This window comes from Lygodium microphyllum, chromosome 14 (genome assembly GCF_053477565.2).
Source record: "Lygodium microphyllum isolate KBCC chromosome 14, Lygodium_microphyllum_v1.1.10, whole genome shotgun sequence".
NCBI lineage: Eukaryota > Viridiplantae > Streptophyta > Polypodiopsida > Schizaeales > Lygodiaceae > Lygodium > Lygodium microphyllum.
The window spans coordinates 140,666,042-140,738,130 of record NC_141148.1 but is presented as its reverse complement, the minus strand read 5'-3'; the positions used below and the strand labels follow the sequence as shown (position 1 = coordinate 140,738,130).

Below are 72,089 nucleotides of genomic sequence, written 5' to 3'. Positions count from 1 at the left end.
TGCTTTAATGCGATAATGCATAGGAACAGTTTGTAATTTCAATTCTTTCACTAACTTTGCAAAAATAAAATCATGTGTACTACCATCATCATGCAAAATAATCTTTTCTTTTCCATGCACTAAACATTTCATTGTCAACAAAGAATGTGGAGTTGGCATACCTGGTAAAGTATTCGAAGGAGTAGTAATGTCATCCTCATCTTCCGTAAAGTCAGACATTTCCTCTTCATCTTCCATTGCTCCAAAGTAGTTGATATGGACAGGTGGCTCCTTTGATTGGCAATTGGCTGCTAGATGTCTAGGTTGATGGCATTTGTAACACACTATACGTTTGGCTTTAGATACATTGTTTGCAATGGCAGGAAGTTTAGAAATATTAGGATTTGACTGTGAAGATGGCTTAGGTTTTTGATTGGTATTTGATGGCAAAGGAGGTGGTTTTGTCCAAGACTTACGGAAAGATGATGAAGGAAATCGTAAATCTTCTAAAATTTGAATTGAATTGCTTAGAACCATAGTTACATTTGCTTGAAATTGTTCTGGACGCTTGTCTCTTCCTCGAATCTTGTCTTCAGTGTCATGAGCTAAAGAAATTGCATCTTCAAGAGTTGCAGGCTTGAACATATTGACTTCAGCGTAGTAATGCCCAAGTAATCCAGACATAAACTTGCGCTTGTGAGTCGCTTCAGGTACGTCTTCAAGCATGCGTAGTTGGAGTAAAGCATTCCAAAAACGTTCGGTGTACTGGGAAATAGGCTCACGATCTCTTTGCTGAAGAAGGTCCCATTGCTTTGTGGCTTTTTCATGAAATTGTGGAGGAAGGAAATTCTACATAAACTTCTTTTTGAAACTCTCCCAGGTAGTGGGACAATCTCTGCTCTTACGAACCACAGTCCACCAAAGAGATGCTCTATCCACTAAATGATTAGTGACACACTTGATTTTATCTTTTTCAGCGTATGTCTCTTCATGAAAGTAATAATCAAATTGACTGATGAATGCAAGAATAGTCTTTTCATCTCGAGTTCCATTGAAAGTATGGAATTTGAAATTTCTTTTACTTATCTTTGTTTCTTTGTAGATGGATTGAGCTTTGAGAATCGCATCGATGGTTTGTCGAATAAGATATTTGGGCTGTGGTCCATCTTTGCCGGTAGTCGATCATTGTAAATTGGCCAATTAAACTTGCAAGGCTTGTCGGGCTCTTCGTTCTTCATCCAACTGCATCATAATTAAATCCAAATTTTGTTCCATCATAGGTTCAGGAAGATTGCCTTCAGCCATTAAATCATCCATATTTTGTTCCATCATCTTGTAAAAATTCAAAAGACCTCACACTCTCAAAATCCAATTAGCGGGATGAGCGTAGCTCAAAGTCGGGTGTACAAGGCTTATAGATTTTTGTTTGGCTTTCACGGTCTTCAACTTTTGCAGTTGTAGGATTTGAAATCTTTATAAAATCTGTGTATGACCTTCTGCGTGTGCTGAAACTGGTTCAACAAGTCTGCATATGCGAATAGAGTCTTCCAGGGAACAACTTTGCAGTTCAGTGCTTCTGCGCAAGAACAGTCCTTATGGGAGTTATTGAGGTAAGTCAGATTTGATCTCTGCTGACTTGGTGAACTTGCAGAGTAATGAAACTTGCAAGAGTTGATAGATTAGGAAGACTAGTGACTTGTAGCTTAGGTAACTAAACTTCTAAGTGACAGTCGACGAATTGTTTGAGGGGGGTCCGTTTTTTCAGCGCCGAAAATTACGCTGACATGCCGCAGCCATAGTTCGTCCAATTTTCGTTGATGTAAGCTTTATAAAGCTTACTAATAAAGCATGCTAAGCTTTAACTTAAGCTTTTAAGCTTGTTAAGATATGGAGCTTACTGTAACTATGAAAAAAAAAATGACTTGATAGATGAGATGTAGGAATGGTCCTCCGCTTCCTCAGGCTGGTCCTTTGTGATCAGAGGCTGTAGATAGAGGTTCTTGACCACCAGGAATCCACCCGTATTGACCGTTCATGATGAGACTGACTGTAGAGCTCGATTGTTCTAGGAGCTCCGCCTTCACACAAGATGGGTAGCGATTGGAAGCTCTCGATCTCAGCTTTGCTCTGATACCACTAGTGCACAGATTGGATGTTGTATGCTTGCGTAGTGAGCACCAGAAGGTCCCCAAGAACAAAAGAACTCTAATTTTTGCACAAAACTCAAGGTAGAAAGCATGCACGACATGAACAAGAGACCAATTGGGTGCAATCTCCCCCCATGCCTTGTGTGAGCGCTCCACAAAGCATGTATTTTATGTATTAATCATCTTCAAGCTCAAATAATAGCCCAAATTATAAAATAGCATGCTTTTGGCTTTTGAGTTTGCTTTAGCACAAAATAGAAATAAAGCTAATGGGCGGGCACCCAAAGAGTTAGGCATACGCAATACAATATCCAAATACAAATATCATAATCATGCGCACATGCACATACAAAAATAATAAATAAATATCCAATGCCTTAATGAATAGGTGCAACAAAATATAGGCGCCATGCCTAAGGTATGCGCCCATCAAAATATAAGTGATAACTCGAATACACGCTATCCTCCAATGCTTTCCTCCGCCACTGCTACTATCTCTACACATCAACTGAAGCATTCACAATCGTTAGTAAAATAATACAATTAAACTGACAAAAGTGAATACCTAGGAGTTTTCAGCTACATAAATAAATCAATTGGTTAGAAATCAATCCTAACCTTAATTTATCACAAGTGCACACTCTAAACTCATAAACATTTCTTAATTTAATATGTATTTTATGGAGTCACCTGCTATGGAATCACCCATGTATACACTAAATTAATGAAACTCCCGAAAAGGATAGGCGCCCCCATCAACTTCTCGCACAAAGAATCCACTTTGTGTATGAGCCCCGGTCAACAAATTTTATGGAATCCACCGTAAAACCTCATGGAATCCACCATGGCACGGAATCCACCGTGAAATATGCCTCCTGGCATCAATGGCTATGGCAGCTTGAAGGTATAGAGTGAACTCATGAAGACATAGAGCTGAAGGTAGAATGCCACATAAGTGAATTAGGTTCCAAGATTCAAACTTGGAATCATAAACACAATCTTGTGTAGCTGGACATCGACTCAGTCACTCAATTGAAAGGACAAAGGTACCATCATATATTGCATGAAAATGAAAGGCAAGTACAACGCTTTATAGGAAAGTATCTATAGCGCATCCTCCTATTGTGCTTGTGGGATTCTTGTCCTAAGCCCTCGTTGCTCCATCTAAAGAGACTGAAGTAGGTGTGATTGAAAATATCTCAACACCCCTCCTCAATTAGTGAGCAACCACCTGAAAAGTGTGGGCACACCAGAAACTTGGTAAACACCAGAGGCTGCCACAGAAAAGGCTAAGTGTGGGTACCAAAGACATGGTGGACATCCAGAGGCTGTAACAGTGGCCTCACAAAGTGTATAGAGGCTCTAGTACAAGGTTTACATGAGAAGTTTACAAGCTTATGTCAAAAGCATTAGGGCTAGGCAATACAAGGCTAAAAAATTCTATCAACATAGAAGGATTGATGAGGTTTGTCTTTCTCTTGGTGGTCTTCTTCTTCTTCTTCTTCTTCTTCTTCTTCTTTTGCTCCATGGTCTTCTTGTTCTTTAGCAGCCACAAGATAGGCCTCCTGGGACCTTTTTTGGCATGGCATAACTTCTCTGTTTGTCCGGTCCTTTTGCAAAAATCACAGAAAAGTTGGTTCTTCTTGCCTTTGTACCTGCTGCCAACATATAATGCTTGCTCATCTCTAGAGGTGCTTGGTTCTTCCTTAGTTTTAGCTTCCTTTCCTCCTCTAACAGTGATGCCTGGATATCAACAAGCTTAGGGTTTGGAATATTGATTAAGGTTGTTAATACATTATTATATTCAAGAGGAAAACTTTTAAGCAGAACACTAATACAAACATTTTCTTCCATTTTAATGTTGATTCCTATAAGCTGGGTTAGAAGTCCTTCCATGTAATTTAGATGTATGGCAAGTGATGTGTTGGGGACTTCATATCAAGCCTAAAAAATTCAATCAAGAGACCATACTTTGATGGCTTAGACTGTGCACCAAACAAAGTGTCAAGTGTCTTCCATGTATCATGTGAAGTATCACAATTATCCACATGGTGGATATAGCTGTCATCTAGCTCTAGTTTGATAATGGCCTGAGCCTTATCATCATTATTTTGCCAAGTGGTTGCCAAGTCCACATCACGAGACTTGTTTTCTTTGCTACTTGTGATGGCCTAACGACCCTTCTTCATTAGGATAAGCTTGATACATGTCTGCCATATGTGAAACCCAACCACTTTGAGCCTAATAGTTGGAGAGTTTTTTCCCATGTTGGAGTTGCAAAGGTAGCAACAAATCAACTCTAAGAATTCTTAGTTTTTTTAAAGCTCAAAGGTTGATCTTGAGTGTGCATGTGTCAAGAGACACTAGATGAGTAGTATCAAGAGATACTAGTTATGACAAACCGAGTGTTGCTTGCTTTGGTGGACTTCAAGCCTTCAAGAACGTTCACAAATCTGCTCCAAATCTTCCAAATCCCCTCCTTGATTTGATGATGGTCTGGTTTTGTAGTAGACTCAAGTAACAAGGTGAAAAAAAACAAAGCTTGAGAAGGGCTATGCTTCAAAAGATTTGTAAGAAAAATCTCCAAAATATTTCCTCCTCAATGGTTTGAGGATAAATCTTCATGGATTCTTCAGTGGCCCAGCAAACGAGAGTGACAATGTCTTAATCCAAGTGGTAGGAGAGACAAATTAAAGAAGAGAAAAAAGCTTGCGTACTCTTGGCTATGGAGGATTGTGTTAGGGTTTCAAACCCATCTGATAAAAATGACGATAGCATCGTGTAGGGACAGTTTTTTGACAAACCCTATGGTGAAGAAGAAGCTTACATGTGGTACTTGAGAAGTCCTATGGTCGCAAGTTAAAGCACTACGTGTAGATGGAGCCTGACTCGTAGGACTAGGTGACAACATGATCAAGTCAGTGAATGCAAATTTCTAGAGTGGGAGTCAAAGATCATCAATGTCTATGATTGAGGTATCAAGAGGGAGTGCCCTAAGGTTAAGAAGGTATGCCCAGAAGAAAGCTTTAGCTGATATGGCCTAGTTGAAGAGATCCACAAGCTTCAAGGTGGGTAGCTGCAATCTAGCTATGGCAGACAAGAGGCTTGAGTGAAGTTGGAGGTAAAAATGGAGTTGATCATGAATTCATGAGCTCACATTGAGCTGGATAGAAATGGTTTAGAGTTAGAGGATCAGTGCCACGCTCACCATGGCTCTGATACCATGTTGGAATGCATGGATGTAAGCATGGCTATGGTGACTTGAAGGTATAGATATAGAGTGAACTCATGAAGACATAGAGTTGAAGGTAGAATGTCACACAAGTGAATTAGGTTCCAAGATTGAGACTTGGACTCATAAACATAATCTTTTGTAGTTGGACATTGACTCACTCACTTAATTGAAAGGACAAAAGTACCATCATATATTGCATGAAAATGAAAGGCCAGTACAATGCTTTATAGGAAAGTCTAAGCAGCACATCCTCCTACTATGCTTATGGGATTCTTGTCATGAGCCCTCATTGTTCCATCTAAAGAGGTTGAAGTAGGTGTGATTGCAAATATCTCAACAAATCTCCTAGAGTGTTGTTGGCCACATGCATGCACCAACCATGATCCACATCAACTGGCCATCTACTGGTATCATACAATCCAGACACTATGACATTAATCTTAGAGCTATGATCCAAAAGAGCAACACAAGGGTCTCCCCGTCACCAAGCTTGACTACCATCTCCATAGTCGCACAAGCCTAATGATTGCAAGAAAAATGACTACGAGCCATCAATCTAGGTGCTTCATCACTCTCTACATAGTTTACAGGTTGAAGTAAAGGCTGAAGAGTCTTCTTGGACTACATACATAAATATCCATCTGTATACTCCTCCATAATCTCCTCATTAGAATCAATCTCCTCAATCTACAAGCCATAGATAATAGCCTCAACAACTGCTAAAGCCTCTCGATGGATCATATCTTGTGTCAGCTCTTCAATAATCTATTGTTTTCTTTTAATGATGTCGATGATAACATCATGAAATTCTCTTTTGGAAATTTCTAAGACTTCTCCAAGAGTGAATTCAATTTTGCAGTTAAGAATCCAATCCTCAAGCACCTTCTTCAAGTCTGTAGTCATCTCAATGTCAAAAAGAAGCTTGAATCTAGGCTGCTTTTTTGGCTTTGTATCCTTTATCTTTAGGGCTTTCTGATTTTATTGTACTTTCATCTTCTGAACATCAACCATAAACTACTATGGTCCTAAAGAAGAAGGCTGAGAAACTAGATCACTCCTCCTAGTCACCCTCTTCAAACCTTCAAACTGATCATCATCTCTTTTCTACTTCTCCTCAACAAGTGCTTCGAATCCTTGAAATTTCCCCATATAGGCATAAATAGAAAAGACATCAACTCGATCATCCCATCCAGTCCCTTTCTTAATCTCATCACCTATGGTTGAAAGTTTGAATGTTGAAGCTTTCCCAAATTTTTTTACATGCAGTGCATAGGACCATAAAGGAGATTTGTCCTTTAGCAAATACTCTAATTGAAGGCCATAGGCAACAGCTTCTCTTGCCACCTCTCGCATCACATAAGAAGAGCACAAAAGAGACTCCTCTAACAATTTCTCCATACCACCCTTACCGAAATTTGTTTGATAAGTTTCTTTGTATCTCCAAGACATATCATCTTGTCTTTCCAGACTACCACTTCAGCCTTCTTGCCTCTTCAAAATCTTGATAGTCCTTCCACTCATGATCACACCACATGCAATGCCTGACATGATCACTCCTGGAAGAATTTGCAAGAGTAGAAGAAGTTTGGGCTGAAATAAAAGCTAGACTAAGCGATTGCTACTCCATTCTAGTCATCTTGATTTGTAGGTATTTTAAGTTCTTTGATATCTCCTCCACCATATCCTCGACAGTTGGTTTTTGCAGTTGTTCTGACAACCATAGCAATAGGGATAGACATAGGCATAGACATAGGCTGAGAAATAGGAGAAGTAGTGGATGGTGCAATAGGAGAAGTAGGGGAAGACATCGCTAGTGGTGACTGCATCATGTTCTGCAAAAGCGAGCCTTCCATCTTCACCTCCTTGTCAATGTAGAAACTACATCGACAGTATCCTGCTAATCCGTCTTCAATCTCATAGGCTACGTATGGTCCTCTAGCAGCTCTCCCAACTCATCCTGAAGTGCAGGATTAGCCACCTATAAGAATAACTCCACTTTCTATAAGTTCAGAGCTCTTTGCTTTAGTGCATCCAATTGGTTGTATTTCTCTTCAAACTCCCGCAACAATTTAGAAGCAAGAAGTCCTTTTTGGAGCTAATAAATCCACTCTCTAAATGTCTTTCACGTAGCAATACCATAATCCTCTATAAAATATTAATCTTTGAGCGCTTTCTTGAAAGCATCCCAATTAGAGTCCTATACAAATAGATCTGTCACTCTAACCTGCAAAAAGTAGGTGTGACAAGCTGTAAGAAACAATTTCTCCAGTTAGTCGGAACTCCAAAAAAACACATCTAGCTTTCAAAGGCCTTAATGTAGAATACCATATTGGGGAATATGGGAATTTTCCATAAGTTTGGGACACGTGGTCAAATCTTTGGATTTGTCATCACTTGAATACTATAACTCCAAATCAAGCGTTCTATATCTCAATAGATTCCATTTTTCAAGCACTTTCCAATGATAGGTCGCATCATATAGTTTTGAGAAACTTATGGGCATGTTATCCAGGTGCCACCTTTTTAGTATTCAAAAAATGGGAATTGGGAGATTCCCAAACTCAATAATATTGTGTTGTAGGCTGAAACATTCCAACCACCAAATAATTTTCACTCACTAACCATAGCCTCCATTGCCTTGGTTGCACCAAGTGTATGCTCTTGTTCTTGATGCAACAATCGTTGTTGATCCAATGCAACTATTGTTGCTACTACATAGATACTTGCATCTGCTCATTTCACATCATAATGACTGAAGAAAGAGTTTGTAACAAAGTCTTCATCTCATCAATCAAACAGGAAGAAATAGTCGATGAATAGAAGCGACACTTTCACATCGGGTTCACCAGATGTCACACATAATACATGCAAAATTTCATGAAAGTCACTTGTCGCAGGGACACTATGTGAGATGTGAGAAAATGATTATGAAGAGTACTCAACTCAAGGCAATTACACACAAAAAGAACTTTAGATATAAGGAGAATTCTCAAATTAAGTTCATGAACTAAGGGTAACTCTTGTTTGGATAAGAAGATGGAGCCAACATAGATTCAAGTTATCCTCAAAGCTCAAGTTGCCAATTTGATACACTTCTCCAATTTAAGGTTGAAACATGAATGCAAGTCAAGTTGTAGTGATTGATCTCTCCATGAATATTTAGCTTCAGAGTATATTCATACTTACAATCTTCAGTTGTGAGCATAGCTTGACTCAATGATGCTCTAAATGATGGTGTGTCAAGAGGTTAGTTACAAGGCGAATCATGGGTAGCAACCCATAGAGGACAAAGCACATGGTAACAACATGGCGAGTGAGAAGACAAAGAGTTGGCGCAAGGAATATCCATGGAGGTGACGATGACTTCTGTACTTCTTTGTTGTGTCAACACAACTAGGTGCAAGGTAGCATCAATGCTCAAGACCTTGGTGTGACTAAGGTTGAGGCCCTTCTCCTATGCACATTGTCAAAGAGTAGCATATAAAAAGAGACTCAAAGTGCGGAAAAGAGAGAAAACTAGTCAATTGAGCAAAAGATGGACGAGATGCCCAAGGGAAAGGGAAAAACTCTAATCCTAGAAGATATGTACAAAAGTAATGAGTTTGAATGAAAATGGTTATTCTTGTGTGTGAAAAATTTTCTCATCTTCTTTCTTACTCCAAAATCTTGCATGAGAGAGAGTGTGTATGAGAGGGTGAGATTGTGGGAGATAGAGAGAAAGTGAGTGGTAAGAGATAAGGAGAGTAAAACCTTGAGACTTGTCTTTAGTACTCTCTCATGCTCACCATGCTTTCTCTTGCATGACAAGATCTATAGAGGGTTAAGAAAAAAATTAAGTGCTCACTTGGATCGTCAAGCTACGTCTTGTGACCTTCTTGATAGTTGGCACATGATCCTACACTCAATACAATGGTTTGTTTTGATTTGCATGCAAGTGACTAGGTAAGAGCTAGTCTACGATATCTGTGCTCAAGCTCTTGAAAGAATGAGAATATGCTCATTGGCCACAACATGTTGAGCATATAACACAACATTGTGCTTTTGTTCGTGGGACAAAGGGGTTCATGGACCATGAATCGCTCATCCAAGTGTTGCCACAGAATAGGAGGTTGCTATTTGTATCAACTCAAAAATATATACAACACTTAGTTAGGTTCACTTGCAGTTTTTTTTCTTTTTATTTTGTGCTCATTTTCCTTGACATGTTGCGCATTGTGGAAGGGGTTCTAGTTGAAAGATTGTATCCATCGGGGATTTGACAGAGAAGAAAGTAGAGAATGTGAGATAGAAGATTTTAAAAAAAGACAAGAAGTACACACGATAAAGTCAAAGCTCAATGATTCAAAGCACCATGTATTGATAGAACCTAAGAAGATAAACCAAATCCTTGTATTGGATTAATCAAAAAGCAATCTCCAAGCATTAGATCTCTTAGAACTCCTTGATATACCAAAAGCGCACACCAAACACTAGCTTCTTCTCTGCTACCCAAACGGTAAATCTGATAGTTTTGTTGGCTCTGAAAAGGGGATAAAAATCCAAGACACTTGATTAGAATTCTCCCACATCGCTCTTTCTTCTTCTTTCTGTCCGGAGTGGTGTTTGTTACCTGAAAACCATGATTTAGCACTGTGCGAATTCGGAAGCCCCTCTTTTTGAATGAGATCTCCCAAACTGGTTGAAAAGCAACTTTCTTTTTGCATATTACCCTATTGTAGAGGTCACCTTTTTACAATATTTACAATAAATAATATCCAAAATATTAAAAAACGCTAAAGTTGTTCAAAAATTTTATATTCTGGAACTATCCATACTATGGACAATAACACTAATGATTAATATGACATTGATTCTCTAGATTGATAGGAAAGCTGGATGATGATGTACTCGAGGATTTTTTACATTGTGTCTATGTAGCAACATGACATCCATGTCAAGATTGTGGGAGAGAAGGAAGGAGTCTCACTTGTAGCTTTCTTGCTTGCACAATGGGGGAATACACACAAGGGTGGAGGCTGAAAACAGTTTTCCTCTTCTTAGTTGTGTAAGCCAAAAGAACTCTCATACAAAGAAATAGAAGAACCCTATATATGGGTCTCAAACCAAACTCAACTAACTAAGGTGGCATACTAACTGAGCCACGAACTAGAGTAGATAAGGATAGCTATCATGTAGCTATTATTCATGGGCGGTGTACCAACCGCGTCTGCAACTGACAAGTCGGTGACATAAATACACAACGGTCACCCTGGAGTATCACAAGTGGAGCTCGATATCTCAACACTCCCCCTCGAGCTCAATCCCAATTCCTGCACACCAAGCAGGTCTCTGAACTTGCGCAGCTTCTCTGCACCCAATGCTTTCGTAAATATATCAGCTACCTGATCCTCTGTGCTGACATAAACTAGATCAATAAGACCTAGTAAAACCCTCTCCCGCACATAGTGATAATGCACCTCAATGTGCTTTGTTCTAGCATGATAGACTGGGTTATTTTCCAAGTGTATACTACTCATGTTGTCACAATAAATGACCACTGGCACATTTGTAGACTGATGCATATCATAAAGTAGCTTATGCAACCAAGCTACCTCACATGCAGCCATTGCTGCACCCCTGTACTCAGCCTCTGTGCTCGACAAGGCAACTGTAGGCTGTTTCTTGCTGCTCCAAGTGATTGCAGCACTCCCAAAAGAGAACACATATCCATTGGTAGATCGTCTATTAGAAATACTACCAGCCCAATCAACATCAGTGTATCCATGCAGCTGTATCTGAACCCCAGTCTCATAAAATAGTCCATACTGCAATGTGGACTTCACATACCTGAGTATGCGTCTAGCCGCATCCAAATGCGGTTTCCTTGGAGCCTGCATAAACTGACTTACCAATCCAACAGCATAGCTCAAATTTGGCCTGGTAATAGTCATATAAATCAAACTTCCTACTATGCGTCTATACATAGTAGGGTCTTCCAAAAGCTCACTTGCATCTGTGCTCAGCTTCACATTCTGCTCCAAAGGAACTAAAATAGGCTTACAGCCTGTCATCCCATATTTGGATAGCATGTCCAATCCATACTGCCTCTGCAAGAGCTGTATCCCACTTGGTGATCTAATCACCTCAATGCCCAAGAAATAACGCAGCTCTCCCAAATCCTTCATCTCAAACTTCTGCTTCAATAGCATTTTCACATGAAGGATATCTTCATCACTGTCACCTGCCATAATCAAATCATCAACATAAATGACAAGTAGCATAATACATTTCTCTGTTTTTCTCACATAAAGTGAGAAATCTGCCTTGGAAATCTGAAAGCCAATAGTGACAAGATACTGTCCTATCTTGTCAGACCATGCTCTAGGTGCTTGCTTCAAGCCATACAAGGCTTTCTTCAACCTGCAAACAAACTCAGGATGAACATCATGCACATAACCTGGTGGCTGCTCCATATAGACCTCTTCTTGCAAATCACCATGCAAGAAGGCATTCTTTACATCCATCTGATGTAAAGACCATCCCTTTGATGCAGCTATAGCAATGACTACTCTTACGGTTGCCATCCTTGCAACCGGACTGAATGTTTCTTCATAGTCAATGCCATATGTTTGTGCATACCCCTTGACCACTAATCTTGCCTTGTATCTGTTCAGAGAACCATCTGCATTGTGTTTCACCTTATAAACCCACTTACAGCCAATTGCATTCTTACCTTAAGGCAAAGGTACCAATTCCCATGTAGCATTTGCTTCCAAGGCATCCATTTCTTCATCCATGGCTTTCTCCCATTTTTCTTTTCCCATGGCTTGCTCAAAAGAAGTGGGTTCTGGCTCCTGTATCACCTTGACCATATATGCATAGTGAATGGCTGTAAATCCATCATATTTCAGCCTATCCACAGGATACCTAACTCTGGTAGACCTGTATAAAGTGGGTTCACTCCCAGGTGCTCTCAAAACATCCTTGGTCTTCCTTACTCCAGGTGTAACAATAGAGGGGATACCCAACTCATCATCAATGCTCTGTTCTGAGCCACTGGATTCACCATCCACATAAGAGTGACCTGCATTCACATCAAACATGGGCTGATCAACCTTCTCTTTTCCTTTTCGTGATACCTGTATACCACTATCTGCATTGCTTTGAGAAGATTCCCCTAATCTCAATCTGCCTGTCCATGGTGAAGAATGTGAACCACTGCTAGAGGACGCTCCAGGTCCACTAATATTTTGTGACTGCTGCTGGGAATTCAGTGCAGCATTACCATTTTGTGCATCTACATCATCAATCACATTTACTGGTTTATACCAGCTACTCATCTCATCAAAAACAACATCTCTGCTCACTGTAAACTTACGAGTAGAAGGGTTATAGCATCTATACTCTTTTTGCTGCAGAGAGTAACCAATAAAGATGCACTTCTCAGCTTTCGGATCCAACTTGGATCTCAACTCATCTGGCACATGTACATAGGCAATGCAACCAAAAATTTTCAAATGAGAAATATCTGGTTTCCTACCAGTATACCTCTCCTCTGGAGTCATTCCATGTATTGTTGCAGTGGGAGTCCTGTTCATTATGTAGACTGCTATAGCAACTGCTTCAGCCCAATAAAAATCTGGCAGGTCTTTTTCATTGAGCATGGCACGAGATACCTCTCCAATATGCCTGTTTTTCCTTTCTGCAATTCCATTTTGTTGTGGGGTATGACTGCATGAATATTGCTGCTTTATGCCATGCTCCTGCAGGAACCTTGCAAACTCATTTGAGAGGTACTCTCCCCCTCCATCTGACCTTAGGCATTTTATCTGCAGGCCTGTTTCTTTTTCAACCATAGCTTTAAGAGTTTTGAAATGCCCAAAAACTTCACTTTTCTTTTTCATAAAATACACCCAAACTTTTCTGCTATAGTCATCAATAAAAGTGACAAAATAATGACAGCCTCCAAGAGATGCAGCTTTAGTAGTCCACACATCAGAGTGGATTAATTCCAATGGCTTCTCACTCTCTTGAACATGTCTAGGAAATGGTTTCCTTGCCTGTTTTCCAAACTGACAGGCTTCACATACCTTATGCATTTCTGCAACCTTGAATTTGGGCAATCCTGCAACAATATTTTGAGCCTGCATTGATTTAAGTCGCTGTACATTAACATGACCAATGCGTTTATGCCAGATATCAATATCTGCAACTACACCGGTCCCATGTGCAAACATTGCTGCACTCAATTCAGACATGTCTGCATCCAACGTAAACATTCTGCCCTTCTTCTTTCCTTTTGCTATCAAGCGACCTTTATTTTTCATATCCTCAACAAAGCATCCATGAGGATTAAATCTGACCTGCAAGCCCTGTTCAACCATTTGACCAACAAAAACCAGATTCTTGGTGATATTCGGGACATGAAATACATCGGAGAGGTATTTCTTTTTCCCATCCTACATAGACAAAGGAATTTTTCCAATCTGCACAATAGGATGTGCAGTATCATCACCAGTCTCCACAAATCCTGGTTTTTCCATTTTCCTTGCATCCTCCATCCATTCTGCATGACCTGTCATGTGGTTTGATGCACCTGAGTCAACATACCATACATCATTGCTTTCTTCTGCACTTGTCACAGAATTGTTCATGTGCTGCACCATGAACAAATGCTCATTTCTGTCATCACCCTGTCTACTAGAAGATGCATAATTCCCTTGTTGCAGTTTTCCATTCATAATGTCATTCTGCTTTTTATAGCAGTCTTTAGCCATATGACCCATTTTACCACAGTAGTAGCATTCAACATTACTGTTTGCATTTTAACCTCTTTGCCATCCACCACGACCTCTTTGGCTCCCCCTGCCTCTAGAGTTACCACGTCCTCCTCCATAGGACTGGTTTTCTTGAGTTTGCTGCATATTCTGATTTCTACCACGGCCTCCAAATCGACCTCCTCTACCTCTGCCTCTACCTCTTCCAGCATTTGAGTAGAAGACAAATTCTTTTGAAGTTCCTCCTGATGAAGATGCACCACCATTTCTCTGCTCCTCAGAAATTAGAAGAGCAATCAACTCCTCAAAATCAGGAAATCTTTCACGAACTGAAATGGATGTCCGAAACTGTGCATAATCCTTTCCTAGACCATTCAAGGTCACAGAAACTAAATCATCATCTTCCACTGGCGTCCCAATGGAAGCAAGTGCATCTACAATCTTCTTCACCTTCATGTGGTAGTCATTGATGCTCATATTTTTTCTTTGCACATTGTGCAACTCTTGCTTGAGCTGCATTTTCCTGGCTTGCGTATTTGTGCTATACATCTTTGACAGAGTATCCCATGCCTCCTTTGGCGTACTTGCATCCTGAATATGCACAATCATAGAGTCTGAAATGCTGATAGACAGCCAGTACATAACTTTCCTGGCTCTCTCATGCCATGCTTTGAATGCCTGCATTTGCTGTTGATTGGGAACATCAGGAAGAACTGGTTCTTCTTCATTTCCTGCAACAAATTCCCAATATCCTTTTCCCATAAGGAAATTCGTCATTCTAAACTTCCATGCCTGGAAGTTGTTCTTGTCAAGCTTTTCAGTTACAATCTGTGAAAGAGAATCAGAGGCCATTACAGAACACTGCGAAAAATTCTGTCACTGCAAAAACTCAGCTTCACCCTCACAAGGGCAAATCTGCAAAACTGGCGAAAGTGGTATTTGACCACACAGTCACTTCCTAGTGACGATTTTGCATAAACAGGAACCAAGGATGATTCTGAAACTCCCAATGTCTCTGCGCACAAGGATACGATGCAATTTCTACAATAACTTTTCACCGACCTGTAGAACAGTGGTCGCACAGCATAAAACAGGGCCTTTTCCTGAGTGAGTGCTTCACCGCGAAGGGCGTCTCAACCTGAGACAATGCACTCCTGCAATTTCCGGCTGTGCTACCTGCAGAGATCTGCTCCCAAAACAGAAAATAAAAGCAACACTGCTCCTCTTACCAGACCACCGCGAGCTTGGCTTGCTTTCTTGAGCTCCTTACCACGAACAAGGCTCTGATACCATGTCAAGATTGTGGGAGAGAAGGAAGGAGTCTCACTTGTAGCTTTCTTGCTTGCACAATGGGGGAATACACACAAGGGTGGAGGCTGAAAACAATTTTCCTCTTCTTAGTTGTGTAAGCCAAAAGAACTCTCATACAAAGAAATAGAAGAACCCTATATATGGGTCTCAAACCAAACTCAACTAACTAAGGTGGCATACTAACTGAGCCACGAACTAGAGTAGATAAGGATAGCTATCATGTAGCTATTATTCATGGGCGGTGTACCAACCGCGTCTGCAACTGACAAGTCGGTGACATAAATACACAACGGTCACCCTGGAGTATCACAAGTGGAGCTCGATATCTCAACAATCCACCCCCTCTAAAGCTTCTTCATCTTCCATATCTTCCTAGATAGCCTTTGTATCATGGCCACTATTTTCATCCAGTTTTAGCAACTCATAGGTAGTAGATTTTTACCTCTTGAATGTTGAGATTCAAGCTCATAGGCCTACCCTAGTTGAATAAATTTAAGTCATACTAACTTAACTATAGTTAGTACTAGGTCACTTTGTTATGTGTGTGTGTGGTACACAGTTGACCTTTGGGATTGTGTGTTGATGGAGTAGAATGAACTGAAGGGAGCATGTCTGCTACCCTGGTGCCTGTGCCTTTGTCTCCTTCTCTTTCTCTCTGAACTTCAATTTTGAATAATTTGATTCTTTTCCCTACTACCAAAATTTGTATGGCTATCCCATCTAGCTCATTTAATGCATAAGTAGCATTATCAAATATATGTCTTGCCACATAGGGTTCGAACCATCATTTGGAGAATATATGCATGGCACTATGCCGGTTTTCCAAATTGCTGTCATAAAATGGCACCCAATACCCATCTTGTATGGTCTTGGCCTCGATCTATGTCTTTTATCAAAACATTTCTTATTTTGTATTTTTTACACACAGCCATACTTATAAAATATCTCTTCTAAGAGAAAAGTACACACTCCATTTGTTATCTTGGTATGTAGAGCTCTCCTTTCCACTTGATTAGTCAAGTCTTCACATACAAGTACAAGATATCTCATTTGCCAAATACTTGTAGGCATCATGACTAGATCCACCACCCACTTAAAATGAAGAGACAAGGAATATGTGGGCTACAATCCATACCGATGTCTCATAGATGAATACATTTGACATGTCGTACATGTTTCCACAAAGTGAGTAATACCATTATACATGCCGTGCCATCAAGATCTTTCTTTGAAATTTGCAAGACTACCCCAAATACCTCTATGGCCAGCCCATAAGCTTTCATAAAATCCTACATAACATTTACTTGTGAAGTTCTATCACCGAGAACTCCAATGGAATACCCTATTTCTGCTTAGCATGTTTTCACAAGTATCCATCTTTTAAGAAAACCCCATAGCCTTTCCTCTTGATCTTCTTAAACTCCTCGTTTGACTACTTGTCTCTAATTTATTAATGTGCTGAGATATTGATAGATTCTCAGCTACTCTCCTCCATATTTGTCTTCTAGAAACACTTCTATATGAGATACATAGCAGATACATAGCATTTAAAGTGTTTTTGCTTTGTTGTCCAAGCTTCTATTAGTACTGTAGCAACTCATTGCATTGTTAAATTCACTCTTATAGTATTTTTACCTGATAAACTAGTTGTTATATTTGCTGCATTTAATGTTTTCCTTGCATTCATGAGAGTTGTACGTGTAGTTACAACAAGTACCAATTCAATTTCACCAATCAAAGCATCATTTTCAACTACAAGAAAATCATCTTCTTTCTCCTCATCCCATCTTTATTCTCATAGCATGTCCAAGTTAACATGTCTGTCCCATTGGGGTATCTCTTCCTACAATATGTTCAATTTTAGGATTCAAAGATTAGATGTATGTAATCCACTAGAGCATAGCAATGTCGATTGGGCTTGTATCAACAATAATAATAATAGGCTTCCCATGTGAATAATCAGTCTTTCTCAATGTAGGATCAAATTTCGAGAGTCGCTTTAATTTCTTCATTGCTTTTTTATGCTTCCTTTCCCAATGAAACCTTTGAAATTTCCTCAAAAGCTGATTTCGAGCATCAACTACATGTGCAAAGTGAGGGATTCATATCGCACCCAAGAATCTATACACCTCAAATAAATTTGGGCATACATCTTACATTAGATCAATCTTATCTATTTTTAGTAGTGATGGTCTTTGCCCAAGATACATTTGGGCATACATCTTGCATTAGATCAATCCTATCTATTTTTAGTGGTGATGGTCTTTGCCCATAGGGCCCACACATATGCCCAACAATCAAAACCTATTCAACTCCAAAGACTAACTTTTGTTTAGAAAGAGTAAAATGCACCTCTTCTAGACGCATCAAAATTCTTTCACAATCAACAATATGGTTTGCAACAAACTGTCTACACCCATGAGCATCCATCTCTTCATTCCTTTCATCCACTGCACACCCTTTGATTGGAACATCATCCAAGAAGGGCATTGTCAATTGTGGTATAAAATCTGTGAGTACCCTATTCACAGCATTTTTCAAGTGTGCCACTGAGTTCCTTGCACCCTTTGTGGGAGATTACACATTCGTACTAACCCTAAGGGAGCTTTCATGGTTGTGATATCCCTGCTCTCAATGGCAAGCTGAAATTGATCATACCCCGAGTAAAGATTACCCAAAGAACAGATCGCTCTACCTCTAAAAGCCTCTGCAAATTCATTAACCATAGGACTTGCACCCACATTTTTAATGCTTACTTTATTGACCAGCTGTATGTCTTGAATAAATCTCAAAGCCCCATTCTTTTTTGGCACAGTAAACTAACGATTTGAGTATGGGGCTAAAGAGAGCTCCAAGATTTTCATGTGTATCTTTTCATTTAGCAAATCCATTAGCTTTGGAAAGTAAGTTTTAGGCACTAGAATAGGCCTCAAGTTCCAGATACATGTGACACAGTAAATATTACCATAGGAGAGACAACATTCGGATCCACATAACCTGTTTCAGTTGGTTTGAAATGCAAATGCTTTCCCATATCTAGCCAAAATCTACATAAAACAATCTCTTTTAGCATGCAAAAGAAACCCTTATGCACCAACTTTCAGTTCTTGTAATCTTTCAGTGAAATTGATTACCTATATCTTTAGGATCCCGTAAACTTGGCTGCTTTGACACTTTCTCATATAGACCCTCACTATCTGATGGAAGCAGCAAAGCAATTGGTTTCACCTTTTTGTCAATCATCTTATATTTTTTCTCCAACTCTGCTTTAGCCCATTGTAATCCTTCCTGCTAAGCAAACAATGCTATAAAATCATACATGTCCAAATAACATATTGACAACACTCTATTTTCAACCTCATTTTCTGTATGTATGGTTGCTGAAATTTCAATCATAGTATCAGTAATATTCAGTCCATAAAAGAGGCTTGAAATGGTTGTTGAAATTTCAGTCATAGTATCAGTAATATTCAGCCCATAAAAGAGGCCTGAAATGCCTTCATTTTTAGCTAACAATCCCAATGCTCTCAGTTTCTTAGTAGTATGTTTCATATATATGTGTTCAGCCTTGCAGATAGCTTCTATAGAATTAAATCAATATGAACTCTTTGCTGTAAATTAAGAATAGCTAGCAAAGTAAATACATACTTCTTTCCATGCAAGTACATCCTCTGAATAGCACTACTGTAGCCTCGCATTATAGCAGTGATTAGTGAAAATCTGGTCCTTTGAATTCCCTTACATTTGGAGAAAAAGGAGACTCTCGAAGTGTATCCCAATCCTTAGGATGATTAACACAAAAAATGGTAAGAAATTGGATTGCTTTCCTTGCATCCTTACTTTTGACTCTTGCATAAGTAGAATCATCATCAAGCACCTTTGTTTTCATACGAACCTCTTGTAATATACAGTTGCCCCAACATCACTGCATATGAAGAACTATCTTGCACAAAGAACTATTACTCTTCCTCTCGCTCTTCATGTACATCACTAATTGTCACTTTTACATTAGGACATGTAGAATAAAGTTCCCCCTAAGAATTATTTGCAACCCTCATATGACAACCATGATCCGTGTCCACAGGCATTCTTATACAATCCATGGTTAATGACATTAATCTTGGACCTATGGTCAAGCAAAGCAACACACGGAGTCTCACGCCCCCCTATTTTCACTACCGTTTCGCTGGCATCCCATGCCAAGTGATTTCTTGTGTAATGACTCCAAGGAATAAATCCTGGAGTCTCTGCCCCATTGTTGCACCTGGCTTACTCCACCATGCATATTGCTACAAGACAATATATTTTCAACCACTCTTTTCTCTTTTCCACATGCTACCCACTAATCAGTAGCATCCTCTATTGATAAACTAGCACTTATATCATGTTCATATTCAGCCCAAATGCCCAATAAACTAGTTCTCTCTTCAAATTGCAACAATATACTATTGTTATCTCTAAGAAACCAACACTTTAGATTAATTATGCAAAATAATTTTGTCATAAAATTCCCACTTAGTGATGCCAAGCATCTCTCATAAGTTGAATTTCACCCGACTATTTAAAATCCATTCTTCAAGAATCTTCCTTAGATCTGTGGCTATCTCAATATCGCATTGTAGCGTATACCCTGTTTCTTGTCCTTCTTTTTTCCCTCTTGTTTGCTTTCATGTTTTGTCTCATGCCCAACCTCTTCCATAACATGCTGTCTACCTCTCTCCACTGATTGATGAGCTAAAGGAGTTGTGGGAGGGAATTGTAGTGGAGGACATGAGCAAACATATTGGTAGGCGATCGGCAACTATAAGGGCAATTCTTATGTGGACCATGCATGACTTTCCAGGTTATGGAGTATGCTCTAGTAAAGCGTGTTTTCTTATTTTGCTAGTTTTCTTTGAGTGATGTTGGTGTTATGACATGCCTCATTGTACATGTGTGTTCTGCAAGGCTAGTCATGTCAGGTTACCATGCATGTCCTCTGTGTGGACCGAGGTTGGATTCTCGTATGTCAAAATCCTAGGGCCGACAAGAAGTACACGAAACCCTCTCCTCCAAGTTGGATTTTCGCATCCTTTTTCGCAGTAACACTTATCAATTCAAGTTGTGTTTGACACATTTGTATTAATGTCATGAAAGTACCCATTTGCAAAATCTTGCAGGTTACTCGTATCTCATAGATAAGGCCACTAGCCATTTATACATGAATGATGAGGAAAAAGCTGTCATCTCTAGGATGCATGAGTTGTGCCAACAAGTATTTCGGCACAACATTACAGACAAGGATGATGACACGTGTGCGTGACTATCAGTCGCATAGGCGGTCTGATGCACACAAAGCAATCAAGCAGGGCAAATCAAAGCCGGAGTGGCTGGATACAAAGAATTGGAGTAATCTCTAGGATGAGGCGACATCCACTCGAGACAAGGTCAAACAATAGAAGGATGCAGCAAAGGCACGCTTTGACGCAAGATTGGTACATCACCTTGGTAGCGGTGCCTACACAACATTCCTCTCGCAGATTTCGTAAGTATTAATAGGATAGAGTACTCTAATTTAATGACATCCATGTTGATGTATGTATTTCAAACATGAATCTCAAGTACGTTGTTTTTCAATGTTTGTGTGCCACAGCAAGGTTTTACGAATCGTGACCCGATTGCACTAGAGGTGACATACGGGGAGAAGCATGGCTTGAGTGCCCTGATCGAGAAGCTCTATGCTCACGGAGGACCGGTAAGTAGTAATAAATATCATTCCTAATTTGAGAAATCTGTCATTATATATCAGTTTGTATTTGGTACTCACAATTATATATGTATTTGCTGTTGCAGGCTCCCTAACACCTTGGGAAATATGGGAAATTTCCATAGGTTTGGGACACGTGGTCAAATCTTCGGATTTGTCATAACTTGAACACTATAACTCCAAATCAAGCGCTTTATAGCTCAATAGATTCCATTTTTCAAGCGCTTTCCAATGATAGGTCACATCATATGGTTTTGAGAATTTTATGGGCATGTTATCCGGGTGCCACCTTTTTAGTATTCAAAAAATGGGAATTGGGAGATTCCCAAACTCACTAATATTGTGTTCCCTTCAATATTCCACTACAGCGAGAGGAGTTTGTCTGATGCGGATGAGTGGTAGAGAGCAGATTAGGCTACATAAGATTACTCCCCATCTTGTATTATGTAAGGCCTTATGGCCTCTATCCTCCATATGTAATAGCTAAGTGTATATGATTCGGACTTTTATGTTGTAGCATGACTCCATATACACATCTACATGTTATTCACCACATATTGATGTACAAGTGTATACATATTTGCTTTGTCGTAGTAGCACTTCTCAATTTAAGTTCTGTTATTTTCTTTATCAATGCAGTGCACATTTGTGTTAATTAATGTCATGAAAGTACTTGTTTGCAAAGTCTTGTCAATATTTGGGATCGATTGTCTAACTTCTTTGACAACAGGAATTGTCTTTTAGCCCTGTGTGGCTCTAACTGTGGCAGGGCTGCAGATGCAGCCCTGCCACAAAAAAAAAATCTGCAACCATCGGTATTAGCGTCGCAAAATAATTCTGCAATCATCGGTATTACCACCGAAAATTCCTCTGTAACCGTTGCTATTTTCATCGCTAATTTCATCGGTATTAGCGTCGTTAAATAGCGACGCTAATACCGACGAAATTAGCGAGGCAAATAGCGATGCTAATAGCGATGACGGGGATATTTTTCATATATAAAGAAAACGTCGTTATAAACATCGTTATAGCATGTATATGTTGTAGTGATAGCACATCAACACTACTAAGTAAGCAAGCTATTTTGAGGGGAAGGAAAAAAGATTGGGTAGGTGCTGTATCTTCTAGATGCAATTCTTTCACCCAAGTTGTACTCTATAAGGTGTGTGATATGGTAATGCTCATGTGATGTGTGAGTAAGTCCCTTTGAAGAAGAAAAATGCTAGATGCCCTCGAATCCTAGGATCTTTGTGCCTTGAAAATGAAAGCATCAAATATCTAATTGTAACCATCAACTCTTACAAAATGTAAGCCCCACAAGTCTATATACACTCTAACTGTATCTATTCTTATCCACTCATGTAGAAATTTGTTTTTCTAGAATTATAAAATACATCAAGTTTTATAGCCAATCTTAAACTCAACATTAATATCCTGGTTCTTCCAAACTCTTAGGGGTGGATCTCCCCAACCTACACACAACAATACAATAATGAAAAATGGTAATTATAGCAACCCCTTATCTTTTTGTTATACACAGGTCACCCTTGACAAGCAAGAACCATTCATAGGAGCTCATTGGCCTCTTTTTTATCTAATTAGCCTACTCATGGCAACATCACCTCCAATTACCCTTCTAAATGGAAGTCTCACAAGTAGCAACCTAACATGCTACCTTGTCTTTTAGTGCATGGCCTTCTCCTGCCAAAAACGGGCATCCAAGATAATGCTCTTTGAGCCTCACCTAGAGAAACAAAGTGTTGGATATAAGATATCGTTACTTGATATTCACACAAAAGCTGCAACATAGCTAGGGTAAACTTGTAATATGACCAATTTGTTTAAATCAAAATAGAATATATGCAAGCCAAATAATACGGGTCCTATGGAGTCTTTAATTAAATTCTTGCTTCTTTAAGAAGGTAACATGAATGAATATGGATGTCTTACTAGTGTACACTTCATAGTGGCTACACCTAATTTCTTATTCCACACATGAATGTTAGCTTATAACTGTTACAAGTGTTTTGACATTATATCAAAGATGGTAACAAAAAATATAAAAAATACTTGCAGTATCTTTGGGAGCATCCATACTTCACTCTTTCTAGCCCTATTGTATTCTACTAAAACTTCAAATTTAATCAATGATAGTAGTAACATTCTACCCATACATAATAAAGAGGTCTCCAATTAACTTCATGTTTCCTTGAACTTCAATCCCTTATTAGTTTATAGATCCTGGAGTAATAGTTATATGCTCTCACTACAAGGGAATCAGCTAGTAGCAGTGGTCGCTTTTGACAAAAAAATCAGCATCGTTATTTGTGTAACTAACAATACTAATTTACATTTTGATGCAAATAGTCATGTCCCTTTGAGAAAAAAAAAACATTGAAAACCCAAGTGTGGCATTTGTCGAAATCATTTGCAAAAGATAATGAAAAAGAGAGATAGAGAGCTTAGAGCTTTGAGAGGGAGAGAGAGAGAGAGAGGGAGAGGGAGAGCTTATCATGGCCACCACTATATGCAAATAAGAAGGAGAAAGGTGCATAGGAGAGGGGAGGGAAGCTATGAAAGGGAAGCACAAAGGGTTTCATCTTAGAGCCTTTGAGGTACATTGCCTCTTCTTACTTTGTTTTCTTTGTTTTTGTTTGTGAAGAGATGCATTGAGAGAGAGGGCAAGAGAAGAAGGGAAGGGGAAGAAGGAACAGAGAGGACGAGAAAAAGAGAAAGAGAAAGAGGAGAATGGAAACAAAGAAAGAGGGGAAGAGAGAAATAGAGAGATGAAGGGAGGAAAAGAGGAGGTTGAGTGAGAGAAACAATAAGGGAGAGAGGGGGGAGGGAGAAACAAAGAGATAGGAAACAAAGAAAGGAAAAGAGAGAGAAAGTGGGGTGGGGAGAGAAATAGAGAGGGAGGAGAGATCTCGAGTAAGTTACCCATAAATATATGTGTGCATCACGTGAGTTCAAAATAAGGTATTTTTACAATACCATTTTTATACATTTTTTACATATAGAAAGGTGTTATATAAAGGGGTTATTTACAGATTGAATAGAAAAGGATTATATTTTATTTAGAAAAAAATTACAAATAAAGATATTTATAAATAGGCCTTGAATGCACGTGATGTAGAGGTTATACATATAGTAACTTCCTCAAGGGGGAGATAAAAATAGAGAGGGCGAGAGAGAAGGAAGAGAGAGGGAGGAGATAGAAAAGAAAGGTGAGATAAAGACATGGAGGAGAGTGAAAAGGAGAGAGAGAGAGAGAGAAAGAGAGAGAGAGAGAGAAATTGAAGTGGGAGCTCACACTCGACCACCAAGGCCCACCAATCACTTATTGTTTCAAGCATTTCAAGCAAGCGACTAATGGCTATCTCTCACCTAGCAATAAGCGCTCTCGATCCTATGAGTGTAGTGAGCTCACCTTGATACCTGATTGAGTAGCCTCCTCCCTCAAGCACCCTAGTAACTCCATAATCCAAGATGCAAGCTCAAGAAAACTTAATTCTCTACCTTCAAGCTCCATCCTCCATAGCTACGCTTGCAAGACAAGAGAAGAGAATAGAAGAGAAGAAGAGAGGAGAAGATACAGATCTTCTCAATCACGATTTCTCACCCTTACATACACTTTTCCTTACACTTTCACACTCCCTCTCTCAAACACAAGCACAAGCACAAGAAGAAGAGGAGAGCTACTTTAGCCACATATCAAGAATGAGCTCTTCCATTCACTTTTTGGTTTTTATACATGCCCTTATCTCGTTGGGAACCCATCCCCTTTTTACATGACCGGGAATATCGCGAAGGTCCTTGTTTCCTATGCCCTTCTATTTACATTATCCCTTCACCTATATTCGTCTACTCTTTACAATTTGCACACGAGGAAGCTTGGTGCTCTTCCATTTTTCTTCTTTGAGGTTTCCTTTGCGCTTTTCACCTTTTCTTGTCTTTGTTTCCTTTGTTGAGTTTGCATTTCTAAATTTTCTTGGATTTACTTTTGTTTTCTTTTTCCTGGTCTTTCATTGGGGTTAACATTACCCCCCTCCTAATCGAGTGCTAGTCCCATGGCACTTGTAGGTCTCTATGTTGGTGAGGGCTTGGTGATTGAAGGGTTGTCATTTTGTTGATGATGGGGATCTTGTGGGGATTTGACATGGAAGAGAAGCATGTCAGAGTGGTCAAGGCTTTGGAGATCGAGGGTATATTGAGTGGTTGATGGGGGCCTCTGAGGTTGGTGGTTGGTCGCATTTGCATTTACCTACAAAGGGGATGTGTCTACCTTACCATGTGGTGTATTGTATCCATGCTAGTGGAGCTAGGGAGCTGGGTCACCGGAGGCAAGCTTGGGGTGTTTTCTTACACTTGAGGACTCATTTTGTGCATAAAGGAGGTTTGGTGAGTGTAGCTTAGGGATACAGGTCTAACCATAGGTGATTGTGACCTCCTTATGTTGTGTGCCCTAACCTTGATGTGCCCTAAGCATGAAAGTGGGGAACAAAAGGGGCTAAGGGATTAGACATGGAGCCAGCCGACCAAGGCCACTGGATGTGCCTAGGTTGAGGACCCCTAGTAGGTGCAGTGATTATGACACTCATCAAGTGAGATCTTCTTTTCTCGTCTTGCTCTTGTCTTTCTTTTTCCTCTTTTCATTCTCTTTTTCTTTTTCATGTTTCCTCGTTCTTTCCTTTTTTTAAAAAAAATTCTTCTCTTTCTCTATTTTTCTTCTTGCATATGTGCAAGGAGCTAATCCTTGGATTCTAGGTCGTGAGAGAGGAGGTTGGGGGTTTAAGCTATTTACAAAGGAAGTTCCTACTTTGTAAATAGTCTTTTAGGTTCATGCGTACATCTAGAGGAGTTATTGACAAAAATGGATGACTACACCTAGTGAATTGACTATCATTCATGTCCTCTAGTAAGGCCATGCACAAGGATGAAAGGAGGATGGCTTGCATCATCTTGGGTAAGTTACTCATGAATATATGTGTGCATCACATGGGCTCAAAATAAGGTATTTTTAAAATACCATTTTTATACATTTTTTACATATAGAAGGGTGCAATATAAAGGGTTTATTTATTGATTGAATAGAAAAGGATTATATTTTATTCAAGAAAAAATCACAAGATAAGGATATTTATCAATAGGCCTTGAACACATGTAATATAGAGGATATACATATAGTAACTTCCCTGAGTGCATCATTTACCTAGCCATGGTGCAGCTATCTATGCCGGCATTTAGATTAAAAAATAGGGGTGGTAAACAGTGTTTGTGAGAGGTAGGTGGTTGCTTAAGAAAAATCCTAAGTAACCTAAGGTAGTTACAAGTTGTGATAAAGGCATGATCAAGGCAGGAGGAGAATTCACTAAGGAAGGGGGAGATTGATGGTCCTAAGTTGTTTTTAGAGAATACAAGAGCTACCTTTAGTAGCATTTACATTGTAGATTCTAGGGAAGTCATAGCAACCATGGATGTCTGGGTTAAAGTCCACCCCTACCCTTCTTGGATATGGCATGTACATTGGGTAATTTCTTTCATAGGGTAGGGTGTTGCAAAATGACATCCATGTGTCTATGTTCTCACCATCCTAGATTCTCCGCCTCCATTTTGACTGTGATTCATATCCTTTAATAGTCCTGGTGGGCACCTCCATGACCTTGTCTTCCTAGTAGTCATGTGCCTTGGTCCCCCACAATGTTGGATGTGTTTCTCTTTCTATGCTCCACCACTCCCAAAGCCTTTTTCCCATGCTGATGGTGCGCAGATCGGACGCAGAATGCTCACGTGGTGAATCGCGGAAGGTCCCCAAGAACAATGAACTCTACCTTTTTGCACAAAAAACCATGTAAAAGCATGCACGACAAGAGGCAAGAGACAAATTGGGTTCAATCTCCCCCATGCCTTGTGTGAGCGCTTCACAAAGCATGTATTTTATGTATATTTCCATCTTCATGCTCAATAATAGCCCAATTTACAAAAATATGACAAGCTTTTAGCTTTTGAGTTTGCTCTCTACAAAAATAGGAAAATAAAGCTAATGGACGGTGCCCATAGAGTCTGGCACGCCCAATCTCAATGTCCAAATAGAAATAACATATCCGGGCGCATAGGCGCATACAAAATAATAATCAATAATCAATGTCTCCATAGACATAACAAAATATAGGCGTGGCGCCTATCAAAATATAATCCAAAGGTCGAATACCCGCTAGACTCCAATGCTTTCCTCCGCCACTGCTGCTATCTCTACACATCAACTGAAGCATTCACAATCGTTAGTAAAATCATACAATTAAACCGACAAAAGTGAATACCTAGCAGTCTTCAGCTATATAAATAAATCAACTGGTTAGAAATAAATCCTAACCTTAATTTATTACGAGTGCGCACTCTAAACTCATAAATATTTATTAATTTAATATGCATTTTGCGGAATCACCCGCTATGGAATCACCCATGTACACACTAAATTAATGAAACGCCCGAAAAGGACAGGCGTCCCCATCAACTTCTCGCACAAAGAATCCTCTTTGTGTATGAGCCCTGGTCATCTAAGTTTACGGAATCCACCGTAAAACCTCACGGAATCCACCATGGAATATGCCTCCTGGCATCAGCTGATCACTTCCTCCACCACTTTAGGGGATAACACCTTGCTTAGTGTGGGTGGGTATCGAAAGGTGAACTCAAAGGGCTTACTCTTGTTCTCCCATTGCTCTCATACTGCGAGTCCTAGGTTCTAGTTGGTTGAAAAGTATTCTTCTCTCTATGGAATGGGGGCTTCTATGGTTGCCAAGGGTCGTACTCTTAGTCTTCGTCATACTTGCTCCAACATTATTTTCCTTCTTTTCTTAGCATCCTCTTTTCTTTTAGCCATTGCATCCTCAAGTTGCACTTCCTATTGGGTTTCCAATCCTAGAGAGGGTGGTTGGGAAACTTGTTGCTCATCTTGTTGCCTTAGTTCAAAATATTGCCCCTCTTCTAGTGGCAGTACCTGCTACTCTTCCTCTCTCATTGATTCTTGTAGTCCTTGTTCCTCCTTAAAGCCTAACATCTCCACCTTTGAACTGTCAGCCCTCTCCTTAACAGCTAAGGCTAGTTCCCGCTCCTTGTGGCTTGAGACACAATCCATGCTTCATGGCTCTCGGGTGATCTCCAGCTTCCTATTTAGAGTTTCAACGGCCCTCTCCTCTTTTGATTGTGTGATGTCCAAGATGGTACTGAGGAAGGTGTGTTGTTGGGTTTCCAATCTCGTGTTTGTAGCCTTTGCCATGCTTTCTGCTAACACTCTGTCATCTTCTGCACGGGCTAGATGGCTTACTAGGTCTTCTACTCTTGCTTCACTCTAGGTCAACCATGATTTGGCCTTCTTTTTCATCTCCTCTAGGCTCTCACTTTTCCTTTGGGCTAGGGGCCTTATCATTGGCTCTTCGTCTCTCCACTTTTAGGTCACCTTTTCCTTCTCCTCCTCCAAGTACTTGATCTCTCTTTCTAGCCTTCCTTGCTCCTCTATCTCCTTTAGAAGCTATACCTCATTTCCTTGTCTTAAAGCCTTCTCATCTACAGACGATCAGATGCATGCAAGGCACTCAAGAGTGGCATATCAAAGCCGAAGTGGCTAAACGCAGATCATTGGCAGAGACTCAAGGAGGAGGCTATAGATTCTCCAAGATGTTGGTGCGCGACAATAGCAGTGGGAGGTAGGGGTCATGCACCATCTGGGGAGTGGTAGCCACAGGACTTATCTGGAGGACTTTGTAATTTTTTCTTTTATTCTTCTCTCTTTCTTATTTGCAATATCACTTGTACTAACAATCATGTTTCTAACAATTGTATTATGTTTTCTTTGCAACACTCAATCACAAACCGCAATCCCGCTAGTTTGGAGACTTGATATGCAGAGAGGCATGGTCTCACTACACTTATCGATAGACTGTATGCACGCGACAGCCTACTAAGTCAATCATCTTTCCTGTCCATAGTCACTATTTATTTAAAATGCATTATGTATGGTGGACTGATGTGTAGTTGTTTACTTTTCAGAGTCTGTTCAATGCTCCTTTGTATCAAGATGAGCTTTCTAATGGTGAGGATCTGTAGCTTACACTTGGATTTGTGGAGTGCACACCCTATTCTTTTTTAGTCCCATGATCTATGCAGTCATTTTCCATGTACTATTCCCTAGACCTACTTATCATCCTTTGAATAAAATCATATCTTCCTATAATTACAATTAGGATTTCATGTTTGTTTTGGCTCTCCTCTCTCTCCATGGTTCCATGTAATGTCATGAGTTTTCATCACTAGTCTTGTACTTTTTCAATGAATTATCGGTCTTGTGGGTTCAAGTATTTTTTGCGCTCGTCTTGACAATAATTGCATACCCAATATGTAATTCCTTTGTAGAATATTGTCCTGCCACAATTTCTTTTTTCTCTGTAACTGTCGTTATTAGTGTCACTAATTTCTCTACACACATCACTATTGGTGCCACTATGCATGTCGCAGAGCGACGCTGTGAAGGGTTTTCGAAAGTAAAGTTGTGACCACAGAGGACCTTAACTAATTTCAAGATAGAAGATCAATCAAGCGAGATCACAATTCTATTTGAAATAAGGTCACCTCAATTTCGGATAATGGCCCTAAAGTCAACTTGTTCAAGCCTTTTGGTCTCTTGAATGTGGCAAATAGACCTAAATGTATACAATACTAGCTGCACTTCATCTGTTTGAATGCAATCTCATGGAGTCAGAATCGGACATGAACTACAGCAGCTCTCTCATGAGGCCCTTGTAGATGTTTATGAAACATCAGAGCATAAGAGATCCCAAGATGGCTCCAGCCTCTCTTATACAAGAGTTAGAAAGCAGGAATAGAACTGCCATTAGAAGTTGATCAAACATTGCGGAAAAAGATTATACATGGTCAGATGCTTTTATCAAACAGTGATGGCAGATAGTCACAACCACTCAGAATACACATATCCATTAGCATCTGCTTGGTAAGCTTGTAAAGTTCAAATCTCTATTTTTCACAAGGTTGTTGTACTGAAATTCAACACCTTGGCCATATTTGTCCATCTTGAACATAAACTTCAGACATCCAAATGGTATCATGTCAAAGTCCTCTATTATCACAATGTCCACAAGACCATTTATTGACAAGAAGGTCATCTATGCATCAGTCTCATATGGAGTTACAATATAATCAATCTTCTCATACTGTAAATTCAGACTGTATCAGTGACTTGGTGTAAGAATTTCTTAGGCCAAGGTTTTAGTACAGTGCGACATCAGCAAATCATCCAGCAAATCATCCAGTTCCTCCGTAAAGGAATGGTTTTCATCCCTTACTTGTAGCTCTGTTCACGTACTTTAGCTATGGCCTATTCTATGTCTTTGGCCTCGTCCGTGATTTCCGTCAGAAGGTTCATAATTGTGTGAATTTCAATTCATTGAGCTTTCTTGGTTTTGTTGCTGGTGATGACTACTGTTCACCTCGAGTCGTCCAGTCATCACAGCAAAAATATTGCTCAAAGTATCATAGTTGTCATTGAAAGCACTTGATGATGCGCATATTGTTGTCGTATAATCCTTTGTCGTTGCTTCTCTCCTCCTCAAGCTCTCCTCAGCATGCGCAGGCACGGGATAGATTTCAATGCCGAAGAAAATGTTCATGGCCCCTTGTCATGCTTGTCTTCATGTCCGTTTGGCTTCGTTGTTGTTGTTGTGGCATGCTTCACAGTCTTGTTAGAGGCCCGAATTCCCATTCCTTTCTTCTCATATCAGAAGCTTTGATGCTCCTCCTTTGTCATATTTGGTGCTTCCCCCTCTCAAATCAGCGCCACCCCTTCATCCTCGTTCTTTGTCACCTTTTTAAATTCCTCAACAGCAGGCGCACTAAGGAACAGCCTCACTAGCAATGCACAACGGCACAAGTAAGGTAAAATAAACCTCCTTATGACAAACAGAGCTGGCCCTGCTCTCACTGTTAATCTAATCAACAGCCTTCTTCGCAAATAATAGGATCATGTGACTTTTCTTTCTCCCCTAAATTCGATTACACCCAAACATCTGCCGCTTGATCGCTCCCTTCCACATTAATCCTCAAAAATAGGTTGAAAGCCTCCCCTTTCTTGTTCGATGGCAGACTCCCTAATCATAGAAAGCTGTTGCTTTTTTCTCTCTCTGTTGCTTTTTTCTTTCCCTCTTTGCTATACCTACTTTGGCATCATCCTTCTCCTTGAGAATCTGGTGTGGTTCCTTGAGCTTACTTTTCAGATCCTGAGAACAGAGATCCCTTTTTTCTTTCCCTCTTTGCACTACCTACTTTGGCATCATCCTTATCAATGAGAATCTGGCAAGGTTCCTTGAGCTTACTTTTCAGATCCTGAGAATAGAGATCCCAAAATATCCAGTAGCACAAGATATTCTACTTTTCGTAAAATTTTTGCTTTTTGATTAGACTCTCTCTTCCACAAAAACCTAACAAAATGGACAGTCAGATACTTTCGCAAGTCACTGATCTCTAATTCTTTTTACATAAACAACACTTCTTCCTAAAGCTGATGATACTTTTTCAAGCTCTGACCTCATTGCTATTTTCAGCCCATCATGTAAATGGTTGACATCCTGTGAAATGTGGCATTTCAAAGAGTACACACTCTCTTTTTATGTTTCTTGCTCTCCACTCTCAGCACAAGCAATCTTGCTGGTTAGATCAATGCTAAAGAGCTCCTTGACAACTGATGAAGATAACCTGCCATCACCCGTAGGCTACAAATGCTGAGACAAAGTGTAAAGCAATTGTGTCTAGCATTCTTCAGCATCTTGTTGCATGTATGCACCAGTGTTTTTCTGCTATGCAAATTGTGGATACTTTCCTCTCAGAACCGTCCAAAACCGAATAGGAGCTATAGCCCTGTGAATTGTATCAAGTTCATTAAATAATTCACGGGTAGCAAGTGTTAAAAGATGAGATGAAGGATCTAGTTCATTGGCACCTCCCCCAGAATATTTCTACAAGGCATCCTTGAGTTCAAGAATAGCATGCAAACTTTGTATAGTAGAGTTTATATATCAAGTGTTCCTCAAGTTAAGCAGCCTTGCTGTATGACCCTTAACTTCTTGCACAACAGTATCACCACCTTTGCTATGATCTGCCCATGCAGAACAAAATGCAAACACAACGACTAAGTATGTACAAAGTAACAAATGTCACACACACAACTTTTTGGTGGATTTCACACCTCGAATGCGTAGCAGTATGACATTCACCCCCTCTGATCTTGCACATCCTCCGGATGGGCCAACTACCCATGATCATTGTCATCAAGTTCCACGAACAGATCAATCTCTTCATTGACTATTTTCGGTATATCAACAAGGGTATCTGTCATATCATCTGTCTCTTCTACTTCTCTTGCAAATTCTTCCAATGCATAATCCTCATCATCTCTTTTCTTGAAAATCTTGATTCTTTTTCCTGCAATGGCCACTTTAAGCACTGTCCCATCCAATTCTGTCAGCTCATATATTGCATTGTCAAAGACATGTCTAACTATGTATGGCCCAAACCATCTTTTCACCATCTTTCGAAGTGCAGTCTGCTGATTTTCAAGGCTGCTATCAAAGACTAATACCCAGTCTCCCTCTTCTATTGCTCTAGGCCGCAAGCGATGCCTACTATCAAACCTGTCCTTATTTCTAAGTCTAGCAACCTTCAACCTGTCAATAGCTAGCTGAATATCCTCTGGTCTTCTCTCCAACTACAGAATCCAAAGAGCTAAGGGCTCCTCTCTTATCAAATCCTCCTGCCAAGGTAAAACTGACCAAGTCAAAGCACAAGTATCAGTCTCGGCATAACTGATTTCTGACCATACATCAACTCTGCGGGCATATATCCTGTGGTAACACTGTGAGTGGTACGATCAGCCCACAAAGCAAATGGTAGAAGTCTCGGCCATTCTCCAATCCGTCCTCTGCATGCTTTGGCTAATGCTTTCACTATCGGTGGATGCCCTCTTTCACTCTTCCCATTTCCCTCTGGATTGTATGCTGTGATTAGAGCCAACTTGATTCCTAGTTGAGAGAAAAAATCCCTAGCTTCATCCGCAACTAATTCACCACGATCTGTAGTGATCTTACCCACACAACCATACCTGCAAAAAATTTCTTCCAATAAGAACTTACACACTGCACTAGTGGTCTTCGTTCTCAAAGGTCTGCCCTCAACATGATTGGTAAGATCTTCTCTAGCCAAAACAATATACCTCATCTGCCATAGACCCATAGGCATAGTAACCAAGTCAACTACCCACTTATAATGAATGCATAGAGGATAGGTTGGATGAAGCTCATCTCGATGACGCACTACGGAATACATCTGACAGTCTCTACAAAGTGAGAAACATCTTTGTACATGTCTTTCCACCAATATTTTTCCTTCATTTTCTCATAAGTAGCCCACACTCCTCTATGACCAGCCCAAGGACTCTCATGAAACTCCCTCATCACCTGTAACTGGGTCTCTTTATCGCAGACAACCCGCAAGGGTAATCCACCTCTTTTCTTCGGGTGCTTTCAAAGAAATCCATCCTTGAGGAAATAACCATAGGCTTTTCTTCTGATCTTCTTGAACTCTTCATCTGTCCATTCATCTCTTTTGCTTAGTGCACTAAGGTACTTGCCAATCTGCAACAACCAATCTCCAACATAGAGTTCTTCTATGAAAGCCAAAATATCATAGACATGGCAAACATGATCAACCATAGTGGCTGAAATTTCTGCATCATCCTCTTTTGCAAGTAGTGTCTCCTCATCATCATATCTGGCTCTAGACAGCATATCCGCCATACTGGATTATCCTTCCCTGCTATGTGTTTAAATTCTGGATTTAATGACTTGATGCATGCAATCCATCTCAGCATAGCTATATCCAGAGTAGAGCAACTCGTAATCATACCTATCAATGGCAAGCAATCTGTCTCTACCACAACTGAGGCTCCAATAAAGTACTCCTTGTCACATTTGAGAGCCGTAAAAATTCCCAGTAATTCCCTCTTGATTTGCGGATACATCCTCTGTCTCTCGTTTAGGACTTTCACCCCAAACCGAATAGCATACATGTTTCCATCTGCAACATCTTGACCCACAGGCCAACCTATGCCGATTGGACTAGTGTCAACTGTCAATACAATAGGCCTTCCATAATTATAATCTACTTTCCTGAGAGTAGGAGCAATCTGCAATAACTTCTTCAATTTCCGCATGGCTCTAGTGTGGCTCTCATCCCAATAAAATTTCTGCCCCTTTCGAAGCAACTGATATAAACAATCTGCTATGTGTGCAAAATGGGGTATCCAAATCATATAAAACACACAGGCTCCAATGAATCTCCGTACCTCTAAAGTGGTAGAACAATATTTCGTAATCTTGCCTATAGCATCCACCTTCTCAGGTGAAGGTTTCCTGCCATAATACCCACACATATGTCCAACAATGACAAGCTCATTTACTCCAAAAATAGATTTTTGCCCTGATAGTGTCAAGTTCACTTCTTCTAACCTAGCCAAAATCTTTTCATAAGCTGAAATATGATGAACCACAAAGTATCTGCATCCCTGCTCATTTAGACTCTCATTATTCTCTTCTTCTACACACCCCTTAATGGGCACATCATCCAAGAAAGGCATGGTAAGCTGAGGTATGTACTCACGAAGAACCTTATGCATGGCATTCATCATATGCGCAACAGAATTAGTGGCACCTTGAGGTAAGGTACACATCCTGACAAGCCCAGTAGGAGTCCCCATAGTGGTTATGTCCCTGCTTTCCAAAGCCAGCTAAAACTGATCATATCCCAAATACAAATCACCTAAAGAATAGATGGCACGTCTAGCAAATGCTTCTGCAAACTCATCCACAACTGGACCTATACCAACATTCCTGATAGTAACTCTGTTTACTGGCTGCATGTCCTATATAAATCGGAGAGTACCATTCTTCTTTGGAACCATAAACCACCTATTTGAGTATGGTGCAGATGATGGCTCTAGGATTCCCATCCTGATTTTCTCATTCAACAAGTCAACTAGCTTTGGCAAGTGTGCCTTAGGCACTCGAATAGGTCGGAGGTTCCATGGAATATGAGGAATAGTAAAGATCACCATAGGGGCAACAATATCTAGATTCACACATCCAATCTCATGCGAGAAGAAAGCAAACCCCCTTCCATGTCGCTCAAGCATATCCTGAAAGCATTGCTTCTCTGAGGGTAGCAAGAAATCACCATTTCCAATTTTTAATTCAGCAAGAGTCTCTCCTGAAAATTTATGGCCTAGATGCTCTGGATTCCTCAAAATTTGCTACTTGTGGTGGTAGCCCTCTCTATTTGCTGATCACTATCAGGTGGAAGCGGTCCAACTATCGACTTCACCTTCTTATCCACTTTCTTGTATTTCGTGTCAACCCTGGCTTCATTATGATCCTCTGCATTACTCAAATCTTATTTGTAAATCAGCAATTCTGCACTCTGGTGGCTGAATATCCTCAGTCCTCTGCTCTATGGACTACATAGGAACAACCCTAAACTCTAGATGCTGAAATACTTCAGCAGTAAACTCTATTGGCTGAAACTTTTCAGCCCTCTGTGTCTCTGTAGGCTGATCATAATCAGCCGAAAAATCTATTTGCTGAATTTCTTCAGCACTCAACACTTTTTGCTAAGTCACCTCAGCCTCTGACTCTATCTATGACACAAAATCTGAAATTTGATGAAGCATGTCTAGGGACTGCACTGATACATTACTATGAGAACTCTGCATATAAGTTTTCAGCATATTTTCCATCTCTGTCATCGTATCTGCACAAACCATACTATCATACATCCCATCTATATGCTCATCATCCTCTAAAATACCTACATTTTTCAAATCTTTCTCCTTTCTTCATATGTATTGCCTGGCAGCTCTAGGCAACTTTGAAATCTTTTGATAACTCATCGAACTGTTTGCTGAAATTCCAACAAAATTGGAGGAGAAAACACTACTGCCAGGAGGCGAGAACTCCAATCTCCTCTGCTCTGTACCACCGTCATCTCGTGCGGGACAACGATACTTAATGAAAACCCGAATCCCTCAAAGTGGGCAATGGTGCATCTCGAAGAGTATCCCTGTTTCTAGCATGGTTTACACACACAGTCATAAACTGAACTACTCTCATACCATCTTTACTGCGAATCCGTGCATAAGTAGATCCATCATCCATTACTTTCGTCTCCATGCGCATCTGTGTGATGAATGGTTGTCCAAGAATGATGGGATAAGAGCATGAATCTTGCACAAAGAAATGGAAATCCTCCTTTACATCTCCAATAGAAATCCTGACATTGGGACAGGCAGCATACAAATCACCTGTTGTTGTTGGCGGCTCTCATATGCCACCCATGCTCTGCATCCATAGGCCATCTATTACTTTCATAAACTCCACGAACTATGAGATTAATCTCTGAACCATGATCCACCAAAGCAAAATAAGGCACCTATTTCTCTCCAATTTTTACCATTGTTTCTGTAGTTGCCCTAGCCCAATGACTCTATGAAAAATGACTATGCGGTATCAAGATAGGCTCATTAGTTTTCAGCATAATGTATAGGCTGAACCCTCTTCTCTATCTGCAGAAAAACAGAAGCATTCTCAACCATAACCTCATCCTCATCCTCATCCAACTCCCCAATCAAAACTCCCTGTGTATCAGAAGTAGGCAATGCATGTCTTTTCCTCTTCAAGACTTCTTGAAACTGATCTTGAAACTCTCTTTTCGAGATGCCCAAAACCTGAAAAATAGTAAAAGTCACCTCACTGCCAAGTATCTTATCATTAAATATTTTCTTCATGTCCGTAGATGTCTCAATATCGGACATCAATCTAAACCCTGGCTGCTTTCTCTCTCTAGGCTCTTGCCTCTTTTCTTTCTTTTGAGCATCTTCCATCTGTCGTTCTGGCCTTGGTCTCAAAGATGGCCCTGCAGTAGGTGGAGTAACAAACTCACCCCCTCTAGTCTTTTTAGCTGCATTTGGATTCTCTTCATCTTTCTTGCGCTTCTCCTCAACAAGTACATCTGCTCCCTGAGACTTAGCCAAGTAGGCATAAATAGTGTACCTATCAACAGGCGAATCCCAACCTGTCTTAGATCTAATGCTAGAACCTGCACTAGTCAAAACAGTCTACTGAATCTTTCCCTTGTTTGCCATCTCCAAAGCATATGTCCATAATGCTGACTGAATTTCTGAACCTTTCTCAATCTGGACTCCATATGCAGAGGCATCTCCTCTAGCTGCCACATAAGAAGTATGCGTAGCCATATCATCTACTAATTTCTTCATTCCGCCTTTCCCAAAATTGGTAGCAAGCGAAGCTCCTGTTTTAGTCAACCAGATCTTGCCATCTTGTTTCCAAAATACCAAATTATTCCTCCTTACATCTTGAAAAGTTTCACAATCCCTGCAATGTTGATGGTCTGTACTATCACACCAAATACATCTTCGATCTCTCCTAGGTGCACTAGGAGCACTCCTAGGTGCAGTAGGAGCACTAAAAGAAATAGTAGGTGCAGTCAAAGCAAACTTCTCTTTCAATTTCCCCACCAATTCTGCTTTAACTGACTCCAGTGTCAAATTTGTTATGCCTTTGATTATGTCATCAAGAGAGGGAGCCAGCATCAGCCTTGGAACAGAAGGAACAGGAGGAGTAGAAACAGTAGGCACTGGCATAGGCCAAGAAAATGGCTGAGGAAGAGAGGAAATGACAGGGGTAGAAGCAGGCATAGGAGCAGAAGATGGCGTCGATGTCATGGATCCATTCTATAGGTGGGTCTTCCATATCTGCCTCTTGGTCAAAGTCAAGACTGCATCCTAGGCGTCTTGCCAATCCGTTTTAAGACCCATAGGCTTCATGCAATCCTCAAGAAGCTCTCCTAATTCTTCCTGAAGAGCAGGATCTGCATCTTGCAAGAAAAGCTCAACTTTCTCAAGATCCAATGCTTTTTGTTCAATGGCATCAAGCTAACTATACCTCTCTTCAAATTCTCGTATCAATTCTGAAACAGCTAGACCTTTGTTTGGCATGTAGACCCACTCTCAAAATGATCGCCGTGTAGGTATTCCAAAATCCTCAAGAAAATACTCCTCTTTCAGGGCCTTCTTAAAATCTTACCAATACGAATTTTGAAGGAAAAGATCAATCACTTTTACCCTCAAGGCAGGTGTGAAAAGGCGAAGGAAATATTTACTCATAAGTCTTGTTGGTACTCCAAAAAATCCCATCTTGATCTCATATGTCTTCAAATAAGCCGATACATTATGGCCATCAAATAGCTTCTTTTCATTTTCAACTGCTTCAATTGCCTTAGTCGTGCTGATTGCATTCTCCTACTCTGAATATGGTTGCCTTTGCTGAGACAACTGTTGTTGATGCATTTGCTGCTGCTGCTGCATATACAATTGTGTCTGCTGATTTTGAAGCTACATATACATAGACATATTCTACAAAATCTGCTTTAAATCATCCGTTGAAGTACTTGAAGCAACAATCAATGATGGAGTCCAAGTAGAGGACAAAGCACGAATCGTAGAAGAGGCTGAAATTGATGGTGAAGTATCTCCCATCCTGAAATTTAAATGTGACACTTTCACGTCGGGTTCACCAAAGATGTCAAAGGGCTTTCGAAAGCAAATTCGCGACCACAAAAGACCTTGACTAATTTCAGGATAGAAGATCAATCAAGTGAGATCACGATTTAATTTGAAAGAAGGTCACCTCAATTTCGAATAATGGCCCTATAATCAACTTGTTCAAGCCTTTTGGTCTCTTGAATGTGGCAAATAGACCTAAATGTACACAATACTAGCTGCACTTCACTTGTTTGAATGCAATCTCATGGAGTCAGTATCGGACATGAACTACAGCAGCTCTCTCCTGAGGCCCTTGTAGATGCTTATGAAACATCAGAGCATAAGAGATCCCAAGATGGCTCCAGCCTCTCTTGTACAAGAGTTAGAAAGCAGGAATCGAATTGCCGTTAGAAGTTGATCAAACATTGCAGAAAAAGATTATACATGGTCAGATGCTTTTATCAGACAGTGATGGCAGATAGTCACAACCACTCAAAATACACATCTCCATTAGCATCTGCTTGGTAAGCTTGTAAAGTTCAAATCTCTATTTTTCACAAGGTTGTTGTACTAAAATTCAACACCTTAGCCATATTTGTCCATCTTGAACATAACCTTCAGACATCCAAATGGTATCATGTCAAAGTCCTCTGTTATCACAATGTCCACAAGACCATTTATTGACAAGAAGGTCATCTATGCATCAGCCTCATATGGAGCTACAATACAATCAATCTTTTCATGCTATAAATTCGGACTGTATCAGTGACTTGATGTAAGAATTTCTTAGGCCAGGGTTTTAGTACAGTGCGACATTAGCAAATCATCCAGTTCCTCCGTAAAGGAATGGTTTTCATCCCTTACTTGCAGCTTTGTTCACGTACTTTAGCTATGGCCTGCTCTATGTCTTTGGCCTCCTCCGCGATTTCCGTCAGAAGGTTCATAATTGTGTGAATTTCGATTCATTGAGCTTTCTTGGTTTTGTTGCCGGTGATGACTACTGTTCACCTCGAGTGGTCCAGTCACAGCAAAAAGCTTGCTCAAAGTATCATAGTTGTCATTGAAAGCACCTTGATGATGCACATATTGCTGTCGTCTTATCCTTCGTCGTTGCTTCTCTCGTCCTCAAGCTCTCCTCAACATGCGTAGGCACGGGATAGATTTCAACGCCGAAGAAAATGTTCATGGCCCCTTGTCATCCTTGTCTTCATGTCCATTTGGCTTCTTTGTTGTTGTTGTGGCATGCTTCACAGTCTTGTTAGAGACCCGAATTCCCATTCCTTTCTTCTCATATCAGAAGCTTTGACGCCCCTCCTTTGTCGTATTTGGTGCTTCCCCCTCTCAAATCAACGCCACCACTTCATCCTCATTCTTTGTCACCCTTTTAAATTCCTCAACAGCAAGAGTACTAAGGAACAACCTCACCAGCAATGCACAATGGCACAAGTAAGGTAAAGTAAACCTCCTTATGACAAACAGAGCTGGCCTTGCTCTAATTGTTAATCCAATCAACAACCTTCTTCGCAAATAATAGGATCATATGACTTTTCTTTCTCCCCTAAATTCGATTACACCCAAACATATGCCGCTTGATCGCTCCCTTCCACAGTAATCCCCAAGAACAGGTTGAAAGCCTCCCCTTTCTTCTTCGATGACAGACTCCCCGATCATAGAAAGCTGTTGCTTTTTTCTCTCTCCGTTGCTTTTTTTCTTTCCCTCATGTTATACCTACTTTGGCATGGTTCCTTGAGCTTTCTTTTCAAATCCTGAGAACAAAGTTCCCAAAATATCCAGTAGCACAAGATATTCTACTTTCCGTAAAATTTTTACTTTTTGAGATTAGAATCTCTCTTCTAGAAAAACCTAACAAAATGGACAGTCAGATACTTCCGCAAGTCACTGATCTCCGATTCTTTTTACATAAACATCACTTCTTCCTAAAGCTGATGATACTTTTTCCAGCTCTGACTTCATTGCTATTTTCAGCCCATCATGTAAATGGTTGACATCCTGTGAAATGTGGCATTTCAAAGAGTATACTCTCTCTTTTTTTGTTTCCTGCTCTCCACTCTCAGCACAAGCAATCTTGCTGGTTAGATCAATGCTGAAGCGCTCCTTGACAACAATTGATGAAGATAAACTGCCATCACCCGTAGGCTGTAAACGCTGAGACAAAGTGTAAAGCAATTGTGTCCAGCATTCTTCAGCATCCTACTGCATGTATGCACCAGTGTTTGTCTGCTGTGCAAATTGTGGGTACTTTCCTCTCAGAACGGTCCAAAACCGAATAGGAGCTACAGCCCTGCGACTTGTATCAAGTTCATTAAATAATTCACGGGTAGTAAGTGTTAAAAGATGAGATGAAGGATCCAGTTCATTGGCACCTCCCCTAGAATATTTCTGCAAGGCATTCTTCAGTTCAGGAACAGCATGCAAACTTTGTACAATAGAGTTCATATATCAAGTGTTCCTTAAGTTAAGCAGCCCTGCTGTATGACCCTTAACTTCTTGCACAACAGTATCACCACTTTTAATCTCGTAATTCAAGACTGCTTGGTCGATTATCTCAACTCAAAACTCTCCATACTATTGCACATGCTCTATGGACAAATGACGTTTCCGACGAATGGCCAATTTGCATTGCATGCATGGACAAGGAACACGTTGATTGAGCCAAGCCTCACATTCCCCACCATGTTGGTCGTGAGTGCTAGACATCTTGACTGCGATGTAATGGAATGATAATTTAGTAACGATTCTATATTGTATATTAGGACCACTCCACTATATATATTTTAGGTCTTTTTTTTTAAATTTTCGTACCTATCTCTTTGAGTTGGGCTCTAAACTTATCTATCTTTGAGGTCGGATCTAAATTATGCTCACACAGATACATTTTTATAATAGTTAATAGATCTTCCACTATGCCTTGAAAGACACAACTCCTTTTGAAGCCTTTATAGGTCAAACGCTAGTAGTGAGTTGTTTGAAAGTTTTTGGAAGCATTACTTATGCTCATAGAAAGAAATTAGACTCTAAATCTCTCAAACGTATTCTCATGAGTAATAGTAACATCACCAAAGCATTTTACTTTTATGATCCTAGAAAAAGAAGTATTTCTACATCTAGAAATATCATTGTGGATGAATTGTCAGGATTGTGGGAGAGAAGGAAGGAGTCTCACTTGTAGCTTTCTTGCTTGCACAATGGGGGAATACACACAAAGGTGGAGGCTGAAAACAGTTTTCCTCTTCTTAGTTGTGTAAGCCAAAAGAACTCTAGTACAAAGAAATAGGAGAACCCTATATATGGGTCTCAAAACCAAACTCAACTAACTAAGGTGGCATACTAACTGAGCCACGAACTAGAGTAGATAAGGATAGCTGTCATCTAGCTATTATTCATGAGTGGTCTACCAACCGCATCTGCAAACTGACACGTCGGTGACAAAACTGCACAACGGTCACCCTGGAGTATCACAAGTGGAGCTCGATATCTCAACACTCCCCCTCGAGCTCAATCCCAATTCCTGCACACCAAGCAGGTCTCTGAACTTGCGCAGCTTCTCTGCGCCCAATGCCTTCGTGAATATGTCAGCTACCTGATCCTCTGTGCTGACATAAACTAGATCAATAAGACCTAGTAAAACCCTCTCCCGCACATAGTGATAATGCACCTCAATGTGCTTTGTTCTAGCATGATAGACTGGGTTATTTGCCAAGTGTATACTACTCATGTTGTCACAATAAATGACAATTGGCCCATCTGTAGGCTGATGCATATCATAAAGTAGCTTATGCAACCAAGCTACCTCACATGCAGCCATTGATGCACCCCTGTACTCGGCCTCTGTGCTCGACAAGGCAACTGTAGGCTGTTTCTTGCTGCTCCAAGTGACTGCAGTACTCCCAAAAGAGAACACATATCCACTGGTAGATCTTCTATCAGAAATACTACCAGCCCAATCAGCATCAGTATATCCATGCAGCTGTATTTGAGCCCCAGTCTCATAAAATAGTCCATACTGCAATGTGGACTTCACATACCTGAGTATGCGTCTAGCCGCATCCAAATGCGGTTTCCTTGGAGCCTGCATAAATTGACTTACCAATCCAACAGCATAGCTCAAATCTGGCCTGGTAATAGTCATATAAATCAAGCTTCCTACTATGCGTCTGTACATAGTAGGGTCTTCCAGAAGCTCACATGCATCTGCGCTCAGCTTCACATTCTGCTCCAAAGGAACTGAAATAGGCTTATAGCCTATTATCCCATATTTGGATAGCATGTCCAATCCATACTGCCTCTGCAAGAGCTGTATCCCACTTGGTGATCTAATCACCTCAATGCCCAAGAAATAACGCAACTCTCCCAAATCCTTCATCTCAAACTTTTGCTTCAATAGCATTTTCACATGAAGGATATCTTCATCACTGTCACCTGCCATAATCAAATCATCAACATAAATGACAAGTAGCATAATACCTTTCTCTGTTTTTCTCACATAAAGTGAGAAATCTGCCTTGGAAATCTGAAAGCCAATAGTGACAAGATACTGTCCTATCTTGTCAGACCATGCTCTAGGTGCTTACTTCAAGCCATACAAAGCTTTCTTCAACCTGCAAACAAACTCAGGATGAACAGCATGCACATAACCTGGTGGCTGCTCCATATAGACCTCTTCTTGCAAATCACCATGCAAGAAGGCATTCTTTACATCCATCTGATGTAAAGACCATCCCTTTGATGCAGCCATAGCAATGACTACTCTTACGGTTGCCATCCTTGCAACCGGACTGAATGTTTCTTCATAGTCAATGCCATATGTTTATGCATATCCCTTGACTACTAATCTTGCCTTGTATCTGTTCACAGAACCATCTGCATTGTGCTTCACCTTATAAACCCACTTACAGCCAATAGCATTCTTACCTTTAGGCAAAGGTACCAATTCCCATGTAGCATTTGATTCCAAGGCATCCATTTCTTCATCCATGGCTTTCTCCCATTTTTCTTTTCCCATGGCTTGCTCAAAAGAAGTGGGTTCTGGTTCCTGTATCACTTTGACCATATATGCATAGTGGATGGCTGCTCCAATACCTTGCCATCCTCTTGGATGGGCCATGTGGTACCTGCCATTGTACTAGCATCACTCAGTGTTATGAGGAGCCATGTTGTAAATATTGCACTATCATTCGTTCGAGAACATGTTTGAGATTATTGCACAATGTGCATTAGATATTTTGGACTTTAGTTTTCTTGGTGTTTTTCAATGTTTTCTTGCCCTTGTCCTGCTTCTTACTCTTAATGGGCTTTTTCCTCCTTTTTAGAGTCACATTTCTCATTGTTAGATTATGTCTCTATGTTGGAATCAGAATTGGAATCTCTACTATCATTGTTGTGATGCTTTTGGATAGACTTATTGGATTTCCTTTCTTTTTCTAACTTTTCTTTTGATAGATATTGTTTTAATCTTGGAGCTTTCTTGATATTTGCCAGGGTATTTGCAACAAAAGCTAAAATTTGCATGTTGTAGCAAAGAAATCAGTGTATAGAGACAATATAAGTATGTTGACTAGAAGATCAGATTACCTTTGGATAGTGTTAATGATTTGCCAATGGATATGAATAAGATTGGAGTCACGGGATGGTCTAACCAACCAAAGAAGATCTGGATGTTATACAGAAGATTTTTGCAGGATAGAAGACTATGCCATTAGAAGTTTTGATGATCTATGAAAACTTACCTACTTTGATTCTTCCATATGATCCAGGAGGATGCTGTGATATCCTACGTTAACATGATTACCCAGATGATTACCCATATGATCCTAGTGGGAATAATGTTGCAAGTGGTAAACAAGTTGGCACATGCCGGAGGATGTGCAGGTTTGGAGGGGGTGGATGTCGTGACGGTGCGCGTTTACCACTGCAAACCTGAGGGCGGAGTTTTTGGCCAGGATTTTCAACTCTTTAGTCAGCCTCATTATGAGTTTATTTTCCATTGTGTGTATCTTTTGTGTTTGCATTTGCATGACACACGAGCACCTGCAGTTAGGCTAGGCACATTTTCTTCAATGCATTCATAATTCTTGTATGAAGCATCGCTCGATTGATTGCAAAGCATGGATTCTAATTTGCAAACTGCATGGTGTTTGGGCATGAAGTTCTTTTTCAAAGTATGTTCTTGATAGGGCACAAAGCATGGAAAATCGGTTCACATGAAGGTTTCTATTTTGAAGACTCATGGACTTGAGGAAAATATTGTAATTTAGATGTTGCCAGTGCAGATGATATGGCTCTTCATAAGAAAAATTAGATAATTATTTTAGCAATTTATGAAAGCTAAAAGTTATCTACTCATTTTATGGATATTTAAGGATAAAACAAGCCCTACAAAAAGAATGGGGTTGTGAGTTCAATATGAGCATCGATAACATGTATCTTGCACAATAAAACAACTTGCCACGTTGGTACATTTGGCATTGACAAAGCTCATCGAGATTTCACATACCTTCTATAATGGCCTCTCTTCGTATTTATTGAGATATAATTCACCATTGCAATCTTTGTACTTCGTGAAATGGAAGAATGTTTAATACCCATGGATAACAAACATCAACATGCTGCACATACTTTGTATCTAGAACGTCTTGTCTACAAAAGTGCATTGCAAGGAACTAAACCCCAAACTAAATCTAATCACCCTTAGTGCAACGAACTTGGTTAATAGCTTTTCTAAAACATTAAGCTATTGTATGATATGTACATGATTATGGAAGTTTTTTTAAAGGGTGATAAGGCTGAACGTTTGCAAAGAAACGACTGATGGGCAGTCTTAAAAAGAAGAAGCTAGGGAAAATATTGGTGGAGGCAGCATAATTCACATAGTAAATGATGTCAGCAGCCAACAACAACTGGAAAAACTAAAAGCATGCCAAGAATCGAATGGATTTTGGAAAAAGCTTCAATAGAAAAACTATGGATTTTTTTAATGGCGCTGATTATAAATAAAAGGTGACGGAGGAAGGAAGGACAAGGTCGACACGATGCTTTAATCAATGACGCTTTTGCAAGATGGTGACTCGCTATAAAAGCGATGATAGAGGGGGGAGCTCGGAGGAGACGAGGAGAGATCATCGGCGAAGGCTACTGTGACAGAAGGATCGCAGGACAACTGCAACGAGGAGGCCGTTGGAAGAAGGAGCAGAGAGGACTGCTATGAGGTAACGAGGATTGGAAGGCCAGCGGAAGATGAAGCTGCAGGAACGAGACGAAAGCGAGGAATGAAGACAATGACTGTCGGCTGGCACTTGATTGACAATGATGGCATTAATGACGAAGCTGAAGCTGACGATGAAGGAGGAATCGAAGGACAATGCTGTTGCGACAGAAGTGACGTAGGAAGAATCATGAGGAGGCCATAGGGGAAGGAATCAGAAGACTGCAACGAGGAGTCCGCTGAAAGAAGGATCGGCGAAGCTCTACAAGGCAGTGTAGAAGGAGACGGAAAATAAGACAAGATGACACATTAAAGGATTGAAGAAGAGAGCCAAAGTTGTCGACGGTGCTGAAGTCGATGTTAGCGACAGCAACAGAAGAGATGACTACGAACAATGGCCGCATGCCGAACTGGGTTGACGCTTTAAATAAGGAGGCCCGAGTCTGAACACACCTTTGTCAACAACAAGCTGCATAAACTTATTCTGCCATTCTGAATTATCGTTTCCATATGATCACTACGAATTATTTTTACTGACTATCCTAGCTTTCTTTCGTTCGTATTCAATGGAGATGCTAAAGAGTGGTGATGGAACAATTGATTCCACCCTACAAAGTGAACTAACGGGCAGGCTTTAGATCTTTATTACTTGGAAGTTCCTTCTTCATCAATACCAAATATACTTCAAATATTCCTTTCTTTTCATACATGATGTATTAAGCTCTCTTGTGATTAAACTTGGGAGTTCTTTTGTGAATTGATTCTTCTATTCTATCCCTTGTGAGTAGCAATCAAGAAATATATGTATGAGAACATACCGAGAAAATTGAAATCTATGTATCATGCTGACACATGAAATCGTTCGAATGAAAATCCTATTCATTCCTTTACTCCATGAATTTATTTTGACTTAAGTTCTCTTCTTAATCTTTTTGCTCCCATCTTGCTAAGTGTCCCTACGCCGAGAGAATTCACAAACTTCCGCGCGTATTATTCTGTGCGACAACGGATAAAGGCATCCAGATCTTGATTGGAAGATCTAGAGAACTTCAAAAATGAGATACTAGGTGGGTGGGTTGTTGGAATTTGAAGTGAGGGTGGAGTTCGGGCTATAGAGGGGACAATAGCCGGGTTAATAGAAGAAGCTAAGAATTGACTTGTTAGGTTTGGTAGAATAGTGGGAGCAATTAGGGAAAGGGAAGATTCACTACCAACGGGGGGGAGTGGAATGCGAATGGTGCCTTTGGAGCTATGGAGAAGATTATTGCACTTGTGATACATAATTGTTGAGGATCAAATAAGCCTTAGGAGATTGTATCATTTGGCAATTTTTAGACTTACAGTGCGGTGCTTGGCTTAGAGCTAGAAAGTTGCATTCACAAGGAGCTTTTGAATAGTTCCTATATAGGAAAACATGTGGAATGTAGGAAATTCTCTCATATTTCCTAGGTTTGGAAAAATGCATTCCCTACATACAACTAGGAAATTACATTCCCCACAGCTTATAGTAGGAAATTTTAGGTATGTCTTTATGAATCCCCTATATACAAGTAGGGATTTTCATTCCCCACACCTTACATTAGGAAATTATAGGTCATATAGCCACGAAATCCCAATCCCCACAAATCATAGTAGGGAATTACATGCTACACAATTAGGAAATTTCATTCCTTATATTTTATACTAGTAGATTATAGATGGCCATATCAAGTTATACTTTGTTCATTTGTTTTTCTTGCACTATGTATGCGAAATTGTTAGCATACAAATTAGGCTTTAAACCAAGTAACACTATATTAGAAAATTTGGAAACTCTCATATAGTTTGGAATTCTCCATATAGTTAATATTTGGCCATATGATAAAATAATGTCCCCTTACTTGAAAGTGGAGTCTACCCTAATTACTATATAGGTTGTCTTTCCAAGTCCCACTTTGAAGCATGGGTTAGGATTTAGCCACATGGCCAAATTTTTACCCCTTATTTGAAAGTGGGACTTGGGAGTTTTCCAAATTCTCTAATATGGTGTTAAGTAGTCAATCCCATGTAGTTATATGAGTCCCTTTTATTTGTTTCCTGCCTTCTTGATGTAACACTGCTTCTCATCCTTTTTTATGATCTTTCGTAAAAATTTTCTCATTCCTTGTCTAAGAATTATTTTAATGGTTCTCTAAGCCCTATGAAAGTAAACTATAATTAATCTATGATTTGATATTTATCACCATTTGACCTAGCTTGATACATAAAAACTAGGAACCAATTGTAGTAATTATATGTGCATCTTCTTCCCTTTCACGTAGAGGAGTTGTTGGTCTCCTCTTGGAATGCTTGTTTCTCCTTTGTTCTTGATCTTCTTTTCCTCTTCCACGAGAGAGGCTTTGATGTCCACAAGTTTCAGCTTTGGCATGTTGATTAATGTGATAGACACATTATCAAATTCAGGTGGAAGACTTTTGAGAAGCACTCCAATGAAAATGTCTTCATCCATCTTTAAGTTGATTCCTGCAAGTTGTGTCAACAAGCTTTCCCTTTAATTCAAATGAGTTGCAAGTGAGGTATTACTTTGCATGTCGAGCCTAAAAAATTCAATTGGTAAACCATATTTTGAGGATTTGGAATGAGCTCCAAATAAGGTTTCTAATCAATCTCATGTTGCATAAGAGGTTTCACAATCATCAACATGATGAATGTAGCTGTCATCAAAGTCGAGCTTGATAATAGCTTGAGCCTTATCATCATTTTTATCCCATATAACTGAAAGTGCAGCTTCCCTTGGTTTCTTCTCTTGACCACTTGTGATTGACCACAAGACTTTCTTCATTAGGATCAATTTGATCCTAGTTTTCCATGTATGGAATCCAACAACATTGAATCGGGATGTCAGTGAATCCTTGCCCATTTTGAGATTGCAAGATTAGCAGCAAATCAGCTCCAAACAATTCTAGTTTCAGTTGAGCACAAGTAAGAATCACTAGGTGATTAGTATCAAGAGATACTAGGCAATTTAGTGACTATGATGCCCTTGAAGTTGGAATCTTCAAGATCTGATGCAAGTTTGAGTCTTCCCCTCCTTGATTTGATGCTAGAGTTGTAAAAAAAATCAGTTTTGATTAGAGATAAACTTGATTGTGTTAATTGACATTAGTGCTAAAAGCACTAGATGAGTGTCAATGGACACGGTTTCTTGAAATGCTTGAGAATCTTGTTAAGATCTTCTCTCCTTGCTAGTAAATGACTTGAATGCTTGCTAAAGATTGAGTGTTGGAGTATATTAGAGATTCAGTGACTTGATTTGAGCCATAGGAGTGAGAGAAGGAAGTAAAACAAGAGCTTGAAGCTTGATAGCTATGGAGTTTGCATTACGGTTTTAGGGGGTAGCCTGGTTTTTCACCTCCTGTGAGCTAAATACTTGATCATTTCTAAAACTTTGTTGATAGAAATGAAGCTTAGGAAGTAGGCTATCAAAGCCCTATGATGCTCATCAGCATCACGACGTGTATAGGCAGAATTCGACGTACGAACAATAGAAGATGCAATCTGGACAACGTGCTTTTGCAGGCACAATGCTGGAGCAGAGAGGCAGCAATGTTGGGCTTTGAAGCGATAGGGAGGAGCTCCTAGAGAAAAGGAAGAGTTATCTAGAAGAAAGTACAAGTTGAAATGGCATGGTTTGAGAGATTCAAGCCCTCCATTGAAGGTGGGTAGTATTGAGAAATGTGCAATCACATCCACCATAGCCTCTTTTTATGGGACAAACAAGGCAAAGAAACAGATTGTAAATAAAGCTTTAGACTAGGTCATGTATGCACGGTTTATTAAAACCACGATTGTTGAATACCATGGTCCATTTCCACCTATCTCCACCTACCAATGCCACCTACTGTAAGCCTATAAAAGGCACTCATCCCCACACTCATTGAATCAGTCATTATCAATCAGTTGTACTTGCATTATGCTTGGATAATATTAATTGTTCTTCCTTGTCAATGCTTCTGTCTCATTATGATTGTCTATTTGCTCATCAGTGATCCTCCATAGCATGCGTTCTCAATATTTTAACATGGTATCAGAGCGGGTTTTAAGTCAGTGAGTCATCAAGCCACTAATTGAGTCATTTCAGTTTGAATTTCTGTCTCCCTCCACTTTTCCTTGGATCTCTCACCTGCCTCTATAGCTACTTACCTTCAGTGGAGGACTTGAAGCTCCCAATCTAGGCCATTTCAGCTCATGCTTCCTTCTGGGCAAACCTTCCCTGACTCTAGGGGCTCCTCCCTATCACTTCAAAGCCCAACATTGCTGCTTCTCTACTCCAGCATTGCGCCTGCAATAGATTGCTATCCAGTTTGTGCCATTTGCAATTTGTACTATCGATTCAACCTACACGTGCATCGATGCTACCCATGACCATAGGGCAATTGAAGCCACACAAACACTCTATCTCCAACTCAGAGGGTTTGTAAAATGATTGACTCTACATGCTGCAATAAGAAAAAAATGAGTTGCATGTCAAAACCCTAAAGAGGGCAGCCATAGCTATCAAGCTTCAAGCTCTTGTTTTACTTTCTTCTCTCAGTCTTGTGGCTCAAATCAAGTCACTGAATCTCTAATCTACTCTAGCACTTAGCCTTCAGCAAGCATTCAAGTTATTTACTAGCAATGAGAGAAGATCTTAACAAGATTCTCAAGCATTTCAAGGAACAACGTCCATTGATACTCATCTAGTGCTTTTAGCACTAATGTCATTTAACACAATCAGCTTTGCCTCTAATCAAAACTGATTTTTTTGCAACTCCAGCATCAAATCAAGGAGGGGAAGACTCGGACTTGCATGAGATCTTGAAGATTCCAACTTCAAGGACATCATAGTCACTAAATTGCCTAGTATCTCTTGATACTAATCACCTAGTGGTTCTTAGCACTTGTGCTCAACTGAAACTGGGAATTATTTGGAGATGATTTTTTGTTGATCTTGCAAATCTCAAAATGGGCAAGGATTCACCGACATCCTGATTCAATGGTGTTGGATTCCATACATGGCAAACTAGGATCAAATTGATCCTAATGAAGAAAGGCTTGTGGCCAATCACAAGTGGTCAAGAGAAGAAACCAAGGGAAGATGCACTTTCAGTTGTATGGGATAAAAATGATGATAAGGCTCAAGCTATTATCAAGCTCCAACTTGATGACAACTACATTCATCATGTTGATGATTGTGAAACCTCTTACGCGACATGGGATCGATTAGAAACCTTATTTGGAACTCATTCCAAATCCTCAAAATATGGTTTACTAATTGAATTTTTTAGGCTCGACATGCAAAGTAATACCTCACTTGCAACTCATTTGAATTATATGGAAAGATTGTTGACACAACTTGCAGGAATCAACTTGAAGATGGATGTGTTGAGATATCGAGCTCCACTCTGATACGCCAGGGTGACCGTTGTGTATTTATGTCACCGACTTGTCAGTTGCAGACGCGGTTGGTACACCGCCCATGAATAATAGCTACATGATAGGTATCCTTATCTACTCTAGTTCGTGGCTCAGTTAGTATGCCACCTTAGTTAGTTGAGTTTGGTTTGAGACCCATATATAGGGTTCTTCTATTTCTTTGTACGAGAGTTCTTTTGGCTTACACAACTAGGAAGAGGAAAACTTTTTTCAGCCTCCACCCTTGTGTGTATTCCCCCATTGTGCACGCAAGAAAGCTACAAGTGAGACTCCTTCCTTCTCTCCCACAATCTTGACATGGTATCAGAGCCTTGTTCGTGGTAAGGAGCTCAAGAAATCAAGCCAAGCTCGCGGTGTTCTGGTAAGAGGAGCAGTGTTGCTTTCATTTTCTGTTTTGGGAGCATATCTCGGCAGGTAGCATAGCCAGAAATTGCAAGAGTGCATTGTCTCAGGTTGAGACGCCCTTCGCAGTGAAGCAAGAGGGCAGTATATGCTGCGAGAGAGGGCTTTAGCTCCTGGCGACCCTGTTTTTTTTATTTGAGGCCATTTCGGGGCCTGTTTTGGAGGCGGAAGTTTTCTGCACGCACTCAGGAAAAGGCCCAGTTTTATGCTGTGCGACCACTGTTCTACAGGTCGGTGAAAAGTTACCACAGATATTGCATCGTATGCTCGTGTGCAGAGACATTGGGAGTTACAGAATCATCCTTGGTTCCTGTGTATGCAAAATCGTCACTAGGAAGTGACTGTGTGGTTAAATACCACTTTCGTCAGTTTTGCAGATTTGCCCTTGTGAGGCTGAAGCTGTGTTCTTTGTAGACAGAATTTTTTGCAGTGTTCTGTAATGGCGTCTGATTCTCTCTCACAGATTGTCACTGAAAAGCTTGACAAGAACAACTTCCAAGCATGGAAGTTTAGAATGACAAATTTCCTTATGGGAAAAGGATATTGGGAATTTGTTGCAGGAAATGAAGAAAAACCAGTTCTTCCTGATGTTCCCAATCAACAGCAAATGCAGGCATTCAAATCATGGCATGAGAGAGCCAGGAAAGTTATGTACTGGCTGTCTATCAGTATTTTAGACTCTATGATTGTGCATATTCAGGATGCAAGTACGCCAAAGGAGGCATGGGATACTTTGTCAAAAATGTATAGCACAAATACGCAAGCCAGGAAAATGCAGCTCAAGAAAGAGTTGCACAATGTGCAAGGAGAAAGTATGAGCATCAATGACTACCACATGAAGGTGAAGAAGATTGCAGATGCACTTGCTTCCATTGGGTCGCCAGTGGAAGATGATGATTTAGTCTCAGTGACCGTGAATGGTCTAGGAAAGGATTATGCACAGTTCCGAACATCCATTTCCGTCCGTGAAAGATTTCCTGATTTTGAGAAGTTGATTGCTCTTCTAATTTCTGAGGAGCAGAGAAATGGTGGTGCATCTTCTTCAGGAGGAACTTCAAAAGAAGCTGTCTTCTACTCAAATGCTGGAAGAGGTAGAGGCAGAGGTAGAGGAGGCCGATATGGAGGCTGTGGTAGAAATCAGAATATGCAGCAAACTCAAGAAAACCAGTCCTATGGAGGAGGACGTGGTAACTCTAGAGGCAGGGGGAGCCAAAGAGGTCGTGGTGGATGGCAAAGAGGCCAAAATGCAAACAGGAATGTTGAATGCTACTACTGTGGTAAAATGGGTCATATGGCTAAAGACTGCTATAAAAAGCAGAATGACATCATGAATGGAAAACTGCAACAAGGGAATTATGCATCTTCTAGTAGACAGAGTGATGACAGAAGTGAGCATTTATTTATGGTGCAGCACATGAACAATTCTGTGACAAGTGCAGAAGAAAGCAATGATGTATGGTATGTTGACTCAGGTGCATCAAACCACATGACAGGTCATGCAGAATGGATGGAGGATGCAAAGAAAATGGAAAAACCAAGATTTGTGGAGACTGGTGATGATACTGCACATCCTATTGTGCAGATTGGAAAAATTCCTTTGTCTATGCAGGATGGGAAAAAGAAATACATGTCCGATGTATTTCATGTCCCGAATATCACCAAGAATCTGGTTTCTGTTGGTCAAATGGTTGAGCAGGGCTTGCAGGTCAGATTTAATCCTCATGGATGCTTTGTTGAGGATATGAAAAATAAAGGTCGCTTGATAGCAAAAGGAAAGAAGAAGGGCAGAATGTTTACATTGGATACTGACATGTCTGAATTGAGTGCAGCAATGTTTGCACATGGGACCGGTGTAGTTGCAGATATTGATATCTGGCATAAACACATTGGTCATGTTAATGTACAGCAACTTAAATCAATGCAGGCCCAAAATATTGTTGCAGGATTGCCTAAATTCAAGGTTGCAGAAATGCATAAGGTATGTGAAGCCTGTCAGTTTGGAAAACAGGCAAGGAAACCATTTCCTAGACATGTTCAAGAGAGTAAGAAGCCATTGGAATTAATCCACTCTGATGTGTGGACTACTAAAGCTGCATCTCTTGGAGGCTGTCATTATTTTGTCAGTTTTATTGATGACTATAGCAGAAAAGTTTGGGTGTATTTTATGAAAAAGAAAAGTGAAGTTTTTGGGCATTTCAAAACTCTTAAAGCTATGGTTGAAAAAGAAACAAGCCTGCAAGTAAAATGCCTAAGGTCAGATGGAGGGGGAGAGTACCTCTCAAATGAGTTTGCAAGGTTCTTGCAGGAGCATGGCATAAAGCAGCAATATTCATGTAGTCATACCCCACAACAAAATGGAATTGCAGAAAGGAAAAACAGGCATATTGGAGAGGTATCTCGTGCCATGCTCAATGAAAAAGACGTGCCAGATTTTTATTGGGCTGAGGCAGTTGCTACAGCAGTCTACATAATGAACAGGACTCCCACTGCAGCAATACATGGGATGACTCCAGAGGAGAAATATACTGGTAGGAAACCAGATATTTCTCATTTAAAATTTTTTTGTTGCATTGCCTATGTACATGTGCCAGATGAGTTGAGATCCAAGTTGGATCCGAAAGCTGAGAAGTGCATCTTTATTGGTTACTCTCTGCAGCAAAAAGGGTATAGATGCTATAACCCTTCTACTCGTAAGTTTACAGTGAGCAGAGATGTTGTTTTGGATGAGATGAGTTGATGATGTAGATGCACAAAATGGTAATGCTGCATAGAATTCACAGCAGCAGTCACAAAATATTAGTGGACCTGGAGCGTCCTCTAGCAGTGGTTCACATTCTTCACCATGGACAGGCAGATTGAGATTAAGAGAATCTTCTCAAAGCAATGCAGATAGTGGTATGCAGGTATCACGAAAAGGAAAAGAGAAGGTTGATCAGCCCATGTTTGATGTGAATGCAGGTCACTCTTATGTGGATGGTGAATCCAGTGGCTCAGAATAGAGCATTGATGATGAGTTGGGTATTCCTTCTATTGTTACACCTGGAGTAAGGAAGACCAGGGATGTTTTGAGAGCACTTGGGAGTGAACCTACTTTGCGCAGGTCTACGAGAGCTAGGTATCCTATCGATAGGCTGAAATATGATGGATTTACAGCCATTCACTATGCATATATGGTCAAAGTGATACAGGAACTAGAACCCACTTCTTTTGACCAAGCCATGGGAAAAGAAAAATGGAAGAAAGCCATGGATGAAGAAATGGATGCCTTGGAAGCAAATGCTACATGGAAATTGGTACCTTTGCCTAAAGGTAAGAATGCAATTGGCTGTAAGTGGGTTTATAAGGTGAAGCACAATGCAGATGGTTCTGTGAACAGATACAAGGCAAGATTAGTAGTCAAGGGGTATGCACAAACATATGGCATTGATTATGAAGAAACATTTAGTCCGGTTGCAAGGATGGCAACCGTAAGAGCAGTCATTGCTATGGCTGCATCAAAGGGATGGTCTTTACATCAGATGGATGTAAAGAATGCCTTCTTGCATGGTGATTTGCAAGAAGAGGTCTATATGGAGCAGCCACCAGGTTATGTGCATGCTGTTCACCTTGAGTTTGTTTGCAGGTTGAAGAAAGCCTTGTATGGCTTCAAGCAAGCACCTAGAGCATGGTCTGACAAGATAGGATAGTATCTTGTCACTATTGGCTTTCAGATTTCCAAGGCAGATTTCTCACTTTATATGAGAAAAACAGAGAAAGATATTATGCTGCTTGTCATTTATGTTGATGATTTGATTATGGCAGGTGACAGTGATGAAGATATCCTTCATGTGAAAATGCTATTGAAGCAAAACTTTGAGATGAAGGATTTGGGAGAGCTGCGTTATTTCTTGGGCATTGAGGTAATTAGATCACCAAGTGGGATACAGCTCTTGCAGAGGCAGTATGGATTGGACATGCTGTCCAAATATGGGATGACAGGCTGTAAGCCTATTTCAGTTCCTTTGGAGCAGAATGTGAAGTTGAGCGCAGATGCAGGTGAGCGTCTGGAAGACCCTACTATGTACAGACGCATAGTAGGAAGTTTGATTTATATGACTATTACCAGGCCAGATTTGAGCTATGCTGTTGGATTGGTAAGTCAGTTTATGCAGGCTCCAAGGAAACCGCATTTGGATGCGGCTAGACACATACTCAGGTATGTGAAGTCCACATTGCAGTATGGACTATTTTATGAGACTGGGATTCAGATACAGTTACATGGATACACTGATGCTGATTGAGCTGGTAGTATTTCTTATAGACGATCTACCAGTGGATATGTGTTCTCTTTTGGGAGTGCTGCAGTCACTTGGAGCAGCAAGAAACAGCCTACAGTTGCCTTGTCGAGCACAGAGGCTGAGTACAGGGGTGCAACAATGGCTGCATGTGAGGTAGCTTGGTTGCATAAGCTACTTTATGATATGTATCAGTCTACAGATGGGCCAGTTGTCATTTATTGTGACAACATGAGTAGTATACACTTGGCAAATAACCCAGTCTATCATGCTAGAACAAAGCACATTGAGGTGCATTATCACTATGTGCGAGAGAGGGTTTTACTAGGTCTTATTGATCTAGTTTATGTCAGCACAGAGGATCAGGTAGCTGACATATTCACGAAGGCATTGGGCGCAGAGAAGCTGCGCAAGTTCAGAGACCTGCTTGGTGTGCAGGAATTGGGATTGAGCTCGAGGGGGAGTGTTGAGATATGGAGCTCCACTCATGATACGCCAGGGTGATCGTTGTGTATTTATGTCATCGACTTGTCAGTTGCAGACGCGGTTGGTACACCGCCCATGAATAATAGCTACATGATAGGTATCCTTATCTACTCTAGTTCGTGGCTCAGTTAGTATGCCACCTTAGTTAGTTGAGTTTGGTTTGAGACCCATATATAGGGTTCTTCTATTTCTTTGTACGAGAGTTCTTTTGGCTTACACAACTAAGAAGAGGAAAACTATTTTCAACCTCCACCCTTGTGTGTATTCCCCCATTGTGCAAGCAAGAAAGCTACAAGTGAGACTCCTTCCTTCTCTCCCACAATCTTGACAGGATGAAGACATTTGCATTAGAGTGCTTCTCAAAATCCTTCCACCTGAATTTGATAATGTGTCTACCACATTAATCAACATGCCAAAGCCGAAGCTTCTGGAAATCAAAGCCTCTCTCCTGGAAGAGGAAAAGAAGGTCAAGAAAAAAGGACAAACAAGCATCCCAAGAGGAGACCAACAACTCCTCTATGTGAAAGGGAAGAAGAGCGTAGTCTGTGACTTTTGTAAGAAACCTGGGCATATTGAGAAATTCTGCTATGCTAAGAAAAAGTCTCAAAGACCATATCTTGTAACAGTCAAAGAAGATGAACACAACATTGAAGAAGAAGGAGAAGAAGAAACCCAAGATCAAAAGGATAAGACTCACCAGTCCCTCTTTTGTAGCTCATTTTCTAATGATAGACTGTTTTAAAGTTCAACATGTGGACTTGCCTTATGTTCCCACCATAAGCTCCTAAAACTCCTCATGTAGCCTCTGCACACTACAGTCTCTACACACTTAGTGAGGCCTTGTAACAGCCTCTAGCTTTGTATGGTTGTTTTTTCTTCCATGTCTACACTTAGCAAGGTTCTACTCACGACAGCCTCTATATACTTAGTGTCTTTTATAGTTGTGATTGAGGAGGGTTGTTGAGAAATGTGCAATCACATCCACCATAGCCTCTTTGTATGGGACAAACAAGGTAAAGAAACAGATTGCAAATAAAGCTTTAGACTAGGTCATGTATGCACGGTTTATTAAAACCACAGTTGTTGAATACCATGGTCCATTTCCACCTATCTCCACCTACCAATGCCACCTACTATAAGCCTATAAAAGGCACTCATCCCCACACTCATTGCATCAGTCATTATCAATTAGTTGTACTTGCATTATGCTTGGATAATATTAATTGTTCTTCCTTGTCAATGCTTCTGTCTCATTATGATTGTCTATTTGCTCATCAGTGATCCTCCATAGCATGCGTTCTCAATATTTTAACAGGTAGCTATGGAGGTAGGTGAGAGATTCATAGAAAAGTAGAGAGAGCCATAAATTCAAACTGGAATGACTCAATTAGTGGCCTGATGACTCATTGACTTAAAACCCACTCTGATACCATGTTAAAATACTGAGAATGCATGTTATGGAGGATCATTGATGAGAAAATAGACAATCATAATGAGGCAGAAGCATTGACAAGGAAGAACAACTAATATTATCCAAGCATAATGCAAGTACAATTGATTGATAATGATGAATGATAGAATGAGTGTGGGGATGAGTGCCTTTTATAGGCTTACAGTAGGTGGTATTGGTAGATGGAGATAGGTGGAAAGGGACCATGGTATTCAACAGACGTGGTTTTAATAAACCGTGCATACATGACCTAGTCTAAGGCTTTACTTGCACTTTGTTTCTTTGCCTTGTTTGTTCCATACAAAGAGGCTATGGTGGATGTGATTGCACATTTCTCAACAACCTTGGCACAATAGCTCATCTTTTGAAAAGATGGCAAGATCCATGCACAAGAAACAGGATTGCCTCTTACTTTGAATATTGGAAAGGGATGTATGCATAAGTTGTTGGAAGACTTGTCTATCCAAAATGCTTATGTGGCTATACATGCTTCTACTTTCGGACTACCGTTGGATAGAATGCATGGCCAAGTGATGGTTGGTTCAAAGGCTACAATATGGACATATGCTTTGCATGAAGCAAAATAGAAAAGTTAGTGATAGTGAAATATCTCATGCAAGGCAAGAAATTGGTGACATAACTGATTGGGGATCATCGGTAGATGAATATTCAATGGATGCATATTCAGCAAAAGGGCAGAACATGGATGTACTTGTGGAAGAGAAACAGAAGAGAGATGAAAATAATACATGGATATCCAAGGAAGTGACAAGAAGAAGTTTGGATTTGTCTAAAGCTGCAAATCAGCCACCTCCCAAGCATGTTATGAAAGAGATTGGTCAGGTGCAAAAACAAGATAGCAAGAAACACGAGGGCAAACATCTAGGATATAAGTTGCAATTTAATATTAAGATAACCACAGATACCTTGGAAGATCCTATATTGGAAGAGTTAGCCATTGCATCTATAGATTTTCTTCATGCATCTGAAGAGGTTTGTGAAGATCATGTTTTACTTGATGCAAGGACTCAAAGTGAGATTGATGACTTGTTGGATACATATGATTTGCAGGATAAACTTATCATTTTTGAGATATTTCATGAGCTCGAGGATATGCCTTTAGAGGATATTAGATGTAATGCTCCACAATTCGAAAATGTTTTGGATGCGTTGTCAGAGGCCTTGATATGCAACTCTAAGTCTATGCTTCAAGATATGGATTGCTTCACTATTTTTGGTGATGGTGAGAATGTGTTGGATGCAAGTGAGGCTCACTTTATGTTTGATGTGGTACTGAATTTCCAGTATAAGTAGATTTCTATGTGCTTGACTTTGAAAGAGCAGGCATGATACTATGATTTTGTTGATGTGTGTATTGATAGCATGTATATGGAGATTCAACAACCTCTAGTGTATGATACACACCCATGCCTTATGACCCTAGAGGGGATACTAGGTATGGCTCAAGAGTTATACAAATGCTGAGTATTTTGATCTATGATCTTTGACCCGGGTGGTGCACTTGTGTCACATACGAAAGGATGTGTAGGTTCAGAGGGGGTGGATGTCATGCCGCTACATAGACAAAGTGTGAAAAACTCTGGAGTGCATCATCATCTGAATTTCTTATTGATCTAGAGAGTCAATGTCATTTGAGTCATTAGTGCTAGTGTCTTGGCATGGATGGTCCCAAAATACAAGATTTTTGGACAATTTTAGACAATTTTTGATATTTTAGATATTAATTAGTGTAAATATCTTAAAAAAGATAAGGAAAATTCTAGAATAGGTGGCATGCAAAAAACAAGTTACTTTTTTAGCCAGTTTTGGATTTTTCATGAAAAAGAAAGATGGGCAAAATTGCACGCATCCTGATCGTAGTTGAAAGGTAGTAAACAACACTTTGAAGTGGGAGAAGAAGAAGGAGTTAACTGGGAGAATCCTGAACAAGTGTCCTAGGGGTTTATCCCCCTTTTGGAGCCATCAAATTTGGGTTCCGATCAACAGAGAGGAAGCTGTTGTTTTGATGCACATTTTTTGTCTACGAGGGAGCTCTAGGAGATCTAATGCTTGGAGATTGTTTCGGAGTAGTGCCAGACAAGGAACTTCAGGTTCTGTCAATACATAATGATTTGATTCATTATGCTTTGTGTTTTATCGTGTTTACATCTTGTCTACTATTTTTCTTCTCTTCCATCTCCTATCATCTATTTCCTTCTATCTCTGATCCCTGGTGGATACAACCTTTCAACAAAAAAACCCAGGCTACAACAACGTTGAGAATTAGGATCACAAATTACCTTAAAAAAACTAGCATTGGAGATCATGCAAGGAAGTGAAACAAAAGTACACCCAAGAAGCAGTCCTCAAGGTGAATGACCAAATATTCTTAAGGAAGGTATTAACTACCCTAATCAAAAACCACTTGCCATAGTCGCCCCTCTAATCACATAAAGTAAGAAGTTTTCAACATGAGTCTAGAGAATAAGCTCTTAGGTGGGGGAGGCCACATTGGGCTACCTCACCTTGGGTTGTCAAAGGCTATGTCTTAGTAGTTGCCTCATAGTTGCAACTAAATCTCCCATGTGTTTGGTTTTGTTCCAAATGCAATCTCGAGTGAAATCCCCTGCTTACCATAAACAAAATTGTGGTTATTCTTCTTCTTATTCTTGGTTCTTTCCTTCACCACCATGAGGGTATTAGGATATCTCATGCAATTTCCCTTGCAATTTCATTGATAACTCTTCATCAAGTATTACATCACTAGCTAAAGATAATGACTCCTTAATACATGAAATTCTTTTGCTAATGACTCGTATGGTAGCTTGCTTAAAGCCAAAGCAATAAGAAGACCAATTTCCATGCTAGCCCTGATAGTGAATAAATTATCTTAAAGACCCTTCACCTTCATGAGAAAGGTTTTGCTAGATTGCCCATGTGTGTAATCAAAGGTTGTAACTTGCTCTAAAGTTGAGTTTAAAGAGTAATGGCACAAAAAGAAGAACTCCATTGATAAAGCTATTGGAACACTTCCCAAACCTCATAACATATTTCAAAGATTGAACAATGGAGGTTTACCTATGAAATAAGGGTCATGAACTATGGCAATTACCTTTGTAGTAGCATTCATGAACAATGTAGTAAAAGTCTTCATGTCCCTCTTTTCCCACTCTTCAAGTGACTCTAGAAACTTCTCTTCTTGGCTATTTGTCATATGTTTATGTTGCTTTAAGTTAGGTTCCACACATGAAACAATGCTTTCCCAAATTCTTGCACACAATCCATGACTTCATTTTTAGCTTTTAATGAGAATAGTAAGGGTTATCATGTCAAGAATCGCGTGGTGGGGGGCTTGCTCAAGATGCTGCACCGAACACACACAGAATGCACAAGGAGAAGCTCACTCAAGAGACAAGAAGAGAGATGGAGGCCAAAACGCTTTCTTACTGGTTTCATCTTCTTCTTCCACACTCTTTACAATGTACACAAAGTATAGATAAGATACAACATAAAGGAAAGTGGCCTACTAAGTCAAGCAATGCATAACCGACTACACTAATCGACTGGCGCTGTAACTATGCCAGTTGTAAATAGGTGTAACAACCTGAATATAATAAGTAATGACTCAGTGGCCATGTGAGAGTCATAATGACCACCGATGTGCTAAGTGTAGATGTGTGGACCCATCTAACTAGGCGGTCCATCATCAATGTCCGCATGTGTTGAGCTTGTCATCTCAATACTCCCCCTCAAGCTCAACTGCATCTCTGCAACTCCAAGTAAGCTTCGAAACTTTTGAATCTTCTCTGTAACCAATGCCTTCATGAAGATGTCAGCTATCTGATCCTGTGTGCTGACATACACCAAGTCAATCTCACCTGCTAGTACCTTCTCTCTCACAAAGTGGTAGTGTACCTCAATATGTTTTGTCCTGGCATGGAACACAAGGTTCCTAGCCAACTGTATACTGCTCATATTGTAACAATAAATGACAACTGGACCTTCCACCTGCACATCCAAATCAGCCATTAACTTTTGTAGCCATACTACCTCACATGCTGCAACAACAGCACCTCTATACTCAGCCTCTGTACTTGAAAAGCAACTGTAGATTGCTTTTTGCTGCTCCAAGCAACTGCTGCACTACCAAGAGAGAACATGTATCCACTGGTAGATCTTCTATTAGACATACTACCAGCCCAATCTGCATCTGTGTATCCAAACACCTGTACATCTGTATCCAAACACCTGTACACCTGTACACCTGTACAATCACTACAGACTTTTTACCATGCCTGTAAACATACAAGTTAGCATCTGAGGCACATCTTTTGAAGTTTAGGTTTAAAAAGGACCTATCTATCCGCTGGTACCATGCTCTGGGGGCTTGTTTCAGCCCATACAATGCCTTCTTCAGTTTACACACTTTGTTCTCAGAATGGGGGGCCTCAAACCCTGGTGGCTGAGCCACGTACACCTCCTCCTTGAGGTCACCATTTAAGAACGCTGACTTAACATCCATTTGGTACACTGGCCACTTCTTGTGGGCAGCCACTGCAAGTACTGTGCGAATAGTGGTCATTCTGGCAGTTGGGGCAAATGACTCTTGAAAATCAAACCCTTCAACTTGTGAAAATCCTTGGGCAACCAGTCTAGCTTTGTACTTTTCTAAGGTACCATCAGCCTTGTACTTTACCTTCCAGATCCACTTGGTGCCAATAACCTTCCGCTTTGCTGGTCAATCCACTAGCTCCCAAGTGTCATTCTTCATTATGCTGTCATACTCCGCCTGCATAGCAGCCTTCCATGATGGATCTGCAAGTGCTTCTTCTAAGTCAGTTGGCTCCTTTACTTCTCTCATAATCTCAACCATCAAGGCCATATTGACTATGTGAGCAGAAGCCCTCCTTTGCTCCTCTATTCTCTGAGACCTCCTTGGTCTATCTGCCTTCTCCTCAACAGATGCAGGCATAGGATTATTGTGGTCATAGAGCTGCTTCACCCAGCGCGGCAATGGCTTTTTCGGTGGGGTGATGTCAGGTTGGTGAACTTTTTCCTCATCATCTGAAGATGATGCTTCCTCCTCCTTAAGGATAGGGATAGCTCTCTGGACAGGTTCATAGTGGACTACTTCTTCGCTTGATGATAAAGTAGAAGAACTTGCCTTCTCCTCCTCCACTGTATGCGGCTCCTCCTTGAACACCACATCACGGCTCGCAATGATCTTCTTTGCCTCTTGGTCATATAATTTGTAAGCCTTCTGCTCATCACTATAACCCAAGAAGATACATTTTCTACTTTTTGGTTGTAACTTGTTTCTCTTCTCATCTGGAACATGTGCATAACATTCACATCCAAAAATTCTGAAATGTGAGACAGATGGTTTCTTACCAGTGTAAGCCTCATGAGGTGTTTTTCCCTTGAGAGCCTTTGTATAGCTCCGATTTAGAATGTAGACTGTAGTATTAACAGCTTCAGCCCAAAAATGGTTAGGCAATCCCTTGCCCTTTAGCATGCATCTTGCCATCTCCACAATGGTGCGATTCCTGCGTTCCACAACACCGTTCTGCTGAGGTGTGTGAGGCGTCGTCAATTGATGCTTGATCCCTTTGCTCTTGCAAAAGCCTTCAAACTCCTTTGAGTTGAACTCACCACCACCATCTATTCTAAATTTCTTCACACTTTTCCCTGTTTCATTCTCAACAAGTATTAGCCATTCTTTAAACTTACCAAAAGCTTGAGCCTTATCACGAAGGAAGTACACCCACATCTTCCTACTGTAGTCGTCGACAATCAACATAAAATAAGAAGATCCCCCCAAGGCCTGTGTAGGCATCTTACCACACAAGTCAGCATGCACCAACTCTAGAGGACCCTGTGCTCTATTCTTGCTTTCTTGTGGAAATGCCTTTCTCTGTTGCTTGCCCATCATACAAGCTTCACATGGTTCCTTCAATTCAGTTATTGTAGGTAGGTGAGCAACCATACCTTGCTTTTGCATCTCCTTCAATACTGCAAATCCGATGTGTCCAAACCTTTCATGCCAAAGCTTACTTGTGCCCACTCCAGCGGTGACTGTAAGAGCACTTAGCTCATACAGGTTGTTCCTTCTTTCTCCTTTGCCAACAATTGTGCCAGCACTATCAATAATTTCTGCACCTATCTTCTTGAACCTCACTTCATGACCAAGATCAGTTATGGCAGCAACTGATAAGAGATTTCTCCTGATTTCGGGAACATACAACACATTTGAAAGCTTTTTGACTTCACCATTTGCAGCAACAAAAGAAATAGTACCTGTGCCCGCAACAGGGCATTTAGCATCATTTCCAACTGTCGTAGTGATGGATTCTTGTAGAGGCTGCATAGAACTGTATAGACCTTTCTTGTTGGTCATGTGACGGGAGGCCCCACTATCCAACACCCATGAGTCAGTGGTAGATTCTTCTTGCGCCGAGGAGCACACTTCCTCAATGGTCGCCATGAATAATTCCAACTCTGCTTCAGCCGTATTGGCTGTCTCTTTCCCTTTACTTTTAAGGGTACCATTCTTTTCATCTGCCTTCTTGACATGACAATCTGCAATTGCATGTCCTTTCTTCTTGCAGTAGAAACACTCTCCTTGAAACTTCTTCTTGCCGCCCTTCTTCTTTTTGTCACCATCATTTTTGGTGGAGGAGACACCTTTGCCTTTTGCATTGGTAGAGAATGCAGCATCTCCATTGTTGCTTCCTTCTCGGGCTTTCAGCCTCAACTCCTCCTCCATTAATAATGCACAAAACTCCTCAAAAGTCAAAGCTTGAGGTCTCACCTGAGTATTAAGGGCAGTTACTAGTCCATCAAACTTTTGTGGACAAATCCAAAGACACCTTCGAGCTAGCTCTTCGCTAGTCTTTTGTATCCCAGCGCCAGCCATCTGGTCGCGCAGATTCTTAATCCGAGTGATGAATGCTTCAACCGTCTCTCCTTCAGCAAACTTCTCCGCTGCTAGTTGATTCTCCAAGTTTTGAATCCTTGTTTGGTTTCGTGTTTCATACTGACTCCTCAGTACATTCCAAGCCTCTGACGCTTTGGTTGTATGCTGAATCAGAGTCAAAACACTGTCAGAACAGCTTGTAACTAAGGCACACAATGCATCTGCATTCCTTCGTTTCCAAGCTCGTAGAAGATCTGCATTCGGAGGAATCATCACACTAGGATTTGATGGGTCGGGGGTAGGCTGTGGTTCTGCGTCAGTCCCCAGCACAGTCTCCAGAAGTTCATAAGAATCAAGGATAGTTGTAATTTTAAACTTCCACAAGGTGTAGTTTGTACCATCTAACTTGCCTTCGCTGAAGGTTGGTGGACAAATCCTCAGTGTTTGAATAGCCGGTACAGCAGCACCACCTCCTGCACCGCTTCCTGATGCGCCAGAACTGCTTCCCGGAGTCGACATCGTTTCCCTTTGCCTCTTGTACGCTCTCCGATCTCTAGAGCCCCCTGGGCTCTGATATCATGTAAAATATTACACGACGCAGCGAACAGAATCTGAGAAAGAGATAGAGAGTACACAATAGATAAGAGGAGAATCAGTAAATTCTTTAACTTCAAACAACTGATACAAAGATGGCTCTGTCCACCCGTGCGCTTCCACTGAGTGAAGCTTAGATGGCGATCTAGACAGAATATAGGTGAAGAGCTTAAGGCTAGCTGGAACAACAATTCTGACTGGGTGAAAGATGAGTGAGAGATGGCTGCGAAGGGGTTTAGCTTTTATAGCCCGCGAAGGTCGTTAGGTTGGCCTGCTGACCGACCTACCATATGAGCCTCCACTAGTCGGCCAGGGAATATTCCAGGGAATATTCCCTTTACCATCGGGCCGGGGGCGCTGCCCCCGGACCCCACAATAGGGGCCCCTTTTAACTCCCTTACCACGCAACTCAATGCAATGTGCCTCGAGTTGCTACCAGCTTAACCACTCCGTCTAACCCAAAGATTAGACCCACAACAGTCACCTTTTTGCCATCCGGTCATATAGACCTCATCTGATATACAAGTCAGGACTCAACCAATGTCCGGGCTCACATTTGGCTTCTCCTCATAATGGGGGCCTTACAACTTTGAGCACCATGGATCATTGGTAGCACCTAATGAGGGTGGGGCATTGATTATATCTAACATCCTAGACATGTTCAAGAGAGTAAGAAGCCATTGGAATTAATCCACTCTGATGTGTGGACGACTAAAGCTGAATCTCTTGGAGGCTGTCATTATTTTGTCACTTTTATTGATGACTAGAGCACGAAAGTTTGGGTGTATTTTATGAAAAAGAAAAGTGAAGTTTTTGGGTATTTCAAAACTCTTAAAGCTATGGTTGAAAAAGAAACTGGCCTGCAAATAAAATGCCTAAGGTCAGATGGAGGGGGAGAGTACCTCTCAAATGAGTTTGCAAGGTTCTTGCAGGAGCATGGCATAAAGCAGCAATATTCATGCAGTCATACCCCACAACAAAATGGAATTGCAGAAAGGAAAAACAGGCATATTGGAAAGTTATCTCGTGCCATGCTCAATGAAAAAGACCTACCAGATTTTTATTGGGCTGAAGCAGTTGCTATGGCAGTCTACATAATGAACAGGACTCCCACTGCAGCAATACATGGGATGACTCCAGAGGAGAAATATACTGGTAGGAAACCAGATATTTCTCATTTGAAAATTTTTGGTTGCATTGCCTATGTACATGTGCCAGATGAGTTGAGATCCAAGTTGGATCCAAAAGCTGAGAAGTGCATCTTTATTGGTTACTCTCTGCAGCAAAAAGGGTATAGATGCTATAACCCTTCTACTTGTAAGTTTACAGTGAGCAGAGATGTTGTTTTTGATGAGATGAGTAGTTGGTATAAACCAGTAAATGTGATTGATGATGTAGATGCACAAAATGGTAATGCTGCACAGAATTCACAGCAGCAGTCACAAAATATTAGTGGACCTGGAGCGTCCTCTAGCAGTGGTTCACATTCTTTGCCATGGACAGGAAGATTGAGATCAGGAGAATCTTCTCAAAGCAATGCAGATAGTGGTATGCAGGTATCACGAAAAGGAAAAGAGAAGGTTGATCAGCCCATGTTTGATGTGAATGCAGGTCACTCTTATGTGGATGGTGAATCCAGTGGCTCAGAACAGAGCATTGATGATGAGTTGGGTATCCCCTCTATTGTTACACCTGGAGTAAGGAAGACCAGGGATGTTTTGAAATCGAGCTTTCATACCACTTACACTAATCAAGAATACCAACAATCTGGTAGTGGCCACGTGGTATGCGTGGTAGAGGAGAAAGAGGATGATGAAATTTTTGGCCCTTCTCTAAACATTTTTTCTTCTGCATGTAGGAAATACATTGAAGATCAAAGTGTTTGGACACTCAAGCATATGATACTTAGAAAAGGAAAGAACAAGGTCCAACTCACATGCCCAAAGCTAACATAGTGGAAATTAAGGAACCGCTAGAACTAAATGTTCATATGATAACTCGATTAGGAAAAACATACAAAGATGTTGCATTGCAATCCACAAGAAGTTCATGGGTAGAGCAAGGGAAAGTCTGCCATCAAGTAGTAGGATGGTTAGCAGAGGTGAGCTAGTGGGCAATAAAATATCCAGCCTCAAGATCTAATCTAGAGGTTAAACCTAGAAATTGGTTTGGTAGCTCACATGCGGGGAAACATCTACAATCCAATGTGCATATCCCACCAGCTCAAGTAATGAAACAATGGGTGAAGATAAATCCACATCCAAGATAAAGCCACTCAAACCCCAAATTGGTCATAGACCTGGCATCTACAAAGTTTAAACCATATCAAGAATCTTCACGGGGAGTAGAAATCCCAAAATAGAAGAAAAACAAGAAAGTTGATGAGAGAGGATCTACAACCCAGTGGAGTGAAGAATCTATGTAGTCATCCTGAGATTCACAAAGGGAAGCAGCTAGAAGTTTATCCTGGTAAGCAAAAGAGCGAATCTAAGGATAGCACTGGCAAAGATCACAAAATGAATCTAAAAGATTTCTAAATAGAGAAAGAGTAAAACCCTAGACGCTAATATCAGAGAAAGTATAACCCAATAAACTCATGCAAAGTCTACAACAGAGCAGAAGGAAACATGCCAAACATTTCAGCTATTCTTTTTAGAGTCATCCAAAGTATCAATCAGATAGAGACTAATGAATATTATTGTGCCATTAGGTAACCTCTCGAATCATTTCCCAACTTTCAAGGATCACCTCCTAAAGATGATTCATCCAAAGTACCCTGTATTACTAGAATAAAAAATAATGTCTATGATTGCTAATGCTCTGAAGGCAAGATTTCATAAAATTCAGTAAGAGCCAGTGCCAAGAGGCCTCTTGTTTGATTTGACCATTCATGTTATTTCTATTTGATGCGAGGACCAGATCATCCATAACATAATGCTCAATAGTGGATCCAATATTAATATCATTACATTGGCAACTTGTTAAGAATTGGGATTCATGGATTGGGAGCCAATCCTCTTCTTGGTAAGAATGGCCAATTAGCAACAAGTAAGAGGTCATCTTAGTATCATATGCTCTATTCTTCAAGAAAATTACTACAATTTAATTCTTGGTTTCTTTAGTAGTGTTGAATATGGATCATGCTAGTAAAGATTATCACCTATTATTGGGAAGGACTTGGCTACACCAAGAAAGAGTCAACCATAACTGGGATAAAGAAAAAACTTACAATCTATAGAAATCAACATAAAGTGATTGTGTTCTTGATCAATACCTGCACCCCATTGGCTCGCTGAAATAGTCAACATGGTAGAAGACTTAAGTGATGATGAAGAAGAGAATTTCTTGAAGGCTAATACTGGTTTAGAGCCTTGGTGTCTCATTAATGTGTTGTGGATCAGTGAAAATACATGCAACCACAAAGTTTGCAACCCAAAGTCTCAGAGAAATAGGAGAAGGACTATGAGATGGAAAATATTGATATTGATTAGATTGTTGATGCTAACAATTTAGTAAATTGTAAGCCAAGAGCATGAGCTTGAGACAAAAATACAAAAGGTCACAAGGGTAAAGAGATATAAATTGGACACAATATATCTTGGCTCAGAAACCATTCAAGATCAGTGCCCAACTAACTTCTGATTGCAACTCATCAATTTGCTTATATATTTTGAAGATGTTTTTGCCAAGAATTCTTAGAGATGAAAAGACAGAATCCACACTTCTATCAACATTGAATTCCTCTAAAACCGGATGATATTCCAATCTAGATATAGTCATCGTTTATCTGGATACTATCATGGATGAAGTGGATGGCCACGAGATGTACTCTTTTCTTGATGGTTTAGTGGATACAATCGAATTCAACTTACTTGAGAGGATCAACCTTAAATAGTGTTCAATATCACTACATGGGGAGTGTATGTCTATATGGTGATGTGGTTTTGTGGTTTTTCCTCAAGAACACTCAAACCACTTTTCAAAGAGATATGCACAAGATCTTTGGGCCTTATCTGATTGATTTTATGAGATTCTTTTTGGATTATTTTAGTATCTTTGGAAAAGCCATTCTCCAATTAATGCATCGTAGGCTCTAGTGCACACTATGATGTAAATTTAAGTTTAAATTCTCTAAAATATGTATATGTTGTTAGAGGTGGCATTTTATTAGGCCACATTATTTATCAAGATGGCAGTACTATCAATCCCACCAAGGTGATAGTAATCATGTAAGCCACAACATTGGATTCACCATCCATGTGACTTAGATTCTTGGGCCAACTATATTTAGTTTACATTAATTTCATTCTCACTTGAAGATTATATCTAAGCATGTCTAGTTAGAAATAACAATGGCTATATTTTTTCTTATTCAAATTCTCATTTAGAGTTGTGGATTTCATAAGACACTTACATGATCTCCTCTCCAAAGAGGCTCAATCATCCTAAGATCTCTGAAAAGGAATATTCAATCACTATCAATAATATAATATTACAAATATATACCATATCATAGGATGAAGATTCTCATCCTTGTGTTTCCATAGTATCCATCATAATGTTTGCAGATGAGAGGATATTATAGAATATGGATCAACACATCCAAAATACCAATGTTCCACATATCTCAATCATAATATGTATTTATATGTTTGTATCTATAGAATGAAATATATTTGATATTCTATAGTAAGAGAATAGAAATCTTTATAAAATACATCATTTGCAAATTGAAAATCAAACTAACTTTCTCTCTCTCTCTCTCTCTCTCTCTCTCTCTCTCTCTCTCTCTCTCTCTCTCTCTCTCTCTCTCTCATAGGTTATTATCTTATTTAGTCTCCACACTCAATAACCACATTATCAATAAGATTATTTTAATTTTCACAATAAATGCAACAATTTTTTTTAAAAAAAAACATAGATAATAAAGAATGTTTAAACATACATAACTAAATAGACCACCTTATAATGTAGATTTCATATTTTCTAATTTCAAAATAAAGCTCATGAAGCAATCAATTTACTCAAAGCATTTGATCCTAATACTTAGCATTCTCATTTTTAAGAATAATAAAATGATAACTCTGTTGAATTTAATATACTCTAGTATATATAATTTATTTATTTTAGTTTTTATATAATTCATATAATTTTTAAAAGAATAAAGATAGAAAATATATTGAAATTTATTAGTATAAGTAAGAGAATTAATAAATTATCTATTGTTGAGTGTCATAAAGCTTGAATATTCTTAAGAAAGTTGCATTATATATTATTTGCTCAAAGTTGTCTAAATAGTATGGTCGTATGTGATTTTCTTCTTCTTCTTTAAACAAATTTTGATTTTCAATACTTCATGAAATATGATATAAGAATAACCATGTAATAAGTAATCTTCATAAAGTGAGTTATTATTCACCACTTTTCTCATTCAAAGGAAAACTACAAATATAAAGGTTTTGCAATCCAAGATCGAGATGAGATGTAAACATATCAATGTTGTCATATCCACGATATTGAAAAGATAAATCTATGAGTTGCAACAGAATAGATTAGTTACCTCTCTTTCTTCCTCATGCTACTTCTACATTTAATTTGATTAGCACATGCATTATATACAAAAACTAATTCTATGAAATAAGACAATTCCTTATTACCGAAACTCTATTTACTTTAAAGAAACTTAAAAACTAATGATCATATCACTCTCAAATCAAACCTTTACTAAATTCAAGAAAATAATTACCTTAAGTTTGAAATTATTCATAAAATATTTTAAAAACTAAAATTTGTCTCTCAAGTTTTCTAAAAACAAAAATTCAACTAATAAAAAATATATATTCTTTTATCTTTTTCTTTATTTAGGATATTTGACTTATGATATTATTTTTTTTAATGTCTTGTTTTCTTCCATAAGCATTAATAAAATCATCATTATCTTCATTTTCAAAAGAATTCACTTAAAAAAATATAAAAGAGATTTTTTTACTAGAATAAAACTTCAACAATCTAAACAAAGCTAAAGATATTTAAAAATTACGTTTCAATAAGATAGAAAGCATTTGCTATAATCATACAGACATAGAATAGAAAAATATAATCACATCTCAGTCACTATAGATTAAGTACAATAGATATATACCTAATAAAGATGATATTCTTTTTTTTCGCTTGAGTAGAGTAATTTCTAAATATACTAAGCATAACAAATATTTTTTAAATTTCAAAGAAACTCTTTGTTAAGAGTTATAATGAAAGAAAAAATTAATAGAAATCTCTTTCCATAAAAGTCAACTACAAATCATAATATCTAACCAATGTAAAAATATACATATTAATACTTAATAATCAAGATTAATCAAAGAGGGAAAGGTACTTATCTAATTTAATTATCGTGAAGAGTTTTCAAAAAAACATCAAATCCAAAGACCACAAAATCT

The 72,089-nt window shown here is 39.9% G+C and overlaps 1 pseudogene; it reads right to left on the bottom strand.

The window, feature by feature from the left end:
• Positions 1-31,334: 31,334 nt before the first annotated feature.
• Positions 31,335-44,838, bottom strand: LOC148026170 (uncharacterized; annotated as a pseudogene).
• Between the last annotated feature and the right edge of the window lie 27,251 nt (positions 44,839-72,089).